At 31.1% G+C, this 72089-nt stretch overlaps 6 protein-coding genes and 1 long non-coding RNA gene across 11 annotated transcripts; 6 read left to right on the forward strand and 1 right to left on the reverse strand.

Moving 5' to 3' along the window:
- The first annotated feature begins 4328 nt into the window (after positions 1 to 4328).
- Positions 4329 to 5331, forward strand: LOC7488876 (uncharacterized). The gene is made up of 2 exons (XM_002320003.4): positions 4329 to 4450; positions 4585 to 5331. The coding sequence occupies exons 1-2, from the start codon at positions 4407 to 4409 to the stop codon at positions 5075 to 5077; spliced, it is 537 nt and encodes a 178-aa protein (XP_002320039.2). The 5' UTR covers positions 4329 to 4406; the 3' UTR covers positions 5078 to 5331.
- Positions 5332 to 10601: 5270 nt separating this feature from the next.
- On the reverse strand, positions 10602 to 11348 carry LOC112323975 (uncharacterized). The gene is made up of 2 exons (XM_052447036.1): positions 11172 to 11348; positions 10602 to 10942 (listed from the first exon to the last, which is right to left on the reverse strand). The coding sequence occupies exons 1-2, from the start codon at positions 11298 to 11300 to the stop codon at positions 10736 to 10738; spliced, it is 336 nt and encodes a 111-aa protein (XP_052302996.1). The 5' UTR covers positions 11301 to 11348; the 3' UTR covers positions 10602 to 10735.
- LOC112323981 (uncharacterized) lies at positions 11310 to 14650 on the forward strand. The gene is made up of 2 exons (XR_008057292.1): positions 11310 to 13895; positions 14083 to 14650. It is a non-coding gene; the product is annotated as an uncharacterized LOC112323981 (long non-coding RNA).
- A 7814-nt stretch (positions 14651 to 22464) lies between these two features.
- On the forward strand, positions 22465 to 53301 carry LOC18105200 (uncharacterized). 5 transcript variants are annotated; one of them, XM_002320007.3, is made up of 3 exons: positions 22465 to 22595; positions 22731 to 23181; positions 53128 to 53301. In XM_002320007.3, the coding sequence occupies exons 1-2, from the start codon at positions 22501 to 22503 to the stop codon at positions 23179 to 23181; spliced, it is 546 nt and encodes a 181-aa protein (XP_002320043.2). In that variant the 5' UTR covers positions 22465 to 22500; the 3' UTR covers positions 53128 to 53301. The 5 variants fall into 5 exon arrangements, 4 of the variants coding, with proteins under 4 accessions (XP_002320043.2, XP_052302994.1, XP_052302995.1 ...); XM_052447034.1 differs by lacking the exons at positions 22731 to 23181; positions 53128 to 53301 and adding an exon at positions 37939 to 38871 and having other exon boundaries at positions 22516 to 22595; XM_052447035.1 differs by lacking the exons at positions 22465 to 22595; positions 22731 to 23181; positions 53128 to 53301 and adding exons at positions 37547 to 37804; positions 47774 to 48322.
- Positions 53302 to 55882: 2581 nt separating this feature from the next.
- Positions 55883 to 57061, forward strand: LOC112323974 (uncharacterized). Its single transcript, XM_024584220.2, has 2 exons — positions 55883 to 56191; positions 56379 to 57061. The coding sequence occupies exons 1-2, from the start codon at positions 56133 to 56135 to the stop codon at positions 56830 to 56832; spliced, it is 513 nt and encodes a 170-aa protein (XP_024439988.1). The 5' UTR covers positions 55883 to 56132; the 3' UTR covers positions 56833 to 57061.
- Positions 57062 to 64069: 7008 nt separating this feature from the next.
- Positions 64070 to 65040, forward strand: LOC18109682 (uncharacterized). The gene is made up of 2 exons (XM_006387908.2): positions 64070 to 64221; positions 64405 to 65040. Exons 1-2 carry the CDS (start codon positions 64178 to 64180, stop codon positions 64835 to 64837), a joined length of 477 nt encoding a protein of 158 aa, XP_006387970.1. The 5' UTR covers positions 64070 to 64177; the 3' UTR covers positions 64838 to 65040.
- A 2430-nt stretch (positions 65041 to 67470) lies between these two features.
- On the forward strand, positions 67471 to 68361 carry LOC18109683 (uncharacterized). Its single transcript, XM_024584355.2, has 2 exons — positions 67471 to 67571; positions 67755 to 68361. Exons 1-2 carry the CDS (start codon positions 67528 to 67530, stop codon positions 68203 to 68205), a joined length of 495 nt encoding a protein of 164 aa, XP_024440123.1. The 5' UTR covers positions 67471 to 67527; the 3' UTR covers positions 68206 to 68361.
- The last annotated feature ends 3728 nt before the right edge of the window (positions 68362 to 72089 follow it).

Consider the following 72089-nt stretch of genomic DNA (forward strand, 5'->3'; position numbering starts at 1 on the left):
GCGAGGTCCGTAGTTTTCATGGACTAGCAACGTTTTACAGACGGTTTGTTAGAGATTTTAGCCGAATAGTCGCACCCATTACGGAATGCATGAAGAAAGGAAAATTCCATTGGGGGGAAGCAGCAGAGCAGAGCTTCAAATTGATCAAAGAAAAATTGTCATCTGCCCCAGTCCTGGCACTACCAGATTTTGACAAATTATTTCAAGTAGAGTGTGATGCCTCTATCGTGGGTATTGGTGCTGTGTTATCTCAAGAAGGCAGACCGGTCGCGTTCTACAGCGAAAAACTCAGTGAAGCTCGCCAGAAGTGGTCTACCTATGAACTAGAGTTGTATGCTGTCTTTCGCGCCTTGAAAGTCTGGGAACATTATCTAGTACCGCGAGACTTTGTTTTATTCAGCGACCATCAGGCGCTAAGATTTATCAACAGCCAGAATAGTATCAACAGAATGCATGCCCGCTGGATTTCATTTATTCAACACTTCACATTCACACTACAACATAAGGCTGGACGACTAAACCGAGCAGCTGATGCTCTCAGCCGGAGGACCTTGCTGCTGGTCACTCTACAAACTGAAGTCATTGGGTTTGATTGCCTAAAAGAGTTGTACGCTGACGATGAAGATTTTCAAGATAGTTGGACAAAGTGCCAAATGGGGCTTCCTGTGGAACACCTGCATCTCCAGGAAGGCTACTTATTTCGCGGTAACCAATTATGCATACCCAGGAGCTCACTACGAGCTCAAATAATTCATGACTTACACAGTGGAGGTTTAGGTGGACACTTGGGGCGTGACAAAACAATAGCCCTTGCTGAAGAGAGGTATTATTGGCCCCAGTTAAAAAGAGACATTGGCAACTATGTTAAACGGTGCCCCATATGTCAGGCCGCTAAGGGACAATCCCAAAATACCGGTTTGTATATGCCTTTACCTATCCCAGCAGCACCTTGGGAGGATCTTTCCATGGATTTTATCCTAGGCCTACCGCGAACCCAACGCGGATTTGATTCAGTTTTCGTGGTGGTCGACAGGTATTCTAAAATGGCTCATTTTATTGCCTATAAGAAGACTGCAGATGCAGTGCACGTAGCAAATTTATTTTTCAAGGAGGTGGTGCGTCTGCATGGGGTTCCCAAGTCCATCACATCCGACAGAGACACCAAATTCTTGAGTCATTTCTGGCGAACGTTATGGAAACGGTTTGACACCTCCCTGAATTTTAGCAGCACCAGCCATCCTCAGTCTGATGGCCAAACGGAGGTGGTAAACCGCACTCTTGGGAATCTGATTCGTTGCCTTTCTGGGACAAAACCAAAACAGTGGGATGTTGCTTTGGCACAAGCTGAGTTTGCTTATAACAGTATGCTGAATCGGTCCACTGGGAAGACACCATTTCAGATTGTTTATTGTTGTCCACCACGCCATGCGTTAGACTTAGTTCCTCTGCCAAAACTACCGGGTTTAAGCATTGCAGCAGAAAATATGGCAGACCGTATAAAGTCCATCCAAGAAGAAGTGCGGCAAAACTTAGAGGCTTCTAATGCCAAGTACAAAACTGCAGCTGATAAAAAGCGGAGGGCCCAAACCTTTCAAGAAGGGGACCTTGTGATGGTTTATTTGCGCAAAGGACGCCTACCTGTAGGAGCATACAACAAACTGAAAGACAAGAAATATGGACCTTTCCAGATCCTTCAGAAAATTAATGACAACGCATATGTTGTAAACCTTCCTGCAGACATGGCCATTTCCCCTACTTTCAACGTAGCAGATTTGTATGAGTATCATCCTCCTGATATGGCGTCCTCTCAATTAACTCACTCGAGGTCGAGTTCTTTTCATGCAGGGGAGACTGATGTAGAACAGTCTAGAACAGTCTACAGGAGGAGAGGAAGAGCAGATGACAGGAAGCAGAGCAGATTGCAGGATATAATATAATTGCAGAGAAATCAGGAACTGCAGTTACTATTGGAGTACCCCTTCCGCCAGATTTCCTCCTTATTTAGGAGTTTTAATTAATGTCGTAATATCAGGATTTATTTACTTTTCCAACTGTAGTATTTGTTTTCCTTATTCTAGTTATTGCTTTCCTAAACAATTATATTCCTAGTTGAATTAGGATTTGCAGCCTATATAAAGGCTGCCTCTCTTCATTGTAAGGCACTTTTTGAATTGAATAAAGAACTTTCTCTTGGAGAACTTTAACTTCTGCACTCGTGGATTCGAGTGAAACTTTTGGTTCGAGGATTCGAACAAATTCACCCGGAAACAGGCGGTGTCCTATTTCCACAGAAGCTTCCGCTACGTCACAATCATTTTCATCCTTTTGTGTTGCTTAAAAAAACAAAATCCTTCTTCGGCATATCTATTAAAGAGTGTACGCGTTTATTTATTAAATTTCATTTATTTTTTATCTGGGTTAAAAAAATATAAAAAATATTATTCGTTAAAAATATCAAATATGCGCTGTTTTGCATGTTGATATTTTTAAATATTTACAATAAATTAAAAAAATACTATGATTGATTAAGAATGTTAAATGATTATTAACAGGTTTTTTGAAAACATCCATTAATCGTGCTATTAGCATAAATCTATTCACCGTCTTTAATTATACACACCAGTTTCTTGACAGGTACTTCAAACTTGTATTATTTAATTAATCTATATTGTTTTTTTTTCTATTTTCTAATAGATTGTTAAAGATTTATAAATGAATAAGATTTTAATTTTTATGAAATAAACAAATTTTATTTTTAAATAATTTCATAAAATCTTGATAATTATAATTAAATTAACTCTTTAAAATCTGAATCATATAAAATATTTCTTAACTTGAGTGAATTAATATTAGAAACATAAATTAAATTATCTCGCAGCAATTAATAATTAATAGTTACGTTAAATATATATAATCCTTAAAAATAAAAATTACTAAAAGATTTCCCTTGACATCATATCACTATGAACCTTGTTTATTTTAAATATTTATTTTTAGTCATGTAAAATTGAATACAAATTAGCAACAAATACATGAATAAAATATTAATTAATTAAGTATTAAGAAAATATTGATTTTTTAATACTATTATTATTTGTCCAGAAAACCAGAAGCAATGTATAGAAAAATTAACTAAGAATTCAATTTAACAATTTGACGTAATTTAACTATTTTCAATTTTATATACTTCATATTTCTTATTAGATTATTTCTAAGCCTTTTTAAATTTATCGTAATAAAATAAAAGTATCAATGCAGCACTGTATAGTTTAAGAATAATTTATTTTATGTTATTTAGAATTTTACATGGTGTGGAAATAATATAAAGCAACATAATTAACCTATGTTTTGGGATTCATTTAAAAAAATATCCTATTGCTCGGGAATCAATAATTTTTTTAAAATAATAGTAGCAATATCGATAGGTTTATTAATAAGAGACTGGATAGAATTTAGTTACTGGTGTTGGCGATGTACTATAATGTTAATATTTTATCAATAATACAATAATCAATCAAAAGTTTTGAAGAGGTTGGTGCTTTTATATATATATATATATATATATATATATATATATATATATATATATATATATATATATATATGTTAATTCTACCAATTTATTAATTGATTTCTTTATTTATTGATAGAATAATAGTGGGAAAAAATTAATGGTTTTTTTAATTTTTTAGTCTACGAAAAACTAACTCTAGTGGCTTAAAATGACTTCAGATATCAAAGAGAAAGAGAGTTAGAAAGGGAGTTGATATGGTTAGCCTTTTATTTTTTTTTCTCATGTGCAACTCTTATAGTATCTCCCAGCTATAATATTAAGAATAAGTTTTCAAATAACCTGCGAGTTAAAGCAAAAAATATGTCAATTTTCCTCACTTGCAAAGAAAAAAGAAAAAAGGACTCTTATTCTTCTAATTTTAAATTGTCAGAAAATAAAACTAGAATTATAGTTTTTTCTATAATTCGTTGAGGGCATTATAATTGATTAATTGTATTGCTTTTTTATATTTAATATTAATAAGATAAGAGTACAAGTCTGTAAGAGATGGTTTTTTTATATACATATTTCGTGACCATTGCAATGATTGTTTTTCTCTTTTTAAATTAGCTTTACCTAGGAAGCTGATATTTTAGCGAGGAGCTAGGATTAATTAATTTCTAGTAATCCCAGGACGCCGGCTTTTGAAGAATACGCCTTCGACAAAATTGACAAAACGGAAGACGTCTTTTGAAGACCCCACCCATTTGTGGGGTCAACTACGATTCAAGACTTTAACCTTTTTCCTCCCCTATAAAAATGCCCCATCAATGAAGTAACGACACCTCACCCATTTGTCTCGAGCTCCAAACTCCAAAGACAACATCTCTCTAGCTAAAGAAAGCTGCAGAAAATGGCAGAAGACCACCAGTCGAATCTTGGTTTCAAAGGAGACAGGTTACTCTAGATCCTCTTGCCTTTAATTTTTTTTCATCAAGTTCATAGGGATTCAAATTAAATCCCCCCTTTCCCTTTATTTCACCGTCTTCAATTCTTGTGTTGAAGTAATTTTAATTTTGTTATGATTACAGCATCGTAGCGCAGCATGCCGTTTTTGCCTTGCTCGTGGACACGTTAAGCAACCAAATCCAGATGAAATTCCAGTCAATGCCAGTTTCTCCATTTGACACCCACCAGAGGGTCATGACAGCATTTAATGCTGCTTTGATTATATACGCCACAACATCAGTTGCCGAGGCCATACTCCGGACGCAGAAATCAGTCCACCAAAGACTTGTCGGCAATATTCGCCTCTTTGCTAGCGCCCTTGCTACAATTCTGCTTCTGGTGATTCTTTCCGTGATTGTGTCCTGCATCATTTCTGTCCTGTGGACCTGTTTTTTCTTGAAGTTAGCATATGAATCATGTCAGGATCTATGCCAGTTGCTAGGCCAAACAACTAAAGAGGTCCTAAGCATGTTGAAAAAGCTAATTGCAGCTGTGAGGAGCCCCAAAGAGAAACCAAACCAGCCGAATGTGGAGGTCCTTACAAGTCCCGAGACAGAGATAGTGTTAAGTCATTGAGTTGTTGCTCCTAGCCGCTTTTTGTAATTTATATTGTGAAGATATATTGTTTTTCTAACGCAGAAGAGAACTAGATAAAGGATAGGATGTCCTTCCTTGGCATGTGAAAATTGAAAGATATGACATGCTTTTTAGGGGCCTTTTCTTCTTTTTGTTTGTATGAGGAATGAGACTTGCAAAGTTATCCGAGATCGATTTATTTGGTGTTCAGCAAGCTCATAGAGGGGCTAAAATAAAGGTCTAATTTAGATTTACTAGTTCATTGCATAGTGCATGAATTTCCATTTAGACAAAACATTCCTCGGGAAAACAATTTGGTCCGGACTATTTTTGACAATAGACCGGTGTCTGTATATTAACGTGCCGTTGTAGCTGCTTTTCCCTTTAAAAAAAATATCTAACATTGAAAAGGTTTTACGATTTCTTATAATCATTTTAAAATGGCGCAAATGATGACTTGTTGCGGTGGTAGTGGAGTGGTGGTGTTTGTGACAACAATGTAGTAGTGATTATAGAGTTGTGGTGATTATGATAAATGTCGCACATGCTTGGACGGCGTTGAAGTGAGTGGCTGTTCGTTGTTTTAAAAGTTGCCGCTTAATATTTAGTTCAAAGCCACTAGAAAACCCGAACATACTAAACTAGATCAAAGCCACTAGAAAACCCGAATATGCTAGACTTGTCAAAGATTTGAGAGTAAAAAACTGGTTATAACTAGAAAAAATATTAACACCCTAACACTCACAAACCTAAAATAGCTAAAATTTCTACCTAAAATAAGCTAAAATTTTGACAGTTTTATCTGGTCAGCAATCATCTAATATCAAGAATATATCTTCCATATAAATTCGTGATCCTTAACAGCAAATCAAAGCATTAAATTCTTCCTTTGTCTTTTTGGTTTTATCATTAAAAAAAACATTCATAAAAAGTTCAAACACACACAAAGTTACAAGTTTACAATGTAACAGAATTTAAAATGATAACAATAATTTAATTACACATTTTAAAATTACAAAATGAACTCGGGAACAGTGCTGGAAATTTCTGGGCAACTTCTGGGTTGACGCGCCGCCGCAAGAAAAACCAGTGGACGGGGGGACCTGGATTGGCTTCTTCCCCTCTTCCCTTCCCTCTGGCGGTGGCACCGTGACCTGCAAACGCAACAAAAACGCAACAAGCAGTCTGTTTTAGTTTTTTTTTGTCTTTCTTCCTCTCGGTCGTTTTTCTTTCTTCTGCAGATCTGGCGGTGGGGTCTCGGTCCAGATCTTCTACATGGGGTTGAACCGGCGAAGGAGAGCAGGTTGATGAGGAAGGGGACGGCGTCTGTGGGGGAGGAGCTGGAGGAAAAAGGCGGACAGATAGGGGTCTGTGGGCGCCGCTAGCTGTGTGGGCTGCTCTGGGGTTGGTTTCGGTGGAGGCCGGTCTGTGCTGATGAGGGAAGATCTGTTGTGGTCAACGGTGAGGGAAGAGACTGGAACCTGTGGGCTGCTGGATCTCCGGTGAGGACGGCGCTGCTACGGCTGACGGTGAAGACCGGCTGAGAGGGGGAAGGTCGGGTGTGTGGCTGGTCTGTGGGGGAAAGGAAAATTAGGGCTGGCTTGTGGGGAAGAATGGATCTGGAGAGAGATGAGGGAAGATGGAACGGGGAGTGTATGGGGGGCTGCTGTGGGTGACAGTGAGCTGGGGAAGAAGAAAGGTGAGTGGCGGCTGTTTTTGGCTCTCTGGTTCTGGGAGAGAAAACCAAAGAAGAGGGGGGGCAGCGGCTTCGTTTGAGAGAGATGAAAAATTGCTATAGCGTTCCTCTATCCTCTTTTGTTTTTACACCTCTGCCTCCCCCAAATTTTTCTCCGCCCCCTTGCCTCAAAATTTTCTTCCCTAGATAAAATTGTTTTTTTTTTAAATGCTTGGTAAAAAATCTGTATTTTAATTTTTTAAAAAATGAGTAATATCAAGATTTAATTAAAAAAATAAATAATTTTAAAAATATACATTAAAAGGTAAACATGTTTTAAAAACTTTTAAAAATTAATTTTTTAAAAAACAATGTTGAAAATACTAAAACTACTAAAATGATGTAAATATATCAATAATATATTTTTTAGGTTTTCATTATTTTTTTATTTTTATTTAAAAAAAATTATTGAAAAACTTTGCTACAAAATTGGATAGTAACAATGAAAATAGTTATCTAGTTGTGGCGGCAACAATAATATTAATGATAAGATTACAGTGACGGTGTTAATTTAAATAATTTAACATTTTATGAATAAATTATTATTTATAAAATTTATTTTGGAGTTTCGTGAGGTGAAAACGTTTTTCAATAAAGAAACTGAGTTTAAAGATTAATTATATAATATAAATCAGTTTTCCAATAAAATATCAATATAAAATATTTTAATAAAAACAAGCATGTAGAAATCATAAAAATATTTTACGAAAAACAAAATGTTTTTTAAATGAGAATTTTAGTTTGGTGATGGATAATTTTAAGGTGTTGGTTTAGAGAAAAAAAAACAAAACAAATTCAGCTTAAATCTCAAAATTAAGTCACAATGTCACATCACTAGTTTTTATGTGAGGTGAGACATTAACAAAACTCTAAACGTTATGGGAAATACTATGCCATAAAAATATTGTTCACGCTTTTATATTTCACCGTGGATTCACTATTTTTTTTTTAATCATTAAATTTCTTTTTGGGACATTTAAACCCTTTTGAGGCCATATTAAAAGACAATTGCTTTAAATTTATTGACCAAGAACGTGATTGAAAAAAGAATGACTAATATGGAAACGACATAAAATATAGATGGCGAGTTTAAAGTTTATGTAAACAGTTTAATTTAGTTTTTATACTTTTTAAATTATACCTATATGGTCCCTTATTTTTTTTTTGCAAATCAATTTTTATATAAAAAAACATTTGTTAGTCCTTAGTATAAGAATGAAGAGAGAGATCTCACCGAATTCTGCAGTAAAAAGAAAAAATTAATGTTAACATCGATTCCAATAACCAAAATTGTTGATTTTGGAGTCAACGAGTTCCGTTTCACGAGGAGAGTTCCACTTAAATGTCTTTGGTTTCAGGTTGATTTGGGGTTTTGTGTTGTTTTTTATGTTGTCTGGGGCTATTGATGGTTTTTATCAACGTATTTAAAGTTTTTTCTAGATGTTTTGAGTTAAAAATGAGCTTCCATGTAAAAGCAAATATGAATTTTGATTTTTCGATCATCACAGTAGCTGAAATACAAGGAAAATAAACAACATATTTTCAGGTTTTTTTTTCATAAAAAAAATAAAATATTTGGGGTGGATTTCGTTTACCTCATTAGCTTTTTTAAAAAATAAAAATAAAATAAGGGCCTATATTAACCCAACTTGCCAGGCCAAACAATGCTTGGCATCTTTCTTTTATTGTTTGTTTGTTTTTTTTTCTAAACTTGTCTTTTTTTGCCAAAAAAAATTGATGCTTTTTATATGTATTTTTAAAAATAAATTTTTGATTTATATCTAAATTAATACTCCATCTATATTATTTTTTTTTTACCTGGCCATTTTTAAATAACATATGATTTTTAATTATTTTTCACATATTTAATTTTTGAAGAGATTATTCAAATTCACCAATAATTTTTTATGTTTTATATAAATTAAATTTATTTTTTAAAATAAAAAAAACATGTTTTTTTTTTACATTTAATTTTATTAATCACCAATGTGTGTGTGTGTACATAATTATAGATTTGATTAATATCTCTACCAAGGTTATCAATTCCGTTTCGTTTCGTCCGAAATGGTCGAAACATTCCATACCAATTCAAAAAACGAAACAAAAGGGAACCAATTTCATCTCATTTTAAATCTCGGTCCGTTCCGGATTTTTCGGCTAAATCCGTCCGGAACGTTCCAATTTCATTCCACATGTTCCGTTCCGCTCTTGAAAAGCCATTGAATCAAATTGAACCTTGTTCAATTTAATTAATTAAACCACCAAATTATAAAAAGCTCTTTTTCATTACTATTTTCAATAACAATGATATTAATTTTTTAAAATTAGATTTATCACTAATATATATGGTTTATATTCATGTTGTTTTTTTCATGTTTATACTTTGTAGGAATTTGAGCAAAACAAGGGGTGCTTTAGATTTCATTAGTCTTGATAACATTGACCTAACTTTATATTTAAAATATTTGTGTTAAAACATTTTACTTTCATAATATTTTGATATTTTGTTTAAGTTTAATTACTTTAAGTTAAAGATCTGTTTAATCTTGACTATTTAGAAATATTTTAATTTTTGAAATTATATTTGTTTGGCATTGTGTTTGTATTGCATAATTTATAATTAATTTATCTTGAATTTGAATTATGTTTGTTGAATATATATATATATATATGAACAGTACAACCCCGAAACACCCCAAAACAAAAACATTCCATTCCAATTGAAAAAACAAAACACCTACCAAAACGGAATTAACAAGCTTGATTTCTATTGATGAATTGATGGGTCAATCCAAAAATAATGATGTCCTAGTTAACTTTAACAATATTGTTTTCCATAAAAAAATTTATTAAAATTAACCTAGTCCAGATCTACTTAGATTTGATTTAGATCTAATTAAGTTAATTAAATTATAGATTCATGTCATTGTATTTGACCAGTAAATAAAAATTCTAATTTAAAAACAAACCTAACTCGTAACACGATCCAAATCAAGCTACTGAACCAAATGATATTTGATGGATGTCTTGTCCAAAACGGGGAGGTGCATCTTCCTGACAATACTTGGCCCTTTGTCTTACTAGATTTCGATCGCTATTAGACAGCAGAGAGCCCTAGGCTTCGAAAATCTTACTGGATCCACGTGGCAGTCACCAGGCCATTGATGCCTTAAACGGATTCCCACCTCTCTCACGCGTGGATAATGTCTACGGAGCATGGACTTTGAAACGTGCTGATGTGAAGTGGAGGAGTATTCGTCTTTGACTATAAACGGTGCAGACGTTCGCGCGTGCGCTTCATATCCAAGAGGACGTCCCAAGTGTTTTTCTATCTTTTTCCCCCCTACACAAAGAGATCTGATAAATCCATAATGTGTTAAATGAGAATAAAATATATATTTTATTATTTATTTACTTTCAATTCTTTATATTGATTACTCATTTGTTTTTCGTATAGTCACGTAAAAATAACGTATTAAGAGATCAGAAAAATCTTTATATAAAAATAAAAACTTCTAATAATTTTTGTCATAACCCAATTTTTAAACAAATAATAAAAAATTAAATATAATTGACAATGGGGTTAAGACAATAAAATTTGAAGCTTGAAGATGTGATTTGAGAGTTAATTGATCAATTTTCAAAAAATTAAAAGTTAAAGATTTAATTAAGGGCTAAATTGAACAATCCGGAAATTAAGGACTGTTTTGTAAACAGTGTTATAATTCAGGGATTTAATTGAAATTAATCCAAAAGGGAAAATTAAAAGAATTAATTAAGGACCAAATTGAACAATCCAGGAATTAAGGACTTTTTTGTAAACGGTGTACCAATTTAGGGATTTAATTGAAATTAATCCAAAAGGGGCAAAATTAAAAGAAATTTTTAATTGATTACGGGTCCAATTGCCGAATTTCCAAAGTTCAGGGGTCAAAAAGAAAATGTCCATTGCTGCTGAAACGTTGCCGTTGCTGGTGGAATCCCTTGCTGCCGAAACGCCGTCGTTGCTGGTGGAACAGCCGTGTTCGTCTTCTCCATCCCGATTCAACTGGCTGAAAATCTGCAACGGGTTCGATCCAATCGTGGACCACGTCTCTCGCCTGTAATCTCGTTCGTAGAAGATAACAGTCCTGCAAAGGCAGGACTGGTTAGAAGCAATCCGTTGGGTCTCTATAAAAGGAGCAGAAAACCTAGAACAAAAGGCAGAAATGAACCAAAAAAATACAAAACAGAGCAAGAACAGAGGCAGGACTGGAGCCAAAACAAAAGCAAAAAAACCAAAGAAAGAAATAATACACAGAGAAGGAGAGGAGAGAAAACCATTCTGTAAAAAACAAAAAGAAGAGAGAATCGGCATACCCAATACTTTCTCAGCTCGTTCATCTCAGAAACTGAGAAATCAAAGGAGGAGAGGACAGGGGGGCACAGCGGGGAGAGAAGGGAGAGCAGTCGAACGAGAGCAGCAGTCACCAGCACCGTCATCCTCATCTTCAAGTGCAGCGCCAGGTAAGTTGCTCTTTCCCTCCTTGCATTTTAATTACATGCTCTTGTAGCAGGCCTGCTGGTAAAAACTAAAAAAGCAATGGCCAGCCGGGTCAAGCTTGTGACCCGGTTAGGCCTGCTGGGTCCAGCCCAGCCCCAAAAAAAATATATATATAAAAAAAAAAATGTGTATGCATGAATAAAAATAATGTAAATTTATTGGTTTATTCACTGAAGTCAGAGTCAGGAATAAAAATACCGGTTTAAATTTATATTATTTTTATTCGTTGTATTTTATTTTATTTAGCTAGAAATATAAAAAATATTTGCATTGGTAAAAAATAAATTTATTATTATTTATTTATTCACTGGCGCCAGAGTCGGGAATAAAATAAAATATTGATCTAATTTATTTTATAGCTACGTAATATTTACCAACGCCAGAGTTGGAAATATTCGTAGTTGAATATTCACTGGCGTCATAGTCAGGAATATTATAAGCAAATTTTCATAGCATAAACTAATAAACATTTAGCAATTTAAGACGAAACTATCAATGCAGCCAGCCTTAGGTAGGACGTTTAAGGGGTGATAATATCTTTCCTTTTACGTAACTAGTCCCGAGCCATAGAATCTCTGTTGACCAGTTAGGGTTCCTAGTGACCGTAATACTAGGTGGCGACTCCTTAAACAAAGACAATTTCCCATTAAAGTACTGGATGCCATAAATCCATTCTTTCCATGATATACTTTTATTTTTAAGGCCGCCGCGATGTCGGGTGCGACAATTTTTGTTATTAAAATAAGAATAAATAAATGAATAACAAAGAGAAACAACTGGCTAAATAAACAATTTTTCCATCATAAGTTTAAATTTTTTATCAACAACATAATTTTTTGAATAAAAAATTAAAAGTTATATTGATTTAAATCATAAAACTAGAACTGTTTTCTACTTCTCTTGTAATAAATTTGTATTTCTTAAGAACACAATAAGGTCACCCTTCACTTTTTTTTTCTCATTCTATAAACGATTGCATCTAGGTGATGTAATAAAATGTTTTCGAAGTTGATTCTTGATGGAAAGGATAATGGAGATAGAGTTTTTATGAGCCACATTAAGGTGATAAAAAAATATCAATTTTAATGGAGATAGGTTTATCTATAAAAGAAATAATCAATAGAAGTAATTAATAGAGGTGGTTTAGATCTCTAACTATGTAAGAAAAACAATCATTGTTTGGAAAGAGTTTTTTTATTCAATTTGATTTTTAGTTTTTAGACTAATAAAAAAATGTTTTTGAATTTTAGATTACAATAAGTTGAAGTTTAGGGATTTTAAATTAAAATACCTTAAATCTTGATTTCTCGCTCAGTAAAAGTGATTAAAATTTATTATAATGGATGACATATCACATGATTAGATAAATTATATGTTATTTATTTATGTTTTTAAAAATAAAGGTAGATCCGCAAGCTTGACCTTCTAAGTCTATACATGTCAGAGTTTTCTATTAGTAAGGCACGCAAGCCCAGCAATCTAGGCTCATGCACACCTAACCTCTATAGACTCTTTTTTTTAAAATATTAAAACATAATTATTTTTAATTAAATAATTACAATAATGTTTTAAAAATCACTAAATTATGTTATATGTTTTTTAAAAGATTATAATTCTTTATGGTTATATTTATATTTTTTTTATAATCATATATGAAATTACTATGCATGATATTTTAAAACAAAGCACATTAATATTCAATAAGAATATATTTTTTTGTTTCTATACTTTCAATTTTTTATGTTGTTTCATTTTATTTTTCATATAGTCACACATAAATAATCGGTTAAGAAATCATGATAAATATTTATATAAAAAACAGATTTTTAATAATTTTATTTTATAAAAAAAGTGAACGAATAACGAAGAGAAAAGACTGGTTAAATAAACTATTTTTTCATCCTAAGTTTAAATAATTTAAACCACTATAATTGTTTATTTTAATACTTTTAATTTCTTATTAAAAAAAATTATGTTGTTGATAAGAAATTTAATGGCTTTGTCATATAAAAATAGAAATGCATAAAAGGAAAATAGAGAATTTTAACTAAAAAACTACATCTTTTTCTCTAAAAAATAAATTATTTGAAATTCCTTTAAGTAATTTTTTAATCACTGTGAAATTAAATATTAATTGGTTTTAAAAATTACTCGATGTCGCTTGAAAATTAAAACCCGAGTGGATTTCTAATCATTCTTGTCGTCCGGTCAAGTTTGGTGACGAGTGTCGTTTTTTTTAAACAAGTAGACGAGGTTAGAATTTTAGCGAACGTCAGGATTCTTTAATTTTTATTTAGCTCAAGACGGGTTTCGAAAATACGTCTTTAGAGTTTAGACATAACTAAGGAGTAAAGACGTCTTGAGAACCCCACTCGACTTTACTAGGCACCTCCAGTTGTGACTCGCCGCCTATAAATAAAGGAAGCCTTGCCCCTTTTCGCCCATCTTGGAACCTCGACCTCGACAGCATCTCCGTAGCAAAAGAAAGAAAAGAAAATGGCTGCAAACCAGAGGCCAAATCTTGGTTTCGAGAGAGACAGGTTCTTATAAATCTCTTTGCTTTCTTCTTCATCTTCTTTTCTTTTACTTAATTATTTAATCAAGTTAGTACGAATTTCCTTTTCTTACCCATTAACTTCCTCGACAACAGAACAAAAGTTATATATACACACACTGTTTTGTAATATGATCTTGCTGCAGCAATTTTAATTTTGTTAATGGTGACAGCATCGCTGTGCATCATGGAGTCTTCGCTCTGCTCGTGGACACATTAAATAAACAGATCCAAGTGAAATACCAATCCATGCCCACTTCTCCATACGATACTAACAAGTGGGTCATGTCAGCATTTTTGGCGGCTCTATTTGTATACGCGACAGCATCGGTGGCCGAGGCGATACCGCGGAGCCAGGAATCAGTTTACCAGAGGCTTGCCGGCAACATCCGCCTCTTTGCCAGCGCCCTTGCTACAGTTTTCCTTCTGGTGCTTCTTATCCCAGCTTGGGGGTAGTGTATCATTTCTGTTCCGTGGATTTGTTTATTTGTGTCAAGAATTCTACCAATTGCTAAGCCGAGCATGTACTGACATGCTGGAAAAGCTATTTGAAGGTGAGAGGAGCCGTAAAGAGGACCCAAGCAAGTCAGCAGAAAGTGTAGCATTGTATTAAATGATTGCCTTCGATTCACTTGCTTCCGCCCACCCATTCTCTTCACATGTATTCTTAGATTGTCAAGATATGTTGTATTTGTTGTTGTACAAGAGAATTGAATAGAGAAGAGGCCATTTTTTCTGTGATTCTTTTTGCATATATGGGAATTGCAAATCTTCATTAAAATCATATAGCTGTATGGTTTTTTATCGCAAGCAGAGTAGAAAGTAATTTTATTTTTCTCAGTTTCTCTTTTTTTCTTTAAAAAGGAGGCCTTCAAAGTAATCCCTAAAATCTAAAACGTGGGAAAAATATCATTGTAAATCCACAATATTTTTCTCTTATTTTATATATATATATATAATATGGAGTCACATTGTTCACCTCTTTAAAATTTAAAATTTAAAGGAAAAATATATGAAGTGAATACTGTACAGCCGTACTATTCATTCCTTCATGTTAAACAACATTTGTTTTTTAGATTTATTATAAATTTAAAAAGAAAAAAATATTAAATCTGATTGAATTTATAGTCTGAATTTTCTATAAATAAACTAAAACATGTAAAGTGAATACTGTACAGACATACTATTCACCCCTTGTTTTTTACTGTGAATTGATGCTGAGTTGCGAAATGAGATCGTGGTTCTCCTCCTAGGATCGACTCGTGGCGAGGAAGCACAGCAGAGTTGATTTTTAAGCAAACAAATTAAAGAGGTAAAACTTGCTATACTGATTTTATTCAGACAAGGTTATCCAAAGTGTTAGAAGAAACGGATGAATTAGCCACCATTTTTACCTGTGACTCACCATGAAGATATTTTGGTGACTTTTCCGTTTTCAATGATAATTTTGTGGATTTTTTTTTATGGAGCACTAAGTTTATTATGTAAATAAACAAAAATCATGAAATACTCTCAGCTAATATTGGTAGCATTTGGAAATGCGGCCAATTGCTTGGTGAATTTTTTTTTAAAAAATTTAAATAATTATTTTTAAATTTTTAGATTATTTTTATATATTGATGTTAAAACTAAATTTTTTTTAAAATATTATTTTATTATATTTTTAAATAAAAAAATATTTTAAAAAATAATTGTTACAACAATAACAAACACTACGGTTTGACCGGGTCACCGGGGTCAATTTTGATTTTTTTTATAAATCAAAACGATGCTGTTTTTGTAAAAAAAAAAATCAACGGATTACAACCTGGTTTTTGATCGGGTCACTGGGTCAACCCGTCTGATCAGCCGGGTTAATTAGATTTTGAACTTTCCCTATTTTTTCACAAATCTAACCTGGTTCCAGCTTCGGGCTGGCCGGGTCCCGGATCTACCCGCCAAGCCGAACCGGGTTTGAAAACATTGTAAAAAAGATAAATGACAAAATTTTAAATGTATTTTTGGGATGGAGTGGAATGATGCTAACTAGTACTTACCAAATCTTCTATCGTCTTGGTTTTTTTTCACTTTTTCGTCGTGGTCTTGGAGTGGGATGATGCTAATGGGGATGGAGGACGTTTAGCTCGAGACGTCTCGCCCGTTTGCTTTCTTAATTCTTTCAAAGAGAAAAAAACCTCTTCCGCTTATACTGGCATTCCAGAAGTCTCCAGTCATATGCAATCATTTTCATCCTTTTGTGTTGCTTAAAAACAAAAATCCTTCTTCAGCATATCCATTAAAGATTGTACGCGTTTATTTATTAAATTTTATTTATTTTTTATCCGTGTTAAAAAAATATAAAAAATATTATTTGTTAAAAATATCAAATAAGCGCTGTTTTGCATGTTGATATTTTTAAATATTTACAATAAATTAAAAAAAATACTATGATTGATTAAGAATATTAAATTATTTTTAACAGGTTTTTCGAAAACATCCATTAATCGTACTATTAGCATAAATCTATTAACTGTCTTTAATCACACACACTAGTTTCTTGATGGGCACTTTAAACTTGTATTATTTAATTAATCTATATATAATTCTGTGTAAAGACGAACTTTCTTATTGTTCTTGTAATTCTGTGTTGCAAGGCTTTGATGGACCTGCTAATATTTTGATGAAAGGAGACGTTTTTTGAAGACGTCTTTTGACTTGGGGACATTTTATTGGTTATCGAAGCTTTCCAAGAAAGGCCCCACACAAAGTCCCACCAGTCAGAAAATACCGAAAAGGCCAGCCAGAACCTCCCTGCCCTCAAAGTATATAAAATGCCCTGATCCCCGCTAAAAACTTGAAACCCATTCGAGCTTCAGTATCTGTGTAAAGAAATAAAACAGAGCAGAATGGCCGAGCACCTTAGGGAAAATCCTGCTTTCGAAAAAGAAAGGTTAGTCTAAAATAAATTTCCTGGCTTTGTTTCCTTTCCTTTTTTTTCTTAAGCCCATCACTTTCTCTTTCTTGGATTAATGCTTCCTTCACTTCAATATTTTCTTTTTTCAGTGTTGAAGCTTCACTCAAGGGATTAGCCTCTTAAATTGTCCTTAATTTTTGCGTACTTAGCGATTTTGATTTTTGTTGTGATGGCAGCATTCTTATACAGCATGGAGTATTTGCCCTCTTGATTGGGACCGTAAACATTCAAATCCAAATGAATAGCCAATCAAACCCACTTGACAGTCACGACGTTGTTATGCCAGTTTTCCTCGTTACTCTGTTCATGTATGCAACGGCATCGGTCGCCGAAGTTATGCTCCGAGCTCGAGAATCAGCTTACTACACACTGGTTGGCAAGCTCCGACTCTTTGCCGGTGCCCTTGCTGCAATATTGCTTCTAGCAATTCTTGCTCCAGTTCTGGGGTGCATCATTTCCGTCGTCTGGGCCTGTATATTTATGGGAGTCGCATATGAATCAAGGCAAGAGTTGTACACCATTTTAAGCCAGATAACTAATGAGTTACTTGACATGGTGACCAGGCTAATTGCACGCGTGAGGAGCCGCAAGGAGGAACCAAATCAGCCTCGTGTCTAGGTCACTACATGTCCTTAGAATTTATATAGAGTAATTGGCACGGGAAAATACTTGTTTGGGACTATTTCCTGTTGTTCACCTCCTCCCCGCCCCTTTTTTATTTTTGTAAAAAAAAGCATTGCATGTTTGAAGAGGAAGATTTGAGAAGATATTGATTACGAGGGATTTACTTGGCATGTAAAAAATGTAATGAAATAATAATTTTTATTTTTTTATTTTATTTTATTATAGGACTGGCAGATTTTTAATTTTATCTCGACTTATGGTCAACATGCTAACAAAAAGGTTTGTGTCTTCAAGCTTGGCTAGCGGCTAAATACAAATTGGGTTAAAATATGCTTCACCCAGCACGGTACACGTCAGAACATTTAGTTTATCTAACGCGCTTTTGTTAGAGGTTGTGCTCAAATTTTTTTTTGATGTAAAAAGATAATATTTGAAGCATTAAAAACTTGTGGGATTGTAATTAAAATCGGTATAATAGTTAAAACTTAAAAATCTCAATCAGGCTATTTTTTTATATTAAATTTTAAATTAAATCATATAAAAATTATTCCAACATGAACTTATTCATTAGTTAGATCTCGAAGAACCAAAAAAACTATGTTCGCTTTGGTCAACCGCAAAACTAGCAAACCGGGTTATGAACTTTATTGGACTGAACTAAATTTTTTATTCTATAATTTTATATAAAAAATACAAAAATTAATTCACGATCAATTCAATACTAAATAATAAAATTAATTAAAAAAACACAATATTAAATTAAATGATGGGACTGTGAGAAAAAATACAAAAGATTAAAAAAAGGGGCCAAGAAACCTACAATTGGGTTATAGATTCTGATGGGTTGAGCTAATTATTTTATTTTGTAATTTAATAAAAAAAATATAAAAATTAATCAATTAAAAATAATAATAGTAATAAAAAAAAAGCCCATTCTTACATGAGCGAGGTTGGGCCTATTAAAAAGACTTAGACGAGTTGATAAGAGTTAAGCCATTTGTCATTTAGGAAAATATTGTGCCCCCAAAGTTTCAAACTCATATTCTCAACATTACTCCAATGATTTAAAAAATATATTAACCTTGTTTACTGTTGATACAGTAACTGATTATAATCTCTGTGGAAGCTAGACTTGAGCCACCACGTGGACGAATCTAATACTTGGCACGTGATCCATGGATCTCCTACAAGGAAAAACAAAATACCCTCGCTCCAAAGAAAATCGGATGCAGTTAGAGAAGAAATTAATATTTAGGTAAGTATTGGGATTATTTTCCTATGGTGGTTGAATATGAAATATTGGCAAATTACAAAATATAACTAAATAAGCTGGTTGTTTACTGTGCACCCACACTTATTTCACAGCTCACTCTTATATTCATGGACTTTTATTTTATTTTATTTTTATCATTGAACTTTATTTATTTATAATTTCATTATTATAAACTAAGTTACGTGACCATGTTTTTATGTGGTGGTATAATTTTTTATTTACATGCTCTAGTTAATCCAATATGTCATGTATTATATATTTTGATGTTGAAATAAAAATTAATTTTACAAGATAGAATTTTAGATTATTGCTAAAAAATCAAAAGATAAAGGACCGAAATTGAAATAAAAACAGTCTTCTTTCATTTAAAGAATGGCAAGCTTCAATTTCACCCTCCAAGTTTTGCTTTTGAAATTTCAATCCTTGGACTTCCATAGATGTTATAAAAAGTTATCATAGAACAAGACGAGAGATAAAATATTTGGTCAACCATGTTTTGATTATAAAAATAACAATTTTGTTATTAATGAGTTCTTCTCTATGATGAGAGTTGAGAGTTTATTGTATATGGTGTTTATGTATTAAAAAGTAAATTCAAGCACGTAAATAATATTTATGTAGTTTGATTTTTATTTTTTAAGTGATTTTAAGATGTTTTATTATAAAAAATTAAGGGGCTCGTAACTTGAACTTTGCGTTTTTTATTGTCAAAATGATTAAAATCAGTAATGGTAGACAACAAGTCTCTTATCTAGATAAACAAAAAAACAATTTGAGAGATCCGGGTAGACAATATAAAATAATAACTAGCAAAACCAAGCAAATGGCAACAACTTTCTTCTTCTTTTTTTCCTCTCTCTTAGGCTAGGTGCGTTTCAGAACAACAATGCCTAACTTTGTTTTACTTGATTTGATCTTTGATCTTATTTTTTAACTAATATCTTCTCCATTGTTTCCTTGAAATTGTTTTGTTTAATTATTATTTTTTCAGTAATTGGTCTTCTATAAAGGGTTTTTACAATTTCATAATACCAAAAACAAATTACTATAATTCATCTTTTAATTTGTTTTCTTATGAAATTTTAAATAAATTACTTGTGTTTTTACTATGCGTTTATAATTTTGAGAATCATATATACTTAACAATCAAACTAAATCTTGATGATAAATACAAGAAAATATATAAAATAAAAAAGATAATTGATGTAAAATATTTGTATTTTTATATGTTTTTTACTTATTGCTATGAATATCAATTTTCTGATTTAGTTTTTAATTAACATTTGCATTTTTTTAATTTACCATTTAATACTTTTTTTTAATTAATTGTATGGGACACATATTATTTTTTCATTTTTTAGCTAACAAGTTTTATAATACTATAAAACATATTGATAATATAAAGACTGTTTTTTATTATTTTAAAAATTAACTTGAATTCTATTAGAGTCTACTGCGAATAGATTGGACTAGTTTGTATGCTCGTACTGTGTTAGGGGGCATAATTTTTTAAAACATAAAAAAAATATAGATCCCAATAAATTATTTAACATTGCTATTAAATGCGAAAATACAATTATTTTGTATTTGTTTTCTATCAAGATATTTTTTTATTAACGTATTTCTTGTTTATCTTAGCAAATATAAAGTTTTTTATTGGAATCGGTGTTTTAGTTCAAAAAAATATTTATGATCATTAAAGCAAGTTAACAAAAATATAAAAATAATATCTTTATATTTTATGTGTGATTTAAAGATGAAAAAAATATTAAATCTGATAAAATCATGTTCAAAATCTATATAAAAGGTTTTTTTAAAAAAAAACAACATGCATCAAATTTTCATGAATAATTTATTATTAGTATTATTATTTTCATATCATATACATACTAATTTTAAAAAAACATCAAAATAAGAATAAGAATTTAGAATAATATTTAAGAGCTGTGTCAACTTTGAAGTGCAAGTGATTATGGTGATTTTTTCATGAAGTGCAAAACAAAACACAAAAAAAAAAAGAATCAGACCTAGCATCTAGCCCAACAATAACAAATATATTAACCCGCGCGCCTAACCTTGCTTTAATTTTTTATTAGGGGGCAGGCGACGTGTCATCCTAAATGAAAATATTGCATGTCTTGGCGCTTGAACTCATTACCTCTTGCTTCAATTCCTTGCGTCAATTAACTAAATTACGATACAAAGTTGTTATTATTTTGATGTTGAAATAAAAATTGGTTTTAGAGGATAGGGTTTTAGAATATTGCTAAAAGATTGAAAGATGAAGGGCTAGAATGTAGATAAAAATAGTATTCTTTCATTTAAAACATGATAAACTTCAATTTGGACCTCCAAGTTTTTATTTTTGCGTTTTAGTCCTTGTTCGTTTAGTTATTTATATTTTAAATTTTAAATTTATTTTGATTGCATTTAAATCTTTAGATTTTTATAAATGTGAGAAAGTCATCATAAAATAAAAATAAGAGAGAATATTTGGCAGATTATATTTTGACTATAAAATGGATACTCTTTGTTACAATTAATTGTTTTTTAGAACGAGAGTTTAATATAGATGGTATTTATGCATCAAAAGGTAGATTAGAGCACATAAATATTTTTTATTTAGTTGTATTTTTATTTTCTTAGTAATTTCGAGGTGTTTTAGTGTTATAAATTAAGGGATCAAAACTTGAACCTTGCATTGTTCATCATCGAAGGTGATTGAAAACAATAATGGTAGACAACAAATCTCCTATTTAGATAAATAATATGCCATCCATTCTATTAAAAAAGAAAACAGAGAGATATGGGTTTGTGTATTGTTATATGTTTCTTTTTACTTACTGCTATGACGTTATGTTAATTAACATTTGCAAAGAAAAATTAATTTACCATTTAATATATTTTTTAATCAATTGCATCGGAAACATATATTGTTTTTCCATTCTTTAGATAACAAATTTTATAATATTACAAAACATATTGACAATATAAAGACTATTTTCTATCATATTAAAAATTAATTTGAATTATATTAAAATGCAATGCTAATAGATTAGATTGGTTTGTATATTCACACTATAAAATTATAATTTTTTTAAACATAAAATAATATTTAGGTTTTAGATAATTATTCAGTATTGTTATTAAATACAAAAATTGAGTTAACTAGCTTACCTTAAATAAAAATATTATATATCTCGGCACACAAGCTCATAATCTTTTGCCTCAATTCCATGTGCTAAATAACTACATTATGATAGAGAGTTATTATTATGTGTATTAAACAGATATATTAACTTGATTAATGTTTGCATGAATAGTAAATCACCATAAGCATCCCAAGCTTTTCTAGTTTAATAAGTTTGATAGTTTAGTTTCATTTGAAGTAATTAAGATAACTGCAATAAACTATTAACCCACCAATCGAGTGGATGGAGGGTGTCATTGGCCCACTATCCCCGCATGTTTGAATTGATGATTAAAACCTCACAGAACTCAACGTGTCAATCCCTAAACCGTCGATTCAATCACCCTTGCACCTCCATTCATTTAGCTACGAAGTTGATATTTTAGCGAGAAGCTTGGAGTAATTAATTTCCCAGGACGCCGGCTTTTCAAAAAGACGTCTTTGACCAAATTGACAAAACGAAAGACGTCTTTTGAAGACCCCACCCATTTGTGGGGTCAACTACGATTCGAGACTTTAACCCTTTTCCTCTCCTATAAAATGCCCCATCAATGAAGGAACGACACTTCACGCATTTATCTAGCAAAAGAAGGCTGCAGAAAATGGCAGAAAACCACCCGCCTAATCTTGGTTTCAAAGGAGACAGGTTCCTCTAAATCCTCTTGTCTTTAATTTTTTTTTTCATCAAGTTCACAGGGATTCAAATTAAATTCCCTTTTCCCTTTATTTCACCGTCTTCAATTCTTGTGTTTAAGTAATTTTAATTTTGTTATGATGACAGCATCATAGCGCAACACGTCATTTTTGCCCTGCTTCTGAACACGTTAAGCAACCAAATCCAAGTGAAATACCAGTCAATGCGAGTTTCTCCATTTGACACCCACCAGAGGGTCATGTCAACATTTTTAGCTGCTCTGTTTATATACGCCACAACATCAGTTGCCGAGGTTATACTCCGGACGCAGAAATCAGTCCATCAAAGACTTGTCGGCAATATTCGTCTCTTTGCTAGCGCCCTTGCTATAATTCTGCTCCTGATGACTCTTTCCCTGATTGTGTCCTGCATCATTTCTGTCCTGTGGACATGTTTATTTGTGAAGTTAGCATATGAATCATGTCAGGATCTCTGCCAGTTGCTAAGCCAAACAACTGATGAGGTACTTCGCATGTTGAAAAAGCTAATTACAACTGTGAGGAGCCCCAAAGAGAAACCAAACCAGCCGAATGTCTAGGTCCTTACAAGTCCTGAGGCAGATTAGAATGATTGCAAGTTGTTTTTTTACTCTAACTCAATCTACTATGAAAGGAAATGATAGGTTAAAATACATCTTGAACAAAATGAAACCGTATTTTGAGCTCCGCACCCAACCTTTTTTTTCTTTTAATTTTATTAATCACCTATATATATTTAGATAATAGTTATCGTATGATTGAAATCTCAGTTCATGGATTTATCGGATCAATTACAAAATAATAATGTTTTAATTAACTCAAATAATATCATTTTAGATAAAAAAATTATTAAAACTATCTTGCAAGATCGCTATTAGACAGCAGAGAGCCCTGGGCTTTGAAAATCCTACCGGGTCCACGTGGCAGTCACCAAGCCGTTGATGCCTTAAACGGATTCCCACCTGTCTCTCACGCGTGGATAATTTAATGGACTTTGAAACGTGGTGATGTGAAAAGTTGGGGAGTATTCGTCTTTGACTATAAACAGTGCAATACGTTCGTGCGCTCTTATCCAAGAGGACGTCCCAAGCGTTTTTCCATCTTTTTTCCCCTACCCCTATAAACCAATACCAAGACCCCTCTTTGGTCTTACACCCACGTCTCCTACACATCTCTCTCTCTCTCTCTCTCTCTCTCTATATATATATATATATATATATATAGACACATATATTTAGGATTTTTTTTTATATAAATCCATCATCAGTGAATAATCTTTTTTTAAATAAAATTTTAAAAAATAAAAAATATTATCTTAACACTTTTAAAAAAATATCAAATTAGATTTTAATTTAACCAGTCTAATTATAAGGTTAAATGGACTTTTTGATTCATATGATTATTCTACGTTGTTCATAATTAATGCAGCACGAACCAATAAGATAGGTTCTTAGAACGCGACAAAATATACTTCATAATTTATAATTTGAAGATGTTATAATTAAAATATTAATTTGGTCAATCATAAAATTTAAAAATAATAGAATAATTCTTAGCTATTGTCAATCTAGCTTTGGAATCTGCTCGTATATTCTTATCCTTTTCCCTTTACTTTTATACGTGTTGAAATTTGAAGGAGAAAAAAAATCAAGAATAATTGAATATACAGGCTCTATTTGATTTCATCCTATTGTGCTTTTTTTTTTTTTATTATTATTAATATAAATGTTCGGGTCAGTTTGCACGCACCTCGATTAATTCTACGGGTCCTAAAGTTAACAATCATATATATAAACCTCCAGTGACTTAAAATTTATAGGATTCGAACTTATTGTGCTTTTTTTATTATTATTATTAATATGGATGTTCGAGTCAGTTTGCACGCACCTCGATTAATTTTACGGGTCCTAAAGTTAACAATCATATATATAAACCTCCAGTGACCTTAAAATTTATAGGATTCGAACTTATTGTGTTTTTTTTTTTTACGAACGTGAATATCCGAGTCAGTTTGTGCGTATCTTTACTAATCTTACAGGCCTTGAAGTTAACGATCATGTAAATCTCTAGTGATTCTGAGATTTGTAGAACTCGAACTAGTAACTTAAAAAAAACAAATCTAAAATTAAATCAATTAAGTTATATACTCTTCGAGATTACTTATTGAGCTTTTTAGTTAGACAGCTTGTACTCCAGCATGTAATGGAAAAAATAGGCGGTATCTAAGAAAAGAAGGTGAATACTTGCTGGTTTCCTACTTCTCTTGTAACAAATTTGTATTTCTTATGAACGCGCCAAGCAAACCTATAACTAAAAGAAAAAGCTTTTCCATAGCAAACAAAGCAATTGTAAATGATTAAAATTGGAAACATAGAAGTAACCCTTAACTTCTTTTTTCTCATTTTATAAACGACTGCTTATAAGTGATGTAATAAAATATTTTCTAAGTTGATTCTCAGTGAAAAAAACAGTGAAGATAAAGTTTTTATGAGTTACATTCCGGTTATAAAAAATATAAATTTTAATAAAAATAAGTTTATCTAGAAAAAAGATACTCAATAGAAATGATTTGGATCTCTAATCATAGCTCGAAAGGATTTTATTTTATTCAATTTGATTTTTAGTTTTTAACTAATAAAAGAATGTTTTTGAATTTTAGATGAAAATGAGTTGAAGTTTGGGGTTTTTTTTTTTTTTTGATAAAAATCTCTTAAAACATGATTATTCGCTTATTAAAGATGTTTGAAATTTGTTAAAGTGGATGAAATTTCACAAATGACATGTTGTTCATATGAGTTTTTTCGCTCACCAAAGGTAAATTCCTCTATCATTTCACATAGACCAATTTAATAATAAAACATTACTTGTAAAAAATAGATTGACCCTACGAGATCATGTATGAATCCATTTACGTCCCTTGTTAATAAAAAAAACCCGGCAATAGGAGGGAAGTACCTAATTTTTATTTTATTTTTTAACATTAACAAAAGTGTTTTTAAACCCAGGATCGGATTATGGCTTTTAATCGGGTTAATTTTAATTTTTTTTATAAATCAAAATAATATTATTTTAATAAAAAATAACCAATGAATAGGCATTGCTGATTAACCGGTTCACCGAATGAAACCATCATGTCACTAAATTTTTAACTATTCTTATGTTTTTTATCAACTCGATCTAATTTTAGTCTCGATTAAGCAACTTGCCGAAGTAAATGGGATTTTAAAACTACGATTAACGATGCAGACTGCTGTACGTCCGTGCGCTTCACTGGTAAACGACGTCTCACTCGTATTTTCTTTTTTTTCTTTTTCTGTTTTTCTTAAATGTTTTTTAACAAAAACGCCTCGTTTGTCTGAAGACGGGCGTCTGAGCTGGGCTCTAAAAGGGACCCTCTCATGGGCAACTTATCTGTTTATCTTTTTATTCTCATGCTGTCGTTTTACATATGCAAATACTTGTCGGACTTGGCTCAAAAATCTATAACAAACCTGTATTATTAAGTGATGGAGTTAATACGGAAAAATTACTTTTATTTATTATTATAACTACTTAGTTACATACTTTTGTAAAAATATTTTTAATTAAAAATAAATTAAAATAACATTTTTTTATTTTTTAAATTAGAATATCAAAACCTGTGAAAAATATCTACAGAAACTATTTTGATATATTTTAAATAAAAAATAATTTAAAAAACAGTTGAACAAGACAAACAAGCATACCCTTAATTAAATTAATTACAGTGTCTTCTTGTTCAAACAACATTAAAAGAGGTAAAACTTACTTTACTGATTTTATTCAGACAAGGTTATCCAAAGATATTTTGGTTCCGTTTTCAATGATAATTTTGTGGATATTTTTTTATGTAGCACTAAAATTAAAACAGGAATTAGTTGTAACGAAACGTAGAGGTGGCTTTGACAAGTCATGAGCCATGTCACTCGGTGAGGTAAGTTGATTCTGTAAGTTTATTATGTAAAAAAAATCATAAAATACTCTCAAATAATGATAGCTTTTGAAAAAGCGGCTCAACTGTTTTTTTGGTGAAAATTTAAAATTGTTTTTTTGTTTAAAAATATTTTTATATATATTTTAGGATTATTTTTATGCTAATGTTAAAAATAATTTTTTTAAAAAATATTATTTAAATACATTTCAAAAAAAATATTTTAAAAAATAATTAGTAACAATAACAAATATTATAATTATGACAACAGGAAAAGCTATTTTTTAAGCCATTTTTTAGGAAGGGCGGTGCTAAATTCATAGGGCATGATAATCATTTTAAGAAGTTAAACAATGAGAATAATAAAGTTGTTAGTGAATGTAGCATCGACTTTTTAGAAGAAAAAAGTCTCACTTGTTGTGTAATTTTATTTTTTATTTTTTGAAAAAGTGCATATAAGTTTATTTTTTAAAAGAAATAAACTATCAATAATTTTATTCTAATCTTTTAAAACTAATAAGTTTAACTTAATATTTTATCTTTTTCAAAAAATTATTTTTAGACACATATTGTACACTTCATATACTTTTAAAAAAAATCATTAATTGATTTTTTTTATCTTTATTAAAAAATACTGTAATAATTTTTTTTTAATATCATATTTCTCCACTTGTGAAATAGTTTATAGCTATAATATTTTTTATATTATCATTATTTGTGAATCTTGATTATATCAAAATCAAATTATGATAGTAAAATAGAGCAAAGTATTCTTCATATTTGTAAATCATATTTTTTAAAAATATAAAATTTAATGTTCATTAGCATAATTAATGTGTGTCTTGGAAATAGTTTTTAGAGTCATAACAATTAACAAGAATAAATCAGGACGATAACAAATCTTCGATTTAAAAAAATCTATAAAAAAATAGGCAAAAAATATTATATTAAAAAAGTAACGTAACAAAACTGATTATAAAGTATTTTTGTAATAGAAAAGATAAATAACAAAATTTTAAACGTATTTTAGAATCGTTTAGGAAAATATAACAAGACACGGACTTATTAGAAAGAAAAACTTAATAACCAAACTTATTGGTTTAATAAAAATATCATAAAACTTATTGGTCAATTATCTTTAAAAAATGAACTTATCTATATTTCTTCAATTTTTTCCAAGGACGGTAAAGATTCTACTAACTTCTAAGCTAATTATTTCTTTGATCATAAAATATTATTTTATTATTGACTAAATTTTTTAAAGTGAGCCGAACACAAAAATGAAAAATATTTAACGGTAAAATATTTTTCCAGATATATGAAGGCTAATTCCATCAATCATCTTTTCTTAAAAGAAACGAAAGAAGGATGAGAAATAAACACGAAAGATATGTGCATTGCACTGCTCACCCCTGCACACAAGCCACTATCTTTCTTATTTTTCGCCTCTCTATAGTTTCTCAAACATACAGTCATTACTTTTAAAAAGAAAGATTGTTAGCGAGGTCAAGCTCATATTGGGATGGAGTGGAATGATGTTAACCAGTACTTACCAAATCTTCTTTCGTCTTGTTTTTTTTAGAGGGATTGTGGGCTTGTTGCATTGAAAAATGAAGGAAAAAACAGAAAGAAGAAAGAAGGAGAAACGATGCTTGAATATATATATATATATATATATATATATATATATATATATATATATATATATAGAAGAAGAATGAGAAATCTTCTTTAAAATCATATAGTTGATCGCAAGCAGAGTAAAAAGGAATTTTGTTTTTCTTCAAAAAGGAGGCCTTCAAAGTATTATAGCCAAAACATGTCACGAGCTGACTGTTTACATAAACACATTTCTTCAGACGAACTTTCTTATTGTTCTTGTAATTCTGTGTTAGAAGATTTTGATTGACCTGCTCATATTTTGATGAATGATTGCAAGTTTTCTTACTCCAGGGACTGATTTGGATCTTCTAGTGAGACACAGGGATCTGAAATTGCGTCTCTGTACAAAATTGAAGACGTATTTTGACTTGGGGACATTTTTTTGGTTATCCAAGCTTCCAAGAAAGGCCCCACACAAAGTTCCACCAATCAGAAAATACCGAAAAGGTCAGCTGAAATTCCCTCTCCTCAACGTGTATAAAAAAAAGCCCCTAGCTCCCTCCACTCTACCATCAAATGCAGCATAAACACTTGAAATCCATTTGAGCCTCCTCGAGTACAAAGACAGTATCTGTGTAGAGAAGAGAAATAGAGCAGAGCAGAATGGCTGAAAACCTTAGGGAAAATCCTGCTTTCGAAAAAGAAAGGTTAGTCTAAATTAAATTTCTTTGCTTTGTTTCCTTTTTGTTTTTATAAGCCCATCACTTTCTCTTTCTTGTATTAATGCTTCCTTCACTTTGATCTCTATTTTTCCAGTCAAGGAATTAGCCTCTTAAATTGTCTTTTGATTTTTGCGTACTTAGCGATTTTAATTTTTGTTGTGATGGCAGCATTATTGTGCAGCATGGAATATTTGCCCTCTTGGTTGGGACGCTGAACAATCAAATCCAAGTGAAGTACCAGTCAATTAAAGGCTCTCCATTTGACAGCCACGACGTTATTATGTCAGTTTTCCTTGTTGCTCTGTTTATATATGCCACGGCATCGGTGGCCGAAGTTATGCTCCGAGCTCGAGAATCAACTTACCGCACAATGGTTGGCAATCTCCGACTCTTTGCCAGTGCCCTTGCTGCGATATTGCTTCTATCTATTCTTGCTCCAATTCTGGGGTGCGTTATTTCCGTCGTATGGGCCTGTTTATTTATCGGAGTCGCCTATGAATCAAGCCGAGAGTTGTCCAACATTTTAAGCCAGTTAACTAATAAGTTACTAGACATGTTGTCCAGGCTAATGGCATGCGTGAGGAGCCGCAAGGAGGAACCAAATCAGCCACGTGTCTAGCTCACTACATGTCCTAAGATCGAGTAAATGGCAAGGGGATATACTTTTTTTTCTTTTTGTAAAACAAAGCATCGTATGTTTGAAGAGGAAGATTTGAGAAGACGTTGATTACGAGGAATTTACTTGGCATGTAAAAAATGTAATGAAATAAGAATTTTTGTTTTTTTTTATTTAAAAAGGACTGGCAGGTTTGTTTACTGTTTATACAGTAACAAATTAATTGTATTTCTACCTCATAATCTCAACATTACTCCCACGCATTATGTGCTGGTATCATTTTTTTATTTACATGATCTTGTTTATATATTATTTTGATGATGAAATAAAAATTGATTTTATGAAATATAATTTAAAACTATTGCTAAGAAATTGAAAGCCGAAAGAGTGAAATTGAAATAAAAATAGTCTTCTTTCGAGCACGGCAAACTTCAATTAAAAATATATAAAAACCAAAAATGCCCATTCTTGCCTGAGCTAGGTCGGGCCTATTAAAGAAAACTAGTGTTGAGGTGGTATTGTGTCCGCCCACCAAAGTTTCAAACTCATATTCTCAATATTACTCCCACAAATTAATTGTTGAGTTACAGCACTAAACCATTAAACAAATGATATATATATATATATATATATATATATATATATATATATATATATATATATATATTAACTTTGTTTATATTTGATACAGTAACCGATTATAATCTCTTTGGAAGCTAGACTCGAGCCATCGCGTGGACGGATCTAATATTTGGCACGTGATCCGTGGATCTACTGCAAGAAAAAAAAAAAAAAAACCCTTATCTACTCACTACAAGGAAAATCAGATGCACTTAGAGAATTAATTTAATATTTAGGTAAGTTGAGGATTATTTTCATATGGTGGTTGCATATGGAATATTGTCAAATTAAACATTATAACTAAATAAGCTTAAGTGTTTACTGTGCACCCACACTTATTTCACAGCTCACTCTTGTATTCATGGACTTTCTTTTATTATTATTATTATTATTATTATTTTGGTAATTGAACTATATTTATTTGCAATTTCTTCGGCTAAGTCAAGTGAGCATGTTTTTACATGGTTGTATCATTTTTTATTTGCATCCTCTTGTTGATCCAATATGTCATGTATTATTTTAATGTTGAAATACAAAATAACTTTACAAAATAGATTTTTTAAATTATTGCTAAAAAATTAAAAGGTGAGGGACCTAAATTGAAATAAAAATAGACTTCGCTCATTTAAAGTATGACAAACTTCATTTTGGCCCTCCAAGTTTTGCTTTTTGCAATTTTAATCCTTGTTCTTTTAGTTATTTATATCTAGACTCTAAAGTATATTTTTACTAAATTTCGACCCTTGAACTTTTATATATGTTAGAGAAAGCCATAATGTAACAAAGACAGTAGATTAAAATATTCGGTTAACCATGTTTTGATTATAAAAAAATGATGATTTTGATATCAATGATTTCCCCTCCTATATTGAAAGTTTATTATATATGGTGTTTATGCATTAAAAAGTAGATCATAGAACATGAATATTTTTTATTTAGTTTGATTTTTATATTTTTTTAGTGATTTTAAAGTGTTTTATTGTTAGGAATTAAGGGATCCAAAACTTGAACCTTGCTTCTTCTTTCTTTTTTTTTTTTTTTTTTTTTTATCAAAGATGATTGAAATCAGTAATGGTAGCAACGACTCTCTTATCTAGATGAACAAAAAATAAATAAAAAATAAAGAGATCTAGGTAATCATATATACTTAACAATCAAACTAAATCTAAGTGATAAATACAATAAAATAAAAAGATAATTGATGTAAAATATTTGTATTTTTATACATTATTTACTTATTGCCATGAATATGACCTTTTGTTTTAGTTTTTAATTAACATTTGTTTTTTTTATTTACCATTAAATAATTTTTTAAATTAATCATATCATGCACATATATTATTTTTTTCATTTTTTAGCTAACAAGTTTTATAATATTATAAAAGATATTGATAATATAAAGACTATTTTCTATTGTTTAAAAAATTAATTTAAATTCTATTAAAGCGCAACGCGAATAGATTAAACTAGTTTGTATGCTTGCACTATGCTTGGAGGACTATAATTTTTTTAAATGTAAAAACAAATCAAGGTCTCAATGAATTATTTAACATTGCTATTAAATCCAAATATATGACTAATTTGAAAAAAAATTCCATCAATATAATTTTTTTATTAACGTATTTCTTGTTTATTTTAGTAAATTTTTAATTAGAATTATAGTTTTAATTAAAAAAATATTTATGATTATTAAAGCAAGTTAACCAAAAATATAAAAATAGTATATCCATAAAAAATCTTAAATGTAATAAGGTCATGTTCAAAATCTATATAAAAGTTTTTTTAAAAAGATAATAATCTGCATCAAATCTTCACGAATAATTTGTTATTAATATTATTATTTTCATATCATATACATAATAATTAAAAAAATATTAAAATAAAAAATTATAATAATATTTAATACCCATGTCAAAATTGAATTGCAGGTGATTATGGTTATTTTTTCATGGAGTGCAAAAAAAAAAAAAAAACAAAAAAGAGAGAAAAGAGTCAATTCTCTAGTGTCTACCCCAACAACAACAAATATGTTAACCTGCGCACCTAGTCTTGCTTTATTTTTTTTTTATTGGAGGGTGGGTGACATGTTATCTAGAATGAAAATATTACTTGTCTTAGTGTTCGAACCCATGATCTCTTACTTCAATCTCGTGCGTTAATGAACTAGATTACGATACAAAATTGTTATTATTTTTATGTTAAAATTAAAATTGATTTTACAAGATAGAGTTTTAGAATATTTCTAAAATATTAAAAGATGAAGGACTAGAATTAAAATAAAAAAGTATTCTTTCACTTAAATCATGGCAAACTTCAATTTGGACCTCCAAGTTTTTTTTTTCAGCCCTTGTTCTTCTAGTGATTTATAATTTGATTTTAAATTTGATTTTTATTATATTTCAATCTCTAAACTCTTATAGATGCGAGAGAAGGTCACCATGGAATGGAGACGAGAGAGAAGATATCTAATAGAACACATCTTGACTATAAAAAAAATGATCTTGGTACTAATGAATTATTCTTTGTAATGAGAGTTTAATGTAGATGGTGTCTATGGATCAAAAGGTAGACATGACACTTAAATATTTTTTTATTTAGTTTGATTTTTATTTTTTAAAATAATTTTAAAGTGCTTTAGTGTTATAAATTAAAAGAACCAAAACTTGAACCTTGCCTTCTTTTTTTTCTTTTATCATCAAAGGTAATTGAAAACAATAATGATAGACAAGAAATCTCCTATCAAGATAAATAATGTGTCATCCAGCCTATTAAAAAAGAAAGCAGAGAGATCTGAGGTGGTGGAAAAAGAAGAATATAAAGGCTTTTTTTTTCCCAGGCTAGGTGCGTTGCAGAACCATAATGCCTAACTTTTATATATATATATTTGATTTGATTTTTTATTTTATTTTTTAACTAATATCTTCTCCCTCATTCTTTTGAAATTTTTTTGTTTAATCATTATTTTTGCAGGAATTAATATTTTAAAAGGGGGTTTTTACAATTTCATAATACCAAAAACAAATTATTATAATTTATCTTTTATTTTTTTACGCATGAAATCTTATATAGATTACTCGTATCTGTATTATGCATTTATAATACCAAGAATCATATTTACCTAACAATTAAGATAAATCCTGGTGATAAATACAAGAAAATATATAAAATAAAAAAGATAGTTTGATGTAAAATGTTTGTATTTTATAGGTTTCTTTTTACTTGTTGCTATGAATATCAACATTTTTGTTTTAGTTTCTAATTAACATTCGCAAGGAAAAATTAATTTCCCTTTCTAATATATTTTTTAAGCAATCGTATCGGACAAATATATTGTTTTTCCATTTTTTAGATAACAGATTTTATAATACTATAAAACTTATTGATAATATATAGATTATTTTCTGTCATTAAAAAATAATTTGAATCATATTAGAGTGCAACGTTAATAGATTAGACTGGTTTGTATGTTCGTGTTATGCTATAAAAACTATAAATTTTTAAAATATAAAAAATATTCAAGTATTATAAAATTATTTAGCATTACTATTAAATTAAAAAATACAGTTAACTAGCTCATTGTAAATGAAAATACTACATGTTTAAACGCTTAAATTTACGATATCGTGCTTTAATCTTGTGGGCTAGCTAACTAAATTATGATTAAAAATTATTATTATGTATATTAAACAAATATGTTAATTTGTTTAATAGTTATATAAATAGTAAATCACTATAAGCATCCCAAGTTTTTCTAGTTTAATAAGTTTAACAGTTTAGTTTCATTTGAAGTAATTAAGATAACTACAATAAACTATCAATCCACCAATGGAAAGGATAGAGGGTGTCATTGGCCTACTATCCCCGCATGTTTGAATTGACGATTAAGACCTTACAGAACTCAACGTGTCAATCCCTAAATCGTCGATTCAATTACCCATACACCTCCATTCATTTTGTTTGCCTATTAACAGTTCGATTCAGCTCGAGGACGTCTCGTCCATTTGCCATTCTAGAAGTCTCCAGTCATACCTTTTTCGATAAATATTTTATTTTTTTAATTAAAATAAAATATTTTAATATTAAAATATTTTAATATATCATTTCGAGGTTATACTATTCATATATATATATATATATATAAAATTTAAAACATATAATTTAAATTCAAGATAAATTAATTATAAATTATGCAATACAAACATAGTGTTAAACAAATATAATTTTAAAATTTAAAATATTTCTAAATAGTCAAGATTAAATAGATATTTAATTTAAATTAATTCAACTTAAACAAAATATCAAAATATTATAAAAGTAAAATGTTTTAACACAAATATTTTAAATATAGTTAAGTCAATGTTATCAAAACTAATGAGATCTAAAACATTTATTGTTTTGCTCAAATTCCTACAAAGTATAAACATGAAAAAATCAACATGAATATAAACTATATATATTAGTAATAAATCTAATTTTAAAAAATTAATATCATTGTTAATGAAAATAGTAATAATAATTTTAATATTATTTTTAATATCATTTTTATTGAAAATAGTAATGAAAAAGAGCTTTTTTATACTTTGGTGGTTTAATTAATTAAATTGAACTGGGTTTAATTTGATTCCGTGGCTTTTCAAGACCGGAACGGAACATGTGAAACGAAATCGAAACATTCCAATCGAAGTTTAGCCGAAAAATTCAGAACGGACTGAGATTTGAAATAAGATAAAAATTATTTTGTTTTGTTTTGTTTTTTGAATTGTTATAAAATATTTTGACCATTCCAAACAAAATAGAACTGAATTGATAATATGATTCTCATGCAATCATTTTCATCCTTTTGTGTTGCTCTTTGGCATATCCATTAAAGATTGTGTGCATTTATGAAATTTCATTTATTCTTGATTTGTGTTAAAAAAAATATAAAAAATATTATTCATTTATAATATCAAATAAACGTTGTTTTGCATGTTGATATTTTTAATAAATTAAAAAATACCATGATTGATTAAGAATGTTAAATGATTATTAACAGGTTTTTTGAACATCCATTAATCATACTATTTGTATCTATTAACTGTATTTAATTACACATACTAGTTTTTTTACAAGTACTTCAAACTTGTATTATTTAATTAATCTGTATTATTTTTTTCTATTTTCTAATAGATCATTAAATATTTATAAATAAATAAAAATTTAATGTTTATTAAATAAACATATTTTATTTTTAAATAATTTCATAAAATCTTGATAGTTATAATTAAATTAATCTCTTTAAAATCTGAATCATATAAAATATTTTTTTAACTTGAGTGAATTGATATTAGGAACATGAATTGAATTATCTCTCAGAAATTAATAATTAATTGTTGGGTTAGATATATATAATCCTTAAAACTAAAAATTACTAAACAATTTTCCCTTGACATTATATCTCTACGAACCTTATTTATTTTAAACATTTCTTTTTAGTCATGTAAAATTGAATATAAATTAGCAACAAATAAATTAATCAAAGTATCAATTATTTAAGTATTAAGAAAACATTGATTTCTTTTTTTTTTAGTTTAACGTGGGTGTCCGGGCCAGCTTTCGTGTACCTCGACTAATCCCACGGGTCCTGAAGTTAACGACTATGTAAACCTCCAGTGGCCATCATATGAGCAACCACATGGCTCGAACCTGAGACCACAAAAAGAGCAAATCTCTTAATCCCAAGCTCTTACCACTTGGCCACCACTTAGATGTTAGAAAACATTGATTTCTTAATACTATTAGTATCTGTCCAGAAAACCAGAAGCAATGTATAGAAAACTTAACTAAGAATTCAATTTAACAATTGTATAGAAAATTTAACTAAGAATTCAATTTAACAATTTGATGTAATTTAACTGTTTTCAATTTTTTATACTTCATATTTCTTGTTAGATTATTTCTAAGCCTTTTTAAAGCTATCATAATAAAATTAAAGTATCAATGTAGAACTGTATAGTTCAAGAATAATTTATTATGTTATTTAGAATTTTACATGGTGTAGAAATAATATAAAGCAACATGATTAACCTATTGATAGGTTTATTAATAAGAGACTAAATAAAATTTAGTTATTAATATTGGCGATATACTATAATGTTAATATTTTATCAATTATACATAATCAATCAAGAGTTTTAAAGAAGTTGGTGCTTTATATATATAGATATATGTGTGTGTGTGTTTATTCTACCAAATTATTAATTGATTTATTTATTTATTTATTGATAGAATAATTTAATATTTTTTTTAGTATTTCAGTTGATGAAAAACTAATTTTGATGGCTTAAAATGACTTCATGTATAAATATCAAAGAGAGAGAAAGTTAGAAAGGGAGTTGATATCATATCCCACATTGACGGGTGAGGGATTGGTAGCTGACCTTATTAAGAGTGCTAGTTGCTAACTTGTCATATGCGTTTTGGGGCGTCAGGCTCAGATATGGGCTCGCGTCACCAGAAACAAAATCGTGAGGGTGGTAAGACCCAAAGCGGACAATATATGACAAGTTGGGTTGGGCTGTTATATTTGGTATCAGAGCCGATCTCACTAGTTGTCCGGTGGTGCCGATAGGGTCATTGGGCTCCTTAAGAGGGGTGGATTGTCATATCCCACATCGGCGGGTGAGGGATTGGTAGCTGACCTTATTAAGAGTGTTGGTTGCTAACTTGTCATACGCGTTTTTGGGCGTCAGGTTCAGATATGGGCTCGCGTCATCAGGAACAAAACCGTGATAGCGGTAAGGTCCAAAGCAGACAATATATGGCAAGTTGGGCCGGACTGTTACAATTGATATGTTTTTCCTTTTATTTTATCTCATATGCAACTCCTATAGTATCTCCCAACTATAATATTAAAAATAAGATTTTCAAATAATCTGCTAGTTAAAGCAAAATATATGTCGATTTTTCTCACTTGCAAAGAAAAAAGAACTCTTAGTCTTCTAATTTTAAACTGCTAGAAAACAAAACTAGAATTATAGTCTTCGCTATAATTCGTTGAAGGCATTATAATTGTATTGCTTTTTATATTTAATATTAATAAGATAAGAGTACAAGTTTGTAAGAGATGAATTATATATATATATATATATATATATATATATATATATATATATATTTCGTGACAATTGCAATGATTTTTTTTCTCTTTTCAAATTAGCTATTGCTACGAAGTTGATATTTTAGCGAGAAGCTAGGATTAATTAATTTCTAGCAATCCCAGGACACCGGCTTTTGAAAAATACGTCTTTGACAAAATCGACAAAACGAAAGACGTCTTTTGAAGACCCCACGTCCCCACCCATTTGTGGGGTCAACTATGATTCGAGATTTTCCTCTCCTATAAAAAGCCCCATCAATGAAGTAACGACACTTCACCCATTTGTCTACAGCTGAGAGCTCCAAACCCCAAAGACAACATCTCTCTAGCAAAGGAAAGCTGCAGAAAATGGCAGAAAACCACTCGCCTAGTCTTGGTTTCACCTATAAAAAGCCCCATCAATGAAGTAACGACACTTCACCCATTTGTCTACAGCTGAGAGCTCCAAACCCCAAAGACAACATCTCTCTAGCAAAGGAAAGCTGCAGAAAATGGCAGAAAACCACTCGCCTAGTCTTGGTTTCAAAGGAGACAGGTGACTCCAGACCCTCTTGCCTTTAATTTTTTTTTCATCAGGTTCACAGGGATTCAAATTAAATTCCCTTTTCCCTTTATTTCACCGTTTTCAATTCTTGTGTTTGAGTAATTTTAATTTTGTGATGATGACAGTATCGTAGCGCAGCACGCTATTTTTGCCCTGCTCGTGGACACGTTAAGCAACCAAATCCAAGTGAAATACCAGTCAATGCGAGTTTCTCCATTTGACACCCACATGAGGATCATGTCAGCATTTAATGCTGCTTTGTTGATATACGCCACAACATCAGTTGCCGAGGTTATACTCCGGACGCAGAAATCAGTCCACCAAAGACTTGTCGGCAATATTCGCCTCTTTGCTAGCGCCCTTGCTGCAATTCTGCTTCTGGTGACTCTTTCCCTGATCGTGTCCTGCATCATTTCTGTCCTGTGGACCTGTTTATTCGTGAAGTTAGCATATGAATCATGTCAGGATCTATGCCAGTTGCTAAGCCAAACAACTAATAAGGTACTGAGCATGTTGAAAAAGCTGATTGCACCTGTGAGGAGCCCCAAAGAGAAACCAAACCAGCCGAATGTGGAGGTCCTTGCTAGTCCCGAGACAGACGGACAGTGTTAAATCATTGACTAGTTGCTCCTAGCCGCTTTTTGTAATTTATATTGTGAAGATATACTGTTTTTCTAACGCGTAAGAGAACTAGATAAAGGATAGGATGTCCTTGGCATGTGAAAATTGAAATATATGACATACTTTTTATGGGCCTTTTCTTCTTTTTGTTTGTAAGAGGAATGAGACTTGCAAAGTTATCCGAGCTAGATTTATTTGGTGGTCCGCAAACTCATAGAGGAGCTAAATAGGATGGAGTTTGTGCTTCGATCACCAGTTCAAGGCATTCCTCACCACCCTATGTATTGTGACCCATCTAGCAGATGGATTCTTGTCCTGTCTAGGTTTTTCTTTCCTCTCTCTCTTTTTTCTTCCTTTACATACTGTAACTTCTGGGCTACTTCTATGGTCGTGGCTCTCGTGACGATAAATAAGATGCTTATCTTTATGGACTGGGCTGTCATTTTGATTTTGTTAAGCTTTGAATGGGCTTCATCTATACTGCAAACAAAAAAACAATCTTAAGAAAATATAAAAGAAACCCCACCGAAAATAAAAGTCTAATTTAGACAAAACATTCCTCGGGGAACACAATTTGGTCCGGACTATTTTTTACAATAGACCGGTGTCTGTTTCATAACGTGTCGTTGTAGCTGCTTTCCCCTCTTGGAATTATGAACCCAATATATAACTCTCTTCTCTTTTTAAAAAAAATTATATCTAACATGGAAAAGTTTTTACGATTTCTTATAATCATTTTAAAGTGGCACAAATGATAACTAACTTGTTGCGGTGGTAGTGGAGTGGTGGAGTTTGTGACAACAATGTAGTAAAATGGTTACAGAGTAGTAGTGGTGACACTGAGAAGTCGTAGTTTGTTCATTTAAAAGTTGCTACTTAATATTTAGTTCAAAGCCACTAGAAACCGGAATATACTTAGTCTTGTCAGAGAATTAAAGTTAAAAAATTAATTATAGCTAAAAAAAAATATTAACACTCATAACTCACCCTATCTAAAATAAACTAAAATCCCCACCTAAAATAAGCTAAAAATTTGGATAGTTTTATCTATTAGCAATCATCTTTTTATCTAATATCAATAATATATTTTCCGTATAAATTCATGATCCTTAACTCCAAATCAAAACATTAAATTCTTACTTTGATTTTATCATTAAAAAAAAACATATATAAAAAAGTACAAACACGCGCAAACATACACACAAAGTTCCAAGTTTACAATGTAAGATTTAAAATGATAACAATAATTTAAAGACACATTTCGGCATCTAAAATTACAAAATGAACTCGGGAACAAGTTCTGGAAATTCTGGGTAATTAACTTTGGGGTACACGCGCCGCCGCAAGAAAAACCAATGGACGAGGGGATCTGGATTGGCTTCTTCCCCTCTTCCCTTCCCTACTGGCGGTGGCACCGTGACCTGCAAACGTAACACGCAGTCTGTTTTAGTTTTTTTTGTCTTTCTTCTGCAGATCTAGCAGTTGGGTCTCGGTCCAGATCTTCTACATGGGGTTGAACCGGAGAAGGAGAGTCGGTTGATGAGGAAGGAGACGATGTCTGTGGGGGAGGAGCTGGAGGGAAAAGGCGGGCATCATTCTAATTCAGTGCTCTCCGAACCGTGCGGGAAGGTTTCCCATCACACGGCTCACCGACTTGATCTTCCGCGCTCCTTGAAAAATAGGTACGATCCCTCTTTGCTTTGCCACTCAAGGGTACGCGCTTAGGCCCCTTCTTCCCTTCCCTTCCCTTCCCTTCCCTAATGAAAGAGTCCACCGCCCGCCTGGGGAGTCGTGGCGTGCAGGCCTGCCTCTTTCTTTAGTAGGTGATTCACTACCGAAGCGAAGAAAAGGCTGGATCAAGAGAAGGAGGCGGGCATATAGGGGTATGTGGGCTTCGCTGTGTTTGGGCTGCTTTGGGGTTGGTTTCGGTGGAGGCCGGTCTGTGCTGATGAGGGAAGATTTGTAATGGTCGATGGTGAGGGAAGAGACGGGACCTGTGGTCTGTTGGATCTCCGGTGAGGATGGCGCTAGGCTGCTACGGCTGACGGTGAAGACCGGCTGAGAGGAGGAAGGTCGGGTGTGTTGCTGGTTTGTGGAAAATAAGGGCTAACTTGTGGGGAAGAATGGGTCTGGAGAGAGTTGAGGGAAGATGGAACGAGGAGTGTAAGTGGGGCTGTTGTGGGTGACAGTGAACTAGGGAAGAAGAAAGGTGAGTGGCGGTTGTTTTTGGCTCTCTGGTTCTGGGAGAGAAAAAACCAAAGAATATCTTTTTTTTCAATACTTGATAAAATATCTGTATTTTAATTTTTTTAAAAATAAATAATATCAATATTGATTTAAAGAGAAAATTAAATGTGTTTTAAAGATTTTTGAAAATTAAATTCTTTTAAGACAATGATAAAAATACTAAAATGATGTAATATATTAAGAGTGTATCAACATCGGTTTCATTGTTTTTTCTATGTTTGATTTTTTTTTGAAAAATTATTAAAAAACTTGGGTAAAAAATTGATGCCTTGAACGGATGCCCACCTCTCTAACGCGTGGATAATGTCTACGGAGCATGGACTTTGAAACGTGCACTGATGTGAAGTGGAGGAGCATTCGTCTTTGACTATAAACAGTGCAGACATCCGTGCGCTTCATATCCCAGAGGACGTCCCCAGTGTTTTTCTATCTTTTTTCCCCCCTACACAAAGACATCTGATAAATCCATAATGTGTTAAATGAGAATAAAATATATATTTTATTATTTCTTTACTTTCAATTCTTTATGTTGTTTACTCATTTGTTTTTTCATATAGTCACATGAAAATAACGTGTTAAGAGATCAGATAAAACTTCTAATAATTTTTTATTATTAAAATAAGAATTAATAAATGAATAACAAAGAGAAACAACTGGCTAAATAAACAATTTTTCCATCCCAAGTTTAAATAATTTAAATCACAATAATTTTTTATTTTAATACTTTGAATTTTTATTCAAAAAATTATGTTGTTGATGAAAAATTTAATGGCTTTGTCATATAAAAATAGAAATGCATAAAACCCGATGTCGCTTGAAAATTAAAACCCGAGTGAATTTCTAATCATTCTTGTCGTCCTATCAAGTTTGGTGACGAGTGCCGTTTTTTTTTAAACAGGTAGACGAGGTTAATATTTTAGCGAACGCTAGGATTCTTTAATTTTTATTTAGCTCAAGAAGCCGGGTTTCGAAAATACGTCCTTGGACAAAACTAAGGAGTAAAGACGTCTTGAGGACCCCACTCGACAGCTGTGATTCGCCGCCTATAATTAATGCAACACGAACTGATAAGATAAGTTATAAGTTTTTACAGCACAAAAAAATATACCTCGTGATTTATAACTTGAAGATGTTATAATTGAAATATTAATTAATTTAGTCAATCATAAAATTTAAATATAATAGAGTAGTTCTTACCTATTGTCAATCTACCTTCGGAATCTTATCGTGTATTAATGCTGTGTTTGTTTTGAAAATTGATTTTCAGTAAATTATTTTTTTATTTTTTTTGTGTTTATTTGCCATTAGAAAAGTTGATCAATAAAAAACACTTTTCAGTTAAAAAAATTTAGCTTGGTTTTCAGAAAAATATTTTCCTTTTATTTTAAGCGGAAAACACATTCCGGAAGTTATGAAAAATTTAGAAATGTCATATTATTTTCTGATTATATCAAATTTGGTCCTCAAACTTTTGATTGTTATATATATTTTATTTTGAATATTTATTTTTCAATTCCATCCCTTATAATTTAATTTTTATATTAATTTTGGTTCTTATTTTTATAATTGTTATTTGCTTTTCCCTTATTATTTTTTAATTGAAATTTTTTATCTATCAAATTTGGTCCCCATTCTTTTGATTGTTACTTATTTTATTTGAAATAATTTATGAAATGTTAATTATTATTATTATTTTAATTTCTTCATCTTTCAATTATTTTATTTTTTAGATTTGATTTTTATTTATTTTATTTGAAATAATTTATGAAATTATATTTTTTCCAATTTCATTCACATTCAACTTTTTAATTTATAAGATTTGTTCCTCATTATTTTAATAAACTTGAAAAAAATAAAATATTAATAAGTTATTTTTCAGCTCATTTTCCATGACATAACCAAACACTGGAAAATGTTTTCCAACTTATTTCTCATTACACTACCAAACATCAAAAAATAATTCACTTTCCAAAAGGAAACTATTTTCCAGCAAACAAACGGGGTCTAAAAAAAATTACTTTTCAATAAACAAACGAGACCTAATTCTTGCATTTTTCCTTTACTTTTATACTCGCGTGTTGAAATTTGAAGGAGAAAAAAATCAAGAATAATTAAATGTACAAGCTCTGTTTAATTTGATCCTATTGTGCTCTTTTTTTATTTTTTTTGTTAACCGTAAGTGTTCGGGTCAGTTTACGTGTACCTCGACTAATCTCCCGAAACCTGGAAGTTAACAATCATATAAACCTTCATTAGCCCCGAGGCTTGTGACACTCAAACTGATGATCTTCGAGGAGGAAACTCAAGACCTGACTAGTTTAGCTACACTAGTGGCCCTCAGGGTTCCCTGTTTTGCTTTTTATTTAAATAACTTGTGGTCCAGTATTTAAAAATATTTTGATAAATATTTTTTTAAGAAAAACATACACAATATCTAAGAATAGAAGGTGAAAACTTATAATAAAACTATAACTGTTTTCCTACTTCTCTTGTAATAAACTTGTATTTCTTACGAATATAATAAGGTTGTTAAATAATATTTTATCTTGTTTTATTTATTAATGGTAGAATAGTATTTTCAGTTTAACCAATATATAAACTATTTGTATTTAGATTAAAGCAAGAACATTAATGCAAATCAATCAAGGAGAATTCTAGCCTCCTCTCCTTTCATGTTTGTATTTATTTTTGTGTTAATTAAATTATTTTAACATAATATTAGAACTAGTTTTATAGAACAAGGTTTAATTCCAAACATAACTTTTGCGGCTCTAACGCACAAACTCATGATCTTTTGCCCCAATTCCACGTGCTAACTAACTAAATTATGATAGAGAGTTATTTTTATGTGTATTAAACAAATATATTAATTTGATTAATGTTTGCATGAATAGTAAATCGCCATAAGCATCCCAAGTTTTTCTAGTTTAATAAGTTTGATAGTTTAGTTTCATTTAAAGTAATTAAGATAACTGCAGTAAACTATGAACCCACCAGTCGAGTGGATGGAGGAGGGTGTCATTGGCCCACTATCCCCGCATGTTTGAATTGATGATTAAAACCTTACAGAACTCAACGTGTCAATCCCTAAACCGTCGATTCAATCACCCTTGCACCTCCATTCATTTTGTTTGCCTATTAACAACAATTCAATTCAGCTCGAGGACGTCGCGCCCGTTTGCCATTCTAGAAGTCTCCAGTCATTCGCAATCATTTGCATCCTTTTGTGTTTGTTTTTTTGTTTTTAAAAAAAGGTTCCCTCTTTAGCATATCCATTAAAGATTGTATGCGTCTATTAATGAAATTTCATTTATTCTTAATTTGTGTTAAAAAATATAAAAAATATTATTCATTAAAAATATCAAATAAGCGCTGTTTTGCATGTTGATATTTTTAATTATTTACAATAAATTAAAAAATACTATGATTGATTAAGAATGTTAAATGACTATTAACAGGTTTTTTGAAAACATCCATTAATCGTACTATTAGCATAAATCTATTAAGTGTCTTTAATTATACACACCACTAGTTTATTGACAGGTACTTCAAACTTGTATTATTTAATTAATCTATATTGTTTTTTTTTCTTTCTATTTTCTAATAGATTGTTAAAGATTTATAAATGAATGAAACTTTAATGTTTATTAAATAAAAATATTTTATTTTTAAATAATTTCATAAAATATTGATAATTATAATTAAATTAATCTATTTAAAATCTGAATCATATAAAATATTTCTTAACGTGAGTATATTAATATTAGAAACATAAATTGAATTATCTCTCAAAAATTAATAATTAATAGTTTGGTTAAATATATATAATCCTTAAAAATAAAAATTACTTAACAATTTTCCCTTTACATTATATCACTATGAACCTCGTTTATTTTATTCTTTTTAGTCATGTAAAATTGAATATAAATTAGCATTGAATACATGAATAAAAATCTTAATTAATCAAGTATTAAGAAAATATTGATTTTTTATACTGTTAGTATTTGTCCAGAAAACCAGAAGCAATGTATAAAAAAATTAACTAAGAATTCAATTTAACAATTTGATGTAATTTAACTATTTTCAAATTTTTATACTTCATATTTCTTATTAGATTATTTCTAAGCCTTTTTAAAGTTATCATAATAAAATTAAAGTGTCGACGTAGCACTGTACAGTTTAAGAATAATTTATTTTATGTTATTTAGAATTTTACATGGTGCTAAGATAATATAAAGCAACATAATTAACCTATGTTTTAGGATTCATTTTAAAAAAACCCTATTGCTCGGGATATTAATAAGAGACTGGATAGAATTTAGTTATTAGTATTGGAGATATACTATAATGTTAATTCTACTAATTTATTAATTGATTTCTTTATTTATTGATAGAATAATAGTGGGAAAAATTGATAATTTTTTAGTATTTCAGTATAAAAAAACTAATTCTGGTGGCTTAAAATGACTTCATGTATAGATATCAAAGAGAAGAGAGTTAGAAAGGGAGTTGATATGTTTTTCCTTTTATTTTTTCTCATATGCAACTCTTATAGTATCTCCCAACTATAATATTAAAAATAAAATTTTCATTTAATTTGCGGTTTAAGGAAAAATATATGTCGATTTTCCTCACCTGCAAAGAAAAAAGGACTCTTATTCCTCTAATTTTAAATTGTTATAAAATAAAACTAGAATTATAGTTTTTGCTATAATTCGTTGAAGGCATTGTAATTGTATTGCTTTTTATATTTAATATTAATGAGTTAAGAGTACAAGTTTGTATGAGATATATTATAGAATACTCTAAAACGCGTGGGATATTCATTGTAGCTGCAGGTTTGTTTGTTTTTTTTTTTTTTTTGGCTTTTGTTGCTTCTGTTTTTTATATCACTGTGCACACAGTGCACAGTGAAATGTATCACTGTGCACACAGTGATACACTTGATTTTTTCTTTTTTTCGTTTTTGTTTTTCTTTTTTTTTTTCCGCCTATGGTTTTTGTTTATGCATTTTTCTTTAATGAATTTTTTTTGGTTTAATTTAGTTTGAAATTTTTTGTTTTTTTTCCTTTTTAATCAATTTTTTTCGTTTGACCCATCGATTTTTTTTTTCTATTTAGTTATCAAACTTTCATGACGCGAATCCCGGGTTTGACGGGTTAACCTGGTTTGACGGGCTAACTCAGTTGATTCAGATTTTTTTTCTTTTTCCTCATTGGTAATATGCTTATGTCTTTTGTTTGTTTTTTTTTTTTTTTAATTAATTTTTTTCGTTTAGTTTAGGTTGTTAATGTTCACTTTTTTTTCTATTTCTTTTAATGAATTTTTTTTTTTAATTTAGTTTGTTAATGTGAAAAAAAAATTTTATTTAGTTATCATACTTTCATGACATGGATCTCGGGTTTGGCGGGTTAACCTGGTTTAACGAGTTGACCTGAATTTTTTTTGTTTTTTTTTCTTTTTAATCATTTTTTTTCGTTTTGTTTAGTTTATTAATTTTTTTTCGTTTGACCCATCAATTTTTTTTTCTATTTAGTTATCAAACTTTCATGATGCGAATTCTAGGTTTGACGAGTTAACCTGATTTGATGGGTTAACTCAGTTGATTCAGATTTTTTTTCTTTTTCCTCATTAGTAACAGGCTTATGTCTTTTGTTTGTTTTTGTTTTTTATTATTTTTAATTAATTTTTTTTCTATTTAGTTATCATACTATGGATTACTACAGTATTTCCCTTACATGGTTTTTGTTTGATTACAGTGTTTCCCCCACATGTTTTTTTTTTAAATTATTTTTGTTAAATTTATTTTTTCAATATTGACTTGGTTGAGAATCTAGCTTTAGCTTTAGCTTTAGCTTTCCCCACTTTTTTTTTTCATTTTTTTAAATTTTCCCCGCGTTTTTTCATTATAATTATAATTATTATTATATTGTATTATATTATATAACTGTTTTTTTCTTTTGTTTTTTCTTTTTATTTTTTTAATTAATTTTTTTTTTATTTAGTTTGTTAATGTTAAATTTTTTTTATTTAGTTATCAGATTTTCATGATACGAATCTCGGGTTTAATGGGTTAACCTGATTTGACAAGTTATTTTTTTCATTTAGGTTAGTTTGTTAAAGTTAATTTTCTTTCTATTTAATTATCAGACTTTCATACTTTCATGACACGTATCCTTGGCTTGACGGGTTAACTTGGTTTGATGAGTTAACCCGGTTAATTATAGGTAAACCTGTCATTTTTTTTCTATTTAATTATCAAACTTTCATGACGCAAATCCTAGGTTTTACGGAATAACCTGATTTAAAAGGTTGACCCAATTAATTCAATGTTTTTTTTTCTTTTTTTTCATTAGTTTTTTACTTCTTGTTGATTTTTTTTCTTTGTTTTTTTAATTAATCTATTTAATTATCACACTTTTATGACACGACCTTATAGCCAGACCCACATCCAGTATTCTTGGGTCCGGTGTTACAGCCAAACTCACTTAAATTTTTTGGGTATAACTTTGCAGAAAAACTCAAGATTTTCAAATTTTTATTGTTTTTCAATATTTTTTATGCAAAAAAAATGACCCGCGGCATCGCGCGGGTATCAAAGCTAGTATACATATATATCTCGTGACAATTGCAATGATTCTTTTTTGTCTTTTGAAATTAGCTTTAGCTACGAAGTTGATATTTTAGCGAGAAGCTAGGATTATTTAATTTCCCAGGACGCCTGCTTTTGAAAATACGTCTGACAAAATTGACAAAACGAAAGACGTCTTTTGAAGACCCCACCCATTCGAGACTTTAACACTTTTCCTCTCCTATAAAAGGCCCCATCAATGAAGTAACGATACTTCACCCATTAGTCTATAGCTCCAAACCCCAAAGACAACATCTCTCTAGCAAAAGAAGGCTGCAGAAAATCGCAGAAAACCACCCGCCTCATCTTGGTTTCAAAGGAGACAGGTTACTCTAAATCCTCTTGCCTTTAATTTTTTTTTCCATCAAGTTCACAGGGATCCAAATTAAATTCCTCTTTCCCTTTATTTCACCGTCTTCAATTCTTGTGTTTAAGTAATTTTAATTTTGTTATGATGACAGTATCGTAGCGCAGCATGCCATTTTTGCCCTGCTCGTCGACACGTTAAGCAACCAAATCCAAGTGAAATACCAGTCAATGCGAGTTTCTCCATTTGACACCCACCAGAGGGTCATGTCAACATTTTTTGCTGCTCTGTTTATATACGCCACAACATCAGTTGCCGAGGTTATACTCCGGACGCAGAAATCAGTCCATCAAAGACTCGTCGGCAATATTCGCCTCTTTGCTAGCGCCCTTGCTACAATTCTGCTCCTGGTGACTCTTTCCCTGATTGTGTCCTGCATCATTTCTGTCCTGTGGGCCTGTTTCTTCGTGAAGTTAGCATATGAATCATGTCAGGATCTCTGCCAGTTGCTAAGCCAAACAACTGATGAGGTACTTCGTGTTAAAATAATTGAGATCAAATACAAAAAGGAGGCTACAATTCTCAATAATCTGTTTATTATGAATGCATAGTCTTAACCTAAATACAAATAAAGTATATATAGGTCAAACTGAAAGTATTATTCTACCCTTAATAAATAAGACTACATAAATATTATTTAACATCTCCCCTCAAACTCACGATGCGGCAGCTACAAGCATCGAGAGTTTGCCAACCAGAAAACGAAAACGAGAGATGGAATGCGCCTTAGTAAAGAAATCTGCAATCTGCAAGGAAGAAGGAACAAAAGGCAAAGCAATGGTGCCATGTTTGAGATGATGACGAGTAAGATGACAATCGATCTCAATGTGCTTAGTGCGCTCATGAAAAACCGAGTTATGAGCAATCTGAATAGAACTCTGGTTGTCACAATACTTAGGAGTAGGATGAGAAAAAGAAATTCCCATATCAGCAAGTAACCAACGTAACCAAACAATCTCTTTGGTAGTAGATGCCATGGCACGATATTCTGCTTCGGTGGATGATTGAGAAACAATAGATTGTTTCTTGCTCTTCCAAGAAATAAGAGAATCACCTAAAAAGATACAGAACCCGGTAACAGACTTGCGATCTGTGGGATCACTACTATGATCAGCATCAGAGTATGCACACAACTTCAAGGAAGAGGTGGATGAAAGTAACAGACTCTGAAAAACTGTACCCCGAAGATATCGCAAAATACGAAGAACAGCTGCCCAGTGAACAGTAGTAGGAGAAGCAACAAACTGACTAACAACATGAACAGCATATGCAATATCTGGACGAGTAATGGTGAGATATACCAAACTCCCAACAATAGTGCGGTATAAAGTAGGATCTATCAAAGGTAAACCATCAGAAGAAGAGTACCTCGCGTTGACCTCAATAGGAGTATCTACAGTCTTGTTATCCGTAAGTCTAGCCCGCTCAAGAATATCTGCAACATATTTCGACTGAGAAAGAAGGTAACCTCTAGGTGAGTATGCTACCTCAATACCCAGGAAATATCGAAGATAACCCAAATCCTTCATTTCAAATCGTCTAGCCAACTCTGTCTTCAAAACTGAAATACCATCAATATCATCACCAGTAATAATCATGTCATCAACATATAAAGACAGAATGATACGACCTGCATCAGTGCACTTAATAAAAAGAGCAGAATCATGACTGCTAGAAACAAAGCCAAGAGACGAGATCACAATAGAGAATTTCTCAAACCAAGCACGAGGTGCTTGTTTGAGACCATATAATGCTTTCTTAAGCTTACAAACATATCCAGAGTCATGTGAAATACCAGGAGGGGGTGCCATATAAACTTCTTCTTGAAGATCTCCATTCAAGAATGCATTTTTAACATCAAGCTGAGAAATATGCCACTGACGAATCGAAGCTACCGGCAATAAGAGTACGAATAGTAGTCATTTTTGCAACCGGGGCAAATGTCTCCTCATAGTCCATACCATAATGTTAAGAGTATCCTTTTGCAACCAGCCTAGATTTGTATCGCTCAATAGACCCTTCAGAATTAGTCTTGATCTTATACCCCTAACGACAACCAACAACACTCTTACCAGGAGGTAGAGGAACCAGATCCCAAGTATCTGTCTTATGCAAAGCAGAAAGTTCCTCATCCATAACTTGCTGCCAAAGCGGATCAAGAATTGCCTCTTTATAGGAAGAGGGCTCAAAGAGACAATGAATAGAAGCTAAAAAGGAAGTAAATGATGAAGAATAACAAGAATAAGCAAAATCTGGTAGTTTTGTGGACTTACGAATGCGGATGGATTGACATGGAGGTGGATCCACAATCTCAGATGAAACTTGAGGGGTTGTAGATGAGAATGGAGCTTCAGGTGTGCCAGAGAGTAAAGTACCAGTACCTGCAGAGTTATGAGTACAAATTGATCGAACATAGGGAGAGGTATCATTACCAGAATCCTCAGAAAAAGGATCTATATGAATAAGATCAGATTTTGTCAGGCTATGAATAGTGGATGGAATAGAAAAGAAAGGTATATGCTCAAGGAAGACAACATGACGAGACACATAAAGTTTCTGAGTTATTGGATCAAAACAACGATACCCCTTTTTACCTTCACCATAACCCAGAAAGACACAAATAGCGTATCGAGATGATAGCTTATTGCGTTCTACATGAGGACGAAGAACGAAACAAGTACAACCAAAGACTCTAAATGAGGAATAATCAGGGACATACCCATATAGCTTTTCAAAAGGAGATAGACCCGAACTATGAGAAGATGGAATTGTATTAATCAAACTTACAGCAGTAAGAACAGCTTCTCCCCAAAATTCACTAGGCACAAAAGCAGACAACAAGAGAGAACGAGCAGTTTCGACAATGTGCCTATGTTTTCTTTCAGCTACACCATTTTGTTCAGGAGTATCTGTACATGAAGTTTGGTGGATGGTTCCATCTAAGGCAAGCATTTGACAAAATTTATTAGAGGTGTATTCCCCACCCAAATCACACCTAAAGCATTTGATCACAGCAGAATGTTGAGTTTTTATAAGAGCTCGAAAAGTTGCATATATCTCAAAGAATTCAGAACGATGTTTCATTAAATAAACCCAACAATAACGAGTATGATCATCAATAAAAGAGACATAATATCGAGACCCTCCTTTTGTGGAAACAGGAGAAGGTCCCCATACATCAGAATGAATCAAATCAAATGGCGAAGATGAAACAGAAATACTTCGATTAAAAGGTAAAGCAGAAAATTTTGCCAGTTTACATCCACTACAATCAGAAATGTCACAAGTTTTCAAATTTCCTAAAGCTCCTGTGGATGCCAAAAATCTCAAACGAGAAGACGAAACATGACCTAGACGGGAATGCCATAAATAAAAACTAGAAGATGAAAGACTCAAACGAAAGGAAGACAAATCAGCAGTAGTAGCAGCAGCGGCAACAGCATCAACTGACACTTTTAACTCATCCAAAATATATAGCCCATTCTCCCTACGGCCTGTCCCAATCAGCTTCTGAGACTGCAGATCCTGTACACAACAAAAAGAACCAGAAAACATGACTAAATAATCACCAGAATCACATATTTGACCAACAGACGCAAGATTCAATTTGAGTTTTGGAATAAGATAAACATTAGGGAGAGACAAGTGAGGTGTGACAACAGAACCAACACCTGCTAAGGGCATAGGAGTGCCATCAGCAGTCATAACAGGAATGGAGGACAAAGGGGACACTGAGGTAAAAGATGAGGAATCTGGAGACATATGATGGGAAGCACCAGAATCCAAGACCCATTCAGAGTGTGACATACCTGAGGAACTATGAGGCAACTGACCTATGGAAGAAGTGGACATTGCTTGTGGCTGCAAGGAGAGAAACTTCTGAAATTGCTCAGCTAAAGTATTAGGATCGGTAATAGAGCCTGGGGAAGCTACTGCTGCAGTATTGTGGTGTGGTGGGTTATAACCCTGAGGTGATCGATGAGCATTAGATTGTGACTGGCTGCCAGACTTCCAAGCTTGATTCTGCTGTCTCAACTTAGGACACTGAGCCTTCCAATGACCTTTCTGCTTACAGAAACTGCACTCATCGAAGCCAACCCTTGTGTAAGGCTTGTTCTGATTATTAGAGAATGGCTTAGAAGGTACTGCTAGTACAGAAGGATTCGAAGCAGAAAGAATTCCCTTTTCAGAATAAGACTGAAGATGTATTTCTTCAGCCAATAACTCACTGACAACAGAGTCAACAGAGGGCAGTGGAGAACGATGCAGAATTGAACCTCTAAGTCCTTCGAAATCACTGCGAAGTGCTGTTAAAAATTGTACCAATCGTTGCTGCTCTCTACGTTCAATATAAGCACCACATGCTTTTAATTCTGCCGATTCTGTAAGAGCCAATTGATCCCAAAGATCTGTCATGGCAGAATAGAACTCCTGAATACTCATATTCTTCTGGTGAAGAGCTCGTATGTCATTCTCTAACTGATACTGTTTTGCAAAATTTGATTGCGTGAATAACCGTTGCAGATGATCCCAAACCTCCTTTGTTGTCTCATACTTTGCCAACTGTGTACCTATAGAATGCTCAACAGAATTGTTGATCCAAGTAATGATCTTTGCATTGTTTGCTTCCCATGTATCTATCGAAGCAGTATCTCCTTCTTCAGTATTCTTAGGTACCACATAAGTTCCACTAACATATCCCCACATCTTCTTACCCTTAAGAAAATTTCTCATTACATAGCTCCAATACGAATAGTTCTTCCCATCCAACCCACACTCACAGACTGAAGCGAATCGTCTCTTTCAGTAGCCATAATCAACAATCACAAAGAACCAGAATGCAAAAGCAGCGGAAAACAAAATACCAAATTGCAGAAACTGAACAGAGATTGCAGAAACTAAACAAATATCTTCTCAAACTTATACGATTACTCCAAAACACAAAACAAATTTGCAGAAACTGAACGGAATTATCAAATTACAAAAGCTGAAGGGAAGACGAAATACCAAAATAATTGCAGAAACTGATGAAATACCAAATTTTGCAGAAGCGGAAGACAAAATCTCACTCCAAAAAATTTTCGGGGCTCTGCCCCGAACCCCGGCAGGGGCGCGCTGCCCCCTGCAAACCCAGCCAACTCACCGCAGAGTTGGATCCGCGAAGTTGTGTTCGGGATTAAGCCTCGTTCCATAAAACCAGCTCTGATACCATGTTAAAATAATTGAGATCAAATACAAAAAGGAGGCTACAATTCTCAATAATCTGTTTATTATGAATGCATAGTCTTAACCTAAATACAAATAAAGTATATATAGGTCAAACTGAAAGTACTATTCTACCCTTAATAAATAAGACTACATAAATATTATTTAACACTGCGCATGTTGAAAAAGCTAATTGCAACTGTGAGGAGCCCCAAAGAGAAACCAAACCAGCCGAATGTGTAGGTCCTTACAAGTCCCGGGGCAGAGTAGGATAGTGTTAAATCATGGACTTGTTGCTCCTAGCCGCTTTTTGTAATTTTCGTTGTGATATTGTTTTTCTAACGCGCTAGAGAATTAGATAAAGGATAGGATGTTCTTGGCATGTGAAAATTGAAAGATATGACATACTTTTTATGGGCCTTTATTTCTTTTTGTTTGTATGAGGAATGAGACTTGCAAAGTTATCTGAGCAGATTTATTTGGTGGTCGGCAAGCTCATCGAGGGGCTACATAGGATGGAGTTTGTGCTTAGATCACCAGTTCAAGGCATTCCTCGCCCTATTTATGGTCGTGGCTCTCGTGACGATAATGAGATACTTATCTTTATGCACCGGGCTATCATTTTGATTCTGTTAAGCTTTGACTGGGCTCCATCCATACTGCAAACAAGAAAAATCTTCAGAAAATATAAAAGAAACCCCATCTAAAATAAAAAGTTTAATTTAGACTATTAGTTCATTGCATAGGGCATGGATTTCCAGTTAGACAAAACATTCCTCGCGGAAACAAATTTGGTCCGGTCTACTTTTTGTCATTAATAAATTTTTAGTTATCAATGTTTTTTTTTTTTTTGCCGAGGTCATGCACATAATTAAAACGGAGTAGAATGGCGCTTGGTAATTACCAAGTCTTCTTCTTCTTCTTTTCCTTTCCTATTATATATAACTGTCTCAATACATATATATTTTTAAAAAAATATTTGAAGATTTAATAAAAGAGGAATAAGAAATCTCCATAAATGACAGATCTTCTTCTTACATAGTTTTGATTCCAAGCAGTGAAAGTATATCTTTTTTTTATTTCCCATTTCTATTCAAATGAGTACTTCAAAGTCATGTAGCAAAAACTTTTGTAAGACTATCCTTAGGTTTTTTTTAAAAAAAAAAATGAACCGGCTTGGCTTGTTATTTTTGCAATGCTCTGTTAGAAGACTTCATTAACCCGTGGTCAACCTGTTTATATATAAAGTATAGGCTTTGCACCCATTTTGTGTAAAAAAAAAGAGGTTTGATGAATGATTGCAAGTTGTTTTTTTTACTCTAACACAATCTACTATGAAAGGAAATGATAGGTTAAAATACATCTTGAACAAAATGAAAACTTTTTTTTTTCTTTTAATTTTATTAATCACCTATATATATTTAGATAATAGTTATCGTATGATTGAAATCTCAGTTCATGGATTATCGGATCAATTACAAAATAATAATGTTTTAATTAACTCAAATAATATTATTTTGGATAAAAAAAACTATTAAAACTATCTCAATCGGGATTTATTGGATTTAATTAGATTAATCAGCTTATAAATTCACATCACTGCATGTAATCAAGTCAACAAACAAGTACTGGTTTAATTTAAAAATACACCTGACGCGTGGATAATGTCTACGGAGCATCGACTTTGAAACGTGGTGATGTCAAGTTGGGGAGTATTCGTCTTTGACTATAAACAGTGCAATACGTCCGTGCGCTCATATCCAAGAGGACGTCCCAAGCGTTTTTCCATCTTTTTTCCCCTGCCCCTATAAACCAATACAAAGACCCCTCTTTGGTCTCACACCCACGTCACAATAGAAGAATAATGAGAAATCTTCATGAAAATCATATAGTTGTATGGTTTTGATCGCAAAAAGTAGAAAGTAATTTTGTTGCTTTTAATTTGGACTGTTTAAATATGTAGTTGTGGTTGTTTTTTAAAATATTTTTCATGTTGAAATACATTAAAATAATATATTTTTTAAAAATTATTTTTGAGATTATCGCATCAAAACGATCCAAAATATATAAAATAAAAAAAATTTTATTAAAAAAATTTTAAATTTTTTAAAAATAAAATATACCGTGTTTTCAAACACCCTCAAAATATTGTAATCAAAACATGTCACAGGGCGAGTGTTTACATGAACATCGGCTTCTCCGAGGAAGAACGAGAAGCGATGCTTGAATATACACACACACACAATGGATGAAGTAGGGGATGCCCTTGTTTACATACATCTATATAGATATATAATAGATGAAGTAGGGGATGGCCGCCATCCCCTACTTCATCTATTATATATATATAACGGCATCCCCTCTATATAATATAATATAAGAAGAGGAAGAACGAGGCCCCTGCTCTTTTCATCTTTCCTCTCGCTCTTTTCATCTTTCCTCCTGCTCTTGGGTTCTTCCTCTTCTTATATTATATTATATATATATATATATATAATAGTTTTCATCTTTTTTCATCTTTCCTCCTGCTCATATATAATAGTTTTCATCTTTCCTCCTGCTCTTCCTCCTGCTCATATATAATAGTTTTCATCTTTCCTCTCGCTCTTTTCATCTTTCCTCCTGCTCTTGGGTTCTTCCTCCTTCTTCTGTTATATATAAAAGAGCGAGAGGAAAGATGAAAAGAGCAGGGGCCTCGTTCTTCCTCTTCTTATATTATATTATATAGAGGGGATGAAGAACGAGGCCCCTGCTCTTTTCATCTTTCCTCTCCTGCTCTTTTCATCTTTCCTCCTCCTCTTGGGTTCTTCCTCTTCTTATATTATATTATATATATATATAATAGAAGAAGGAGGAAGAACGAGGCCCCTGCTCTTTTCATCTTTCCTTCTCCTCTTGGGTTCTTCCTCTTCTTATATTATATATATATATATATATATATATATATATATATATATATATATAGAGAGAGAGAGAGAGAGAGAGAGAGAGAAGAAGGAGAAGCTATATATAATAGTATATATATATTCAAACCATCGCTTATTCAAGCATGACATTTTATTGATTATCCAAACTTCCAATAAAGGCCCCACACAAAGTTCCACCAATCAGAAAATACCGAAAAGGTCAGCTCGAAATTCCCTCTCCTCATTCCTCAACGTCTATAAAAAAGCCCCCCCTCCATCTCTACCAACAAATTCAGCATAAACACTTTAAACCCATTTGAGCTTCATTATCTGTGTAGAGAAATGGAGCAGAGCATAATGGCTGAAAACCACAGGCCAAATCCTGCTTTCGAAAAAGAAAGGTTAGTCTAAATTAAATTCCTTTGCTTTATTTCCCTTTTTGTTTTTTTTCTTAAGCCCTTCACTTCCTCTTTCTTGTGTTAATGCTTCCTTCACTTTAAACTCTATTTTTCCAGTCAAGGAATTAGCCTCTGAAATTGTCCTTAATTTTTGCGTACTTAGCGATTTTAATTGTTGATGTTATAACAGCATTATTATGCAACATGGAATATTTGCCCTCCTGGTTGGGACGCTAAACAATCAAATCCAAGTGAAGTACCAGTCAATTAAAGGCTCTCCATTCGACAGCCACGACGTTATTATGTCAGTTTTCCTTGTTGCTCTGTTTATATATGCCACGGCATCGGTGGCCGAAGTTATGCTCCGAGCTCGAGAATCAACTTACTACACACTGGTTGGCAATCTCCGACTCTTTGCCAGTGCCCTCGCTGCGATATTGCTTCTAGCTATTCTGGCTCCAATTCTGGGGTGCGTTATTTCGGTCGTATGGGCCTGTTTATTTATCGGAGTTGCATATGAATCAAGCCGAGAGTTGTCCAACATTTTAAGCCAGTTAACCACCAATAAGTTACTTGACATGTTGACCAGGCTAATTGCACGCGCAAGGAGTCGCAAGGAGGAACCAAATCAGCCACATGTCTAGGTCACTACATGTCCTTGGATAGAGTAATTGGCATAGGAAAATACTTGTTTGTAACTATTTCTGGTTGTTCTCCTCCCCGCCCTCTCTGTTTTTTTTTTCTTTTCTTTTAAAAAAATCTCTGTATGTTTGAAGAGGAAGATTTGAGAAGAGGTTGATCACGAGGAATTTACTTCGCATGTAAACAAATGTAATGAAATAAGATTTTTTGTTTTTTTGTATTTAAATAGTACTGGCAGGTTTGTTTACTGTTAATACAGCAACCAATTAATTGTATTTCTAGCTCATAATCTCAACATTACTCCCACGCATTATGAGTTGGTATCATTTTTATTTACATGATCTTGTTTATTCAATGTCATATATTATTTTGATGTTGAAATAAAAATTGTTTTTGCAAAATAGAATTTTAAATTATTGCTAAAAAAGTGAAAGAAGAAATAGTCTTTTTTCATTTAAAGAATGGCAAACTTCAATTTGGCCCTCCAAGTTTTGCTTTTTTGCCTTTTCAGACCTTGTCTTTTATTTATTTGTATTTTGATTCTAAACTTTTATTTTATTGCATTTCAATCCTTGAACTTTCATAGATGCCAGAGAAAATCATCATGGAATGGAGATAGGAGAGAAAATATTCGGTAGACAATATTTTGACTATAAAAAATAATCTTGCTATCAATAAATTTTTTTTTATGATGAAAATTTAATATAGATAATGTTTACGCATCAAAAAGTAGATTAGAGCGCATAAATATATTTTATTTAGTTTTATTTTTATTTTTCTGGAGTCATTTTAACGTTTCTTAGTGTTAAAAATTAAGGGACCCAAAACTTGAACCTTGTTTTTATTTATTTATTATTGAAGGTGATTAAAAACAGTAATGCTAGACCACAAGTCTCTTATCTAGATAAAAGAAAAAAACCAAAGAGATCAAGGTATACAACATTAAAAAAAAAATATAAAGCGAAACCAAGCAAGTGGCCTGGGGCCTTTTTTTGTCCTCTGAGGATAGGTGCGTTCTAGATTTGGTTTAATCTTTTATTTTATTTTTTAACTAATATCTTCCCCTCGTTTCTTTGAAATTGTTTTGTTTAATTATTATTTTTGCAGGAATTAGTCTTTTAAAAAGGATTTTTACAATTTCATAATACCAAAAACTAATTATTATAACTTATCTTTTAATTTTTAATTTGTTTTCTTTTTTCTGTATTTTATTAAAGAGGACTGACAGTTTTTTTTTTGTCTCGACTTAGTGTCAAATTATATTTACATGCCTCTTCATTTTTTTTTCAACTTAATTTTGGTATAAAAAATTATTTTTTTTTATTTTTTAGTTTTTGGTTTGGGATAAGAGAGAAATATCTCGTTGTATTTTGACGGTAAAGAGAAAAAAATAATATTAACACTAATTTCACCGACTAAAATGATTGATTTTAGTATTAATAAGTTTTGTTTCATGAGGTGATTTCCACTTAAATGATTTTTCATCTTAAAAGTATCTAAAAAATCATATCTAAAATCAAGAAGTTATTTAGTTTTCAGGTTGATTTGAGATTTTTATATAATTTATATATATATATATTAAAATAAGTTTTCAGTTTATATTTAATTTAACACCCCTTTCTATCTTTTTTTTTTATCTTTTTATCTAGCCATTTTTAAATAATAGTTGCTTTTAATTATGTTATACATATTTAATTTATGAAGGGTTTATTCTAATTCATGTATAATATTGTTTTATGTTTTATATAAATAAATTTTATTTTTAAATTTCTAATAAGGGTAACCTTGCTTGATATTTTTTTACCTTTAATTTTATTCAATCAATTTCACGTATGTATCTATTTTTATTATTATTTGATTAAATAAAAAATTAATCTTAATAAACAGAGTCATTTGATATAACCGAATAAATGATTCATGTTACAAGATCAAATATCTCGATTTACTTTCTTCTCTTGATTTTTCTAGTTACATTTTTTATGGCAAGTTATCGTTTTTAACCTCGAGGGATGGAGCTCAACCAAAATTGTCAATTCCGTTCCGTTTCGTCCGGAATGACTGAAACATTCCATACCAATTCAAAAAACGGAGCAAAACGGAACAATTTTCATCTCATTTTAAATCTCGGTCTGTTCCGGATTTTTCGGCTAAATTTCAGCCGGAACGTTCCGGTTCCATTCCACATGTTCCATTTCACTCTTGAAAAGCCATTGAATCAAATTGAACCTTGTTCAATTTAATTAATTAAACCACCCAAGTATAAAAAGCTCTTTTTCATTACTATTTTCAATAACAATGATATTAATAATAATATTAAAAATTATTATTACTATTTTCATTATCAATGATATTAATTTTTTAAAATTAGATTTATCACTAATATATATGGTTTATATTTATGTTGTTTTTTTCATGTTTATACTTTGTAGGAATTTGAGCAAAATAAGGGATGCTTTAGATTTCATTAGTCTTGATAACATTGACCTAAATTTATATTTAAAATATTTGTGTTAAAACATTTTACTTTCATAATATTTTAATATTTTGTTTAAGTTGAATTACTTTAAGTTAAAGATCTATTTAATCTTGACTATTTAGAAATATTTTAAAATTTGAAATTATATTTGTTTGGCATTGTGTTTGTATTGCATAATATATATGAACAGTACAACCCTGAAACGGCACGTCGAAACACTTCGAAACTGAAACATTCCATTCCAATTGAAAAAACAAAACACCTACCGAAACGGAATTGACAACTTTGAGCTCAACTGGTTACAGACCCCGAGTTTGCTTTTCAAATATCACTAGTTCGAGTGCTGCAAACCTAAAGATCACTAGAGGCTTATCTAGTCATTAATTCTAGGGTTTCGAGGAATTATTCGAGGTGTGTATAAACCGGTCCGGACACCTATATTTAAAAAAAAAACAGAGTAGAATTGTGCTTGGCAATTAGCAAATCAACTTCATCTTCTTTTTTTCTTGCATATAAAAGTCTCATTGTGATTTTTTTTAAAAAAAAAACATTATTTGAATTTATAATCGAAGAGGAATAAGAAATCTCCGTAAATGACATGTATTCTTCTTACATAGTTCTGTTTCCAAGTGGTGGAAGGTAAATCTTTTTTTTTTTCTCATTTCTATTCAAATGAGTACTTCAAAGTGATTTAACCAAAACTTTTGGAAGACTTTCTTTGTTAGATAGTGTTTGGCTCTGCGTTAGCTTCTGCTTTTTATATCAAACGCAATAGCATGATGTTTGGTTATTTTCAGCAATTGTGTTTTGGCCATGAGACCCACAAAAATTTGGCATTTCACCTGCGGTTTTGGCGAGCAATTTTTTCCTGCTTTTCTTGCACTGTTCATGTTAATTGCACTGTTCATTGAACAGTGCAATTAACATGAACAGTGCAAGAAATTGCACTGTTCACTTAAAAATAGTGAACAGTGCAATTTCTTGCACTGTTCACTTGCACTGAATTTTTTTTTTTTTTAGTGTGTGATAATTTTTTTAATATTTTTTTTAAATTAGTTTAGACTGAATTTTATACCTGATAATATTTTATCTAATTTTATTATACGCTAAAATAATTATGGAAACTGTAATTCTTATCAGATGTATTTCGTACATAATGGAATTGTAGATGCTTTCATGGAATAATAAAAAATATTTTATATTAAGTATGATTTATTTCATGATGTAATAGCAATAGTTAAATCCATAATATTTAAATTAAAAATTATCAATATTAATATATATTTTTTAAAATTATTTTATAACCTCAATTTTAAAAGCATTTTTAACCAAACACATTAAACTACTTTTTCTTCAACCTCAATTTCAACCACAGTTTTAACCAAACATCTATTTTTTCAAACCAACCTCAACTAAAAGTATTTTTTATAAAACAACTTTTTTCAAACCACAACCACAACAGCTACCGCAATACCAAACACATTTAGAAGACTTGATTAACCCATGGTCAGCCTATCTATAAAGTGTAGACTATACATCTATTATACACCTTGAAGAAAACGAAAACCTTTTTTGACCTCCCCGCCCAACCTCCTTTTTTTTATCATTTAATTTTATTAATTACCTGTATATATTTAAATTATAGTTATCAAATATGATTCAAATCTTGGTTCATGGATTTATCCATCAATTTAAAAATAATAATGTCTTAGTTAACTTAAATGATGTTGTTTTAAATAAAAAAATTATTAAAAATAACCTAATCAAGATTTATTTAGATATAATTAAATCAATCAAATTATAAATTCACATAATTATATTTGATCTAGTCATCAACTACTTATCTAATTTAAAAATATATCTAACTCGGAATATTATCCAAATCAACTACTGAATCAAACGTGTTTAATAACTTTAGCATGTAGAGCCCTTTTGAAAATGCGGGTCAACCCGTGTTTTCAAAAAAATTAATTTTTTTTACTGAAAATTAATTTTTGTATATGTTTTGAATCGTTGTGATGCACCGATCTAAATAATAATTTTTAAAAAATAAAAAAATATTATTTTAATATATTTTAGTATGAAAAATATTTTAAAAAATAATCATAATTATACTTTCCAAATATACCCGTAATCTTTCTGAAAGCAATTCCACGAGTCGACCGATGGTGGATCTTCGGTTCAAGATGGGCTTTCAGGGACCAAGACATTTGGTGGATGTCTTATCCAAAATGGGGAGGTGCAACTTGCTGATAATATTTGGCCCATTCTCTCACTAGGTTTAGATCGCTGTTAGACAGCAGAGAGCCCTGGGCTTTAAAAATCTTACCGGGTCCACGTGGCTGTCACCAAGTCATTGATGCCTTAAACGCATTCCCACCTCTCTAACGCGTGGATAGATAATGTCTCGGAGCATCGACTTTGAAACGTGCTGATGTGAAGTGGAGGAGTATTCGTCTTTGACTATAAAGTATAAACAGTGCAGGCGTCTGAGAGGACGTCCCCAGCGTTTTTCCATCTTTTTTTAACCCCTCCACCAGTAGCCCAATACAAAGACACCTCTTTGGTCTTACACCCATGTCTCCTGCACAACTCTCTCCCTCCCTCTCTCTCTCTCTCTCTCTATGCGCGCGCGCGCGCGTGTATTCTTCTAATACTCAAAACACTAAGAAAGTCAAGTCACTATATCATATAATTGATATATAGGTGGTTGTTACGATTACTTGAAAATATTATGACTATAATGCCTTTAAATATAAGAAATATTAAAATAAGATGACGACGAATTAATTTTAAGTATTTATTACTTCAAAAATGGCTTTCCACCAAAAAAAAAATTGGGGTATTTTTTCTTTTTAAAAATAACGAGTTTGTTTTTGATGAAATTGTACTTGACCTTTCATAGCTATCGTAATTATAGAACAATTAGCTCAATTGCAAAATTATGGATAAATCTGAATAGACATAATTAATTACTTAAGTGAAAAGGCATACTTAAGTGACTCATTATGAACCGAGGACAGTCTTACTTTTAAGGTTAAATGGACTCTTTGATTCGTATGATTATCATATATCGTTCACAATTAATGCAACACGAACTGATAAGATGAGTTTTCACAGCACAAAAAAATATACCTCATGATTTATAACTTGAAGATGTTATAATTGAAATATTAATTAATTTGGTCAATCATAAAATTTATAAATAATAGAATAATTCTTAGCTATTGCCAATCTAGCTTTGGAATCTGATCGTAATTAATTCTTACCTTTTTCCTTTACGTACCTTTATACTCGCGTGTTGAAATTTAGAAGAGAAAAAAATCAAGAATAATTGAATGTACAGGCTCTGTTTAATTTGATCCTGTTGTGCTTTTTATTTAGATAGCTTGTGGTCCAATATTTACAAATATTTTGATAGATATTTTTTTTTAAAAAAATAGGCACACTATCTTAGAAAAGAAGGTGGAAACTTATCATAAAACTAGAACTCTTTTCTACTTCTCTTGTAATAAACTTGTATTTCTTATGAACACAATAAGGTAACCCTTCACTTTTTTTTTCTCATTTTATAAACGATTGCTTCTAAGTGATGTAATAAATGTTTTCAAAGTTGATTCTTGGTGGAAAGGATAATGGAGATAAAGTTTTTAGGTGATAAAAAAAATACCAATTTTAATGGAGGTGGATTTATATAAAAAAGAAATAATCAATAGAAGTAATCAAATGAGGTGGTTTAGATCTCTAATTATGTAAAAAAAAAAAAATTATTGTTCGGAAAGAATTTTTTTGACTCAATTTAATTTTTAGTTTTTAGACCAGTAAGAGAGTGTTTTTGAATTTTAGATAAAAAGAAGTTGAAGTTTAGGGTTTTTAATTTAAAATACCTTAGAACTTGATTTTTTGCTTGGTAAAAATGATTAAAATTTGTTATAATTCTTTATGGTTATATTTATATATTTTTTTATAATCATACATGAAACTAATATACATAATATTTTTAAGCAAAGCAGGTGAATATTCAATAAGAATAATATATATATATATATATATATATATATATATATATATATATTGTTTTTGTTTTTACTTTCAATTCTTAATGTTGTTTACTCATTTTATTTTTCATACAGCCACCTAAAAATAATCGGTTAAGAGATTGTGATAAATATTTATATAAAAAAACAGATTTTTTATAATTTTATTTTATCAAAATAAAAGGAAATAAATGAATAACTAAGAGAAAAGACCGGTTAAATAAATAATTTTTTCATCCTAAGTTTAAATAATTTAAACCACTATAATTTTTTATTTTAATACTTTTAATTTCTTATTCAAAAATTATGTTGTTGATAAAAAATTTAATGGCTTTGTCATATCAAAATAGAAATGCATAAAGGAAAATAGAGAATTTTTACTAAAAAAATACATCTTTTTCTCTAAAAATTAAATTATTTGAAATTCTTTTAAGTAATTTTTTAATCACTGTGAAATTAAATATTAATTGATTTTAAAAATTATCCTATGTCGCTTGAAAATTAAAACCCGAGTGAATTTCTAATCATTCATGTAGTCCTGTCAAGTTTGGTGACGAGTGCCGTTTTTTTTTAACAAGTAGACGAAGTTAATATTTTAGCGAACGCGAGGATTCTTTAATTTTTATTTAGCTCGAGACGCCGGGTTTCGAAAAAACGTCCTAATGAGTAAAGACGTCTCGAGGACCCACACTCCACTTGACTTTTGTTTTCCTCGACTATGAAGCTCCTGCTTTGTTTCACCTATAAATTGGACGGGGCCCTGCTCCTCTTCGAACATCCGGGGAACCAACTCAATTTCGAAGACATCTCCATAGAAAAGGAAAGCAGAAGAAAATGGCTGCAAACCATAGGCCAGATCTTGGGTTCGAGAGAGACAGGTTCTTATAAATCTCTTTGCTTTCTTCTTCATCTTCTTTTCTTTTACTTAATTATTTAATCAAGTTAGTACTAATTTCCTTTTCTTACCCATTAACTTCCTTGACAACAGAACAAAAGTTATATATACACACTGTTTTGTAAAATGACCTTGCTGAAGCAATTTTAATTTTGTTTGGTGACAGCATCGTTGTGCATCATGGAGTCTTCGCTATGCTCGTGGACACATTAAATAAACAAATCCAAGTGAAATATCAATCAATGCCTATTTCTCCATACGATACTCACAAGAGGGTCATGTCAGCGTTTTTGGCCGCTCTATTTATATACGCCACAGCATCGGTGGCCGAGGCGATACCGCGGAGCCAGGAATCAGTTTACCAGAGGCTTTTCGGCAAGATCCGCCTCTTTGCAAGCGCCCTTGCTACAGTTTTCCTTCTGGTGCTTCTAACCCCACCTTGGGGGTACTCTATCATTTCTATTCTGTGGATTTGTTTATTGGTGTCACTAGCATATGAATCATGTCAACAATTCTACCAATTGCTAAGCCAAGCATATACTGACATGCTGGAAAAGCTATTTGATGGTGAGAGGAGCCGTGAAGAGGACCCAAGCTAGTCAGCAGAAAGTGCAGCTCTTTACAAAATTTCGAGACGGATTAGCATTGTATTAAATGATTGCCTTCGATTCACTTGCTTCCGCCCACCCATTCTCTTCACATGTATTCTTAGATTGTGAAGATATGTTGTATTTGTTGGTGTACAAGAGAATTGAATAGAGAAGAGGTCACTTTTTTCTGTGACCGGTGTATTCTTTTTGCACATATGGGTCTATCAAAGTTTTCTTACCTAGATTTATTTGCCATGGTTAACCTGCTAATCACTACCAAAAGCTTTGATGGTTAGCAAGCTTATAGAGAGGAGCTAGTTACGAAGTTTGTGCTGGAGCCCCAACCTAAAGCGTTCCTCATCCTTCAAAATGCAACGTTAGCAAATGGCAAGACTTGGAGTCCTGGAGGTTTCTATCCTTTAGTGGTTGCGTGAGAGAGATGTTCTACTTATGGGCCGGGCTTATATTTTGATCTAAACAAACTTTTAAATGAACCTCAGGCTCAGCCTGTGAACAATATAATTTAGATTGAGTGCATGGGGCATGGACCTCCTGGTGGACCACAAATCCCACCTTGGTGCCATGCTTACTGTTTAGACATAGAAAGATATCCACATTAGAAGGCTAGAGTTTGTTTTTCATAATAAAGGAGAATTGGTGTTCTCACTCCTTTGAACTCTATCTCCTGCTGCTGCTTCTTTTCTTTTTCTTTTTTTTTTTAAAAAGTGATATGTGACCTTTTGATAATCCACTTTAAATTAATTAGAGTAACTGGTTCTTATTGATTCATATTCATGCACAATCCAAGTCGAATATCAATCTGGTTTAATAATTGATTTTTCAAATTTTCAATTAAACTATTTAATCCAAGAAAATTAGTTAGCCTTTTGCTTAACAAGACAACTTATTCACATAAGATGCTAGTTGAAAGGCTCATTCAGAGCTGTTGTATAAAATAGGATGATTGAAAAAAATGTTGTACGATTTCTTTATAATTTTCTAGAGACTAACTATAGAGATATACAACAGCACTTATGTGACTGATAACAGCTAAAGCTACGTTATTATTATTTTTTAAAATATAAAAAAATATTTAGATATTATTAATATAATTTTAATAAAAAATATATATATAAAATAATTAGATGTGACTTTTTTTTCTAGTATAGAAACGGTAACTCATTAGATTGATTCGGATTAATTTGGATTAAACTGTAAATTTACTACTGAGGACATGAGACTCTAATAACCCTATAAAAAACAAATAAAAAATATATATTAAACCCCGATTCTCAATCAATCTAATGTTGAAAAATAAAAATAAAAATAAAATTTAACTAAAAAAAAATAAGCTGAGTCAACCTGTCAAACCTGAGTCATTAGACCGGGATAAATCTGTAAAAAATAAATTAAAACAAATTATGAAGCTCAATTTACAATCAACCCAATGTCAAAGGATGAAGTTAAAATAAATTAATTAAAAAAATAACATAAAAAACACCTAAGTCAACCAAATAAACTCGGGGTCCAGGTCATGAGACCATGATAACCTTATAAAACACAAACTAAAACAAATTATGAAGTCTAATTCTTAATTAACTCAATATTGAAGGATGAGATTGAAAATAAAATTAATTAAAAAAACAAAAGAAACCTAGGTAAACCAACTTAACCCGCAACACGGTTTATAAGACCGTGATAACCCCCTGTAAAAAGAAAATAAAAAACAAATTATGAACCTCAATTCCTAATAAATTCAATGTTAAATGATTAAATTAAAAATAAAATAAAATAAAAAAAGACAAAAACAATGATCTAAATTAACTCAGGTTAAACTGTCAAACCTAGATAAGAAGTCCTGAATAATTTTATAGAAAAAAAATCTAAAAAAATAATATAAAATTCAATTCTCAATGAATTCAATATCTAAGTCTCATTTTCAAACAACCCAATTATTTTTTTACTAGAAATTTCACCCTTATTTTTTCCTACAACAACACAATTGCAAAACTCTTGTATTTCCCTACCCAATCTTCTTACATATTGGTTTTTTAGAGAGATCGTGGGCTTGTTGCATTGAAAAATGAAGGAAAAAACAGAAAGAAGAAAGAAGGAGAAACGGTGTTTGAATATATAATAGAAGAAGAATCTACATTAAAATCATACAATTGTATGGTTTTGATCGCAATCTGAGTAGAAATTAATTTTATTTTTTCTCTCAATTTTTCTTTTTTCTTGAAAAAAGGAGGCCTTCAAAGTATTATAACCAAAAGATGTCACAAGCTGACTGTTTACATAAACACATTTCTTCATACGAACTTTCGTATTGTTCTTGTAATTCTGTGGCAGAAGACTTTGATTGGCCTGCTGATATTTCGATGAATGATTGCAAGTCTTCTTACTCCAGGGACTGATATGGATCTTCTAGTGAGACACAGGGTTCTGAAATTGCGTCTCTGTACAAAATTGAAGACGTATTTTGACTTCCCGACATTTTACTGGTTATCCAAGCTTCCAAGAAAGGCCCCACACAAAGTTCCACCAATCAAAAAATACCAGCCTGCAATCTTCGCCCCTCAACTTATATAAAATGCCCCTTCATCTAGCAGCAAATCCGGCATAAACACTTGAAAACCATTTAAGCCTGCTCAAGTACAAAGACAGTATCTGTGTAGAGAAGAGAAATAGAGCAGAGCAGAATGGCTGTAAACCCCAGGGAAAATCCCGCTTTCGAAAAAGAAAGGTTAGTCTAAATTAAATTTCTTTTGCTTTGTTTCCTTTATGTTTTTATAAGCCCGTCACTTCCTTTTTCTTGTATTAATGCTTCCTTCACTTTAATCTCTATTTTTCCAGGCAAGGAATTAGCCTCTGAAATTGTCCTTAATTTTTGCGTACTTAGCCATTTTAATTGTTGATGTGATAACAGCATTATTATGCAACATGGAATATTTGCCCTCCTGGTTGGGACGCTAAACAATCAAATCCAAGTGAAGTACCAGTCAATTAAAGGCTCTCCATTCGACAGCCACGACGTTATTATGTCAGTTTTCCTTGTTGCTCTGTTTATATATGCCACGGCATCGGTGGCCGAAGTTATGCTCCGAGCTCGAGAATCAACTTACTACACACTGGTTGGCAATCTCCGACTCTTTGCCAGTGCCCTTGCTGCGATATTGCTTCTAGCTATTCTGGCTCCAATTCTGGGGTGCGTTATTTCCGTCGTATGGGCCTGTTTATTTATGGGAGTCGCATATGAATCAAGCAGAGAGTTTTTCAACATTTTAAGCCAGTTAACCAATAAGTTACTAGACATGTTTACCAGGCTAATTCCACGCGTGAGGAGACACGAGGAGGAACTAAATCAGCCACGTGTCTAGCTCACTACATGTCCTCAGAATTTAGATACAGTAATTGGCAGAGGAAAATACTTGTTTGGGACTATTTCTGGTTGTTCTCCTCCCCACCCTCTCTGTTTTTTTCTTCTTTTAAAGAAATCTTTGTGTGTTTGAAGAGGAAGATTTGAGAAGATGTTGATTACGAGGAATTTACTTGGCATGTAAAACATGTAATGAAATAAGATTTTACTTTTTTGCTTTTTCAGACCTTGTTCTTTTATTTATTTATATTTTATTTGTAAATTTTATTTTTATTGCAATTCAATCCTTGAACTTTCATAGATGCCAGAGAAAATCATCATGGAATGGAGACAGGAGAGAAAATATTTGAGAGACCATGTTTTGACTATAAAAAAATAATTTTGATATAAATGAATTCTTCTTTACTATGAGAGTTTAATATAGATGATGTTTACGCATTATAAAATAAATTAGAGCGTATAATAGTGTTAAAAATTAAGTGACTCAAAACTCGAATCTCACTTTTTTTTTTTTTTTAATTTATGGTGATTGAAAACAGTAATGGTAGACAACAAGTCTCTATCTATATAAACGAAAAAAAAAAAAAACCCAAAGAGATCCGGGTAGGCAACATAAAAAAACATAAAAGCAAAACCAAGCAAGTGGCCTTGGGCCTTGGGCTTTTTCTCTCTTAGGCTAGGTGCGTTCTAGAACCACAATGCCATTTGTTTTTTGGTTTAATCTTTTATTTTATTTTTTTAACCAATATCTTCTCCCTCATTTCTTTGAAATTGTTTTGTTTAATTATTATTTTTTCAGGAATTAGTCTTTTAAAAAGGATTTTTACAATTTTATAATACCAGGAACAAATTATTATAATTTATCTTTTAATTTTTAATTTTTTTCTTATGAAATTTTAAATAAATTACTCATGTTTTTATTATGCATATATAATACGGAGAATCATATATACTTAACAATCAAACTAAATCTTGATGATAAATACAAGAAAATATATAAAATAAAAAAGACAATTAATGTAATATATTTGTATTTTTATAAGTTTTTTTTTACTTATTGTTATGAATATCTACTTTCTGTTTTAGCTATGAATTAACATTTGCAAGAAAAAAATATCATTTAATACATTTTTTAATTATTTTAATAAATATTTTTTTTTGAAAAAAATAGGCACACTATGGCACCGTTTGGGAACGCGGTTTGCACCGCATTTTCAAAAAATTTAAATTTTTGTTTTTATTAAAAATTAATTTTTTTATGTGTTTTGAATCGTTTTAATACACTGATCTCAAAAATAATTTTTTTTTAAATATTATTTTAATATATTTCGACACGAAAAGTATTTTGAAAAATCTTTTCTAAGTTTATTCTCGGTGAAAAGGATAGCGGAGATGAAGTTTTTAAAAGTAAGGTGAGTTTATCTTGAAAAAAGATATTCAATAGAAATTATTTAGATTTCTAATCAAGTAAAAAAATAGATTATATCCTGGAAAGATTTTTTTGTTGCATTTTGATTTTTAGTTTTAGTTTTTAGACTAGAGTGTTTTTGAATTTTAGATGAAAATGAATTAAATTTTGGGGTTTTTAGGTAAAAATACCCAGGAACCTGATTTTTCGCTTACTCAAGGTGATTAAAATTTGTTAAAGTAGATGACGTTCATCATTTGGCTAGACAAATGACATGTTCATTTGATTTTTTTTAAAGGAAGCTACACGCTTGACTTTTTAGGCCCCTGTATGTCAGAGTTTTCTACAGATGAGGGACGGGAGCCTAGCAATCTAGGCTCGTGCGCACAGTCTCTCTAGACTTTTTTTTTTTTTTTTAAAGGAAAATTTTAAAATAAAATTCTTTTTAAATAAATAATTACAATGTTATTTTAAAAATCAATCATGTTATATTTTTTATGGTTATATTTTTTTTATAATTATATATGAAACTACTATACATAATATTCTAAAACACAACATATGAATATTCAATGAGATTAAAATATTATGTGCTGATAAAATATTCAAATAATCCAATACTTTTAATTTTTTATTTAAAATATTATGTGCTGATAAAAAAATTAATGGCCTTGTCATATAAAAATGGAAATGCATAAAGAAAAGTAGAGAATTTTAACTAAATATACATCTTTTACTCTAAAATTTAAATCATTTGAAATTCTTTTAAGTAATTTTTTTAATCAATGTGAAATTAAATATTAATTGATTTTGAAAATTACCCAAATGTCGCTTGAAAAAAAGTCCCAAGAGAATTTCTAATTATTATTGAAGTCAAGTTTGGTGACGAGTGCCTTTTTTTTTTTAAGCAAGTAGACGAAGTTAATATTTTAGCGAAATGGCAGGATTCTTTATTTTTAGCTATATTAAAATATGTAACTAGTCAAGTTTTGAATTTATTTTTAAAAAATTATTTATTTAAATTTTATAAATTTTAAAGATATTAAAAATTTATATAATTAATTATTTTAAAATTTATAAAATTAATTAAGATATATATAAATTATTGAATTTAATAAAAATAAAAAAACGTTCCAGGCAAAACTAAGGACGTTTCGAGGACCCACTCGACTCGACTTTTATTTTCCTGGCCTAGAAAGCTCCAGCTGTGACTCGCGTATAAAAAAGGACGAGGCCCTGCCCCTCCTCGCCCATCCAGGAACTTCCTCGACCTCGACGCATCTCCGAAGCAAAAGAAAGCAGAAGAAAATGGCTGCATACCATAGGCCAAATCTTGGTTTCGAGAGAGACAGGTTCTTATAAATCTCTTTGCTTTCTTCTTCATCTTCTTTTTTTTTACTTAATTATTTAATCAAGTTAGTACGAATTTCCTTTTCTTACCCATTAACTTCCTCGACAACAGAACAAAAGTTATATATATACACTGTTTTGTAATATGATCTTGCTGCAGCAATTTTAACTTTGTTAACGGTGACAGCATCTTTGTGCATCATGGAATCTTCGCTCTGCTCGTGAACACATTAAATAAACAAATCCAAGTGAAATACCTATCAATGCCCACTTCTCCATGCGATACTCACAAGACGGTCATGTCAGCATTTTTGGCCGCTCTATTTATATACGCCACAACATCGGTGGCCGAGGCGATACCGCGGAGCCAGGAATCAGTTTACTAGAGGCTTTTGCCTCTTTGCCAGCGCCCTTGCTATAGTTTTCCTTCTGGTGCTTCTTACCCCACCTTGGGGGTAGAGTATCATTTCTGTTCTGTGTTTTTAATGTTTTTTTGAGAAAAAAAAACTAGATAATAATTTAGTTAAGTAGTGCCTTGTTAAAAAATGAGGGCATGTTTTTTTAAAAAGCTCGAGAACCACCTGTGAAAAAAAAATATTGAAAACTACTCTGTACCCCCCCCTCATAGAGAAGGGATGCGTCGCCGTGCTGATAAGCAGAGGGCAGCACCGAATCCTTTTGAGTTTTGACTTCATTTTCACTTGCTAAATCAATTATACGCCACATGATGATTGCTAAATGCCCCTTCAACCTATACTAATTTTACATGCATAAAACGAATATATAAATTTTTAATGGTCTTGAGAGATTCTAATTAATAATTTTAAAAAATAAATTAAAATCTAACCAGTTAAATTATATTCTTTAATTTTTTATAAAAAAATATATTTAAGAATACCAAGCATGCTCAAGATTATTTAATAAAAAATATCGACTAGAATTATATATTGATTATTTAAATAAATTTATTTTAATTTAATTAAATAATAATAAAAATAAACAATTATGAATCAAGATTAGAAAAAAGTTATAATAATTAGAAAAAAGCTTTTTTCAACAAGAGAATAAATAATGTAGTTTAATTTCAGCTAATTAAATATGGAATGAAAAATAAAAAAGAAAACAAA

Source organism: Populus trichocarpa, chromosome 14, assembly GCF_000002775.5.
Source record: "Populus trichocarpa isolate Nisqually-1 chromosome 14, P.trichocarpa_v4.1, whole genome shotgun sequence".
NCBI lineage: Eukaryota > Viridiplantae > Streptophyta > Magnoliopsida > Malpighiales > Salicaceae > Populus > Populus trichocarpa.

Bases quoted from the DNA above. Each gene is read 5' to 3' on its own strand.
- LOC7488876 (XM_002320003.4), top strand. From the start codon at position 4,407: ATGGCAGAAGACCACCAGTCGAATCTTGGTTTCAAAGGAGACAG. The intron at 4,451-4,584 runs GTTACTCTAGAT...TTATGATTACAG, and splicing joins CTTGGTTTCAAAGGAGACAG to CATCGTAGCGCAGCATGCCG.
- LOC112323975 (XM_052447036.1), bottom strand. From the start codon at position 11,300: ATGAGGATGACGGTGCTGGTGACTGCTGCTCTCGTTCGACTGCTCTCC. The intron at 10,943-11,171 runs GTATGCCGATTC...CTGCCTTTGCAG, and splicing joins ACGAGCTGAGAAAGTATTGG to GACTGTTATCTTCTACGAAC.
- LOC18105200 (XM_002320007.3), top strand. From the start codon at position 22,501: ATGAAGGAACGACACTTCACGCATTTATCTAGCAAAAGAAGGCTGCAG. The intron at 22,596-22,730 runs GTTCCTCTAAAT...TTATGATGACAG, and splicing joins CTTGGTTTCAAAGGAGACAG to CATCATAGCGCAACACGTCA.
- LOC112323974 (XM_024584220.2), top strand. From the start codon at position 56,133: ATGGAGCAGAGCATAATGGCTGAAAACCACAGGCCAAATCCTGCTTTC. The intron at 56,192-56,378 runs GTTAGTCTAAAT...ATGTTATAACAG, and splicing joins CCTGCTTTCGAAAAAGAAAG to CATTATTATGCAACATGGAA.
- LOC18109682 (XM_006387908.2), top strand. From the start codon at position 64,178: ATGGCTGCAAACCATAGGCCAGATCTTGGGTTCGAGAGAGACAG. The intron at 64,222-64,404 runs GTTCTTATAAAT...GTTTGGTGACAG, and splicing joins CTTGGGTTCGAGAGAGACAG to CATCGTTGTGCATCATGGAG.
- LOC18109683 (XM_024584355.2), top strand. From the start codon at position 67,528: ATGGCTGTAAACCCCAGGGAAAATCCCGCTTTCGAAAAAGAAAG. The intron at 67,572-67,754 runs GTTAGTCTAAAT...ATGTGATAACAG, and splicing joins CCCGCTTTCGAAAAAGAAAG to CATTATTATGCAACATGGAA.